Raw genomic sequence first — 71,703 nt, forward strand, 5'->3', positions numbered from 1 at the left:
GTTTGACGTGCGAGGATCTGCTGAAGTACGGGGTTGGCCGATTCAGAGACCGCTTACTTCAGCCAGTTAAAATACTTGAGTGCAAACGTTTGCACTCAGTAGTAGTTGCGGGGGACGGTTCAAAAACGTACCCCCAATCAAACTCTTATCGGGTGACCTTCGCTGGTACCGCTTTGCCAAATTTCGTCCTCTTGCACAAGGTTCGTCTGCCTGTGCGTCTGTTTGTGCCGCGGGTAATGAATTGCACAAAGTGTAAACAACTGGGTCACACAGCCACCCATTGTAGCAATAAGGCCCGCTGTGGAAAATGCGGGGAGAATCATCTAGATGATTCGTGCAGTAAGCAAGCCGAAAAGTGTCCTTACTGTGCGGAGAGTCTGCATGATATCTCGGCATGTCCCGCGTACAAACTACGCGGGGATAAACTGAAACGTTCCCTTGCGGGACGATCCAAACATTCTTTCGCAGAAATGTTAAAGAATGCTACGCCACCATCCTCAGCAAACATCTATACTCACTTGCCTCCTGACGAGGGCGAGGCTGGTAACCCACAAGAGGGAACATCTACTAGGGTGCCTAGAATTTATAGGAAGAGGAGGAACACTTCCTCTCGTAAAGTTCCTTGTAAAGGCCAGAAGGTGTCCCTTGAGGGGGCTCCGAAAGTCACATCTATTGGAAGTGTTGCAACCAAACCGAAGCAATTAGCTCCTGGTCTCGGAGGATTAAGCTCAGAGAAGGAGTTCCCAGCACTTCCAGGAACATCAAAAATCCCAAGTGTTCCTTTGTTTCAGTTCGAGAGTAATCACAGCACTGGAATTATAAAACTTTCGGACATAGTGGACTGGATAATAAAAACTTTCAATATTACTGATCCTATTAAAAGTCTTATGTTAGCTTTTCTCCCTACAGTGAGAACATTTTTGAAGCAGTTGACTGCTAAATGGCCCCTCCTCTCAGCGATTGTATCCTTCGATGGCTAACTCATCGAACGAGGTCACGGATTTGATCACTGTTCTACAGTGGAATTGCAGAAGTATCATCCCGAAAATCGATTCCTTCAAAATTTTAATAAATAATTTGAGTTGCGATGCATTTGCATTATGTGAAACTTGGTTAACTTCCGACATAGAACTCAACTTCCACGACTTTAATATTATTCGCCTGGATCGAGACACCCCCTATGGAGGAGTGCTTTTGGGGATCAAAAAGTGCTATTCCTTCTACAGAATTAACCTTCCCTCGATAACAGGTATTGAAGTTGTCGCTTGTCAAGTAACAACCAAAGACAAAAGCCTTTGCATAGCTTCCATATATATTCCCCCCAACACCGCGGTTGGGCACCGACGGCTACAAGACATCTTAGAATCCCTGCCAGCACCGCGACTAGTTTTAGGAGACTTTAACTCTCACGGTACAGCATGGGGTTGCCTCTATGATGATAACCGGTCTTCCTTAATTCAGGATCTTTGCGATAACTTCAATTTGACAATTTTAAACACGGGTGAAATGACACGGATTCCTGCTCCTCCAGCGCGCCCGAGCGCCTTAGACTTGTCCCTTTGCTCAACATCGCTGCGGTTAAATTGCACGTGGAAGGTAATTCCTGATCCCCACGGCAGCGACCATCTGCCGATTGTAGTCTCAATCAATAACGGTTCAAGGCCATTGAAATCAATCAATATTTCGTATGACCTCACACGAAATATCGATTGGAAGAGCTATGCTGCCGCGATATCCGACAACATCGAATCTACCCAAGAACTTCCTCCGGAGGAAGAGTACAGCTTTTTGGCTGGCTTGATTCTCGACAGCGCGAATCAAGCTCAGACTAGGCCAGTACCCGGCGCGAACATACAAAAACGTTCTCCCAATCCCTGGTGGGATAAAGAGTGCTCAGACGTGTACGCAGAGAAGGCCGCCGCGTTTAAGACCTTCCGGAACGACGGGTTACCCGCCAGTTTTCGACAGTACGCGACGTTAGACAAGCGAATGAAGAGTTTGATGAAAGCCAAAAAACGCGATTATTGGCGCCGGTTCGTCGACGGATTAACGAGAGAAACATCGATGAGCACTCTTTGGGGAACAGCCCGACGTATGCGAAATCGAAACAGTACTAATGAGAGCGTGGAATATTCAAACCGTTGGATATTCGATTTCGCCAAGAAGGTTTGTCCGGATTCCGCCCCGGCACAGAAGATTTACCGCGCCGCGTCTCCTCACGATAGCGCGAACGAAACACCTTTTTCGATGGTGGAGTTCTCACTTGCTCTCTTGTCGTGTAACAATAAAGCTCCGGGGCCAGACAGAATCAAATTCAACTTGTTGAAGAATCTGCCTGACTCTGCCAAGAGACGCTTGTTGAACTTATTTAATAAGTTTCTCGAGGCTAACATTGTCCCACTCGATTGGAGACAAGTGAAGGTCATCGCCATCCAAAAACCAGGAAAACCAGCCTCCGACCACAATTCGTACCGTCCGATCGCAATGCTATCCTGTATCCGGAAGTTGTTCGAGAAAATGATCCTATCCCACCTCCACAATTGGGTCGAAGCAAATGGCTTACTGTCAGATACACAATTTGGCTTTCGCAAAGGCAAAGGGACGAACGATTGTCTTGCGTTGCTCTCAACTGAAATTCAAATGGCCTATGCTAGCAAAGAGCAGATGGCATCAGTGTTCCTAGATATAAAGGGGGCTTTTGATTCAGTTTCGATCAACATTCTTTCAGAGAAGCTGCACCAGCATGGTCTTTCAGCGACTTTAAACAACTTTTTACTAAACTTGTTGTCGGAAAAGCACATGCATTTTTCGCATGGTGACTTATCGACATCACGATTTAGCTACATGGGCCTTCCCCAGGGCTCATGTCTAAGCCCCCTTTTATACAATTTCTATGTCAACGACATTGATGAATGTCTTGACAATTCCTGCACGTTAAGGCAACTTGCAGACGATGGCGTGGTGTCTGTTACGGGACCCAAAGCTGTCGATCTACAAGGACCATTACAGAATACCCTGGACAATTTGTCTGCTTGGGCTATTAAGCTGGGTATCGAATTCTCCACGGAGAAAACTGAGCTAGTTGTATTTTCAAGGAAGCGTGAACCAGCACAACTACAGCTTCTATTAATGGGTCAAACTATCGCTCAGGTCTTCACAATAAAATATCTAGGGGTCTGGTTCGACTCGAAAGGTACTTGGGGATGCCATATTCGGTATCTGAAACAGAAATGCCAACAAAGGATCAACTTTCTTCGTACAATAACCGGAACATGGTGGGGTGCCCACCCAGGAGACCTAATTAGGTTGTATCAAACAACGATACTGTCGGTAATGGAATACGGATGCTTCTGCTTTCGCTCCGCCGCGAACATACATTTCATCAAACTCGAAAGAATTCAGTATCGTTGTTTGCGTATCGCCTTAGGGTGCATGCAGTCGACCCATACGATGAGTCTCGAAGTGCTGTCGGGCGTTCTCCCGTTGAAAAATCGATTTTGGGAACTCTCATATCGATTGCTCATTCGATGCGATATCTTGAACCCGGTCGTGATTGAAAATTTCGAAAGGCTTGTTGAGCTCAATTCTCAGACCCGTTTCATGTCCCTGTACTTTGACTACATGGCGCAGAATATTAACCCTTCTTCTTACAATCCCAACCGTGTGCATTTCATAAATACTTCTGAATCTACTGTTTTCTTCGACACATCCATGAAAGACGAGATTAGTGGAATTCCGGACCACATACGCCCACAAGTGGTTCCAAACATTTTTTATAATAAATTCCGAGAAGTCGACTGTTCTAAGATGTTTTATACTGACGGATCAAACCTCGAAGGATCCACTGGCTTCGGTATTTTCAATCAAAAGTTCACCGCCTCCTACAAACTCAGTGACCCTGCTTCAGTTTACGCCGCAGAACTAGCTGCCATTCAGTATACCCTTGGAGTCATTGAAACATTACCCGCAGACCATTACTTCATCGTTTCGGATAGCCTCAGTTCCATTGACGCTATTCGCTCGATGAAACAAGGCAAGCACTCCTCGTATTTTTTGGGGAAAATACGGGAGCTACTGAGTGCTTTATCTGACAACTCTTTCCAGATTACCTTGGTATGGGTCCCTTCTCATTGCTCCATTCCGGGCAATGAGAAGGCAGACTCCTTAGCTAAGGTGGGTGCCTTAGAAGGAGACGTTTACGAAAGACCAATTTGCTTCAGCGAATTTTTCAGTATTACTCATCAGAGAACCCTCGAAAGTTGGCAAACTTCGTGGAGCAGTGGAGAGCTGGGAAGGTGGCTACATTCGATAATCCCTAAGGTATCGACGAAACCTTGGTTCAAGGGGATGGATGTGGGTCGTGACTTCATTCGTGTGATGTCCCGACTCATGGCAAACCATTACACGCTGGATGCACATCTCCGGCGTATTGGGCTCGTGGATAGTGGTATCTGCGCTTGTGGCGACGGCTATCACGACATCGAGCACATTGTCTGGGCGTGCACCGAGTACAGTTCCGCTAGGTCTCGGCTAATGGATACCCTGCGGGCCCGAGGAAGACCAACCGACGTCCCGGTTCGAGATGTGCTGGCAAGCCGCGATGTTCTCTATATGTCCCTTATATACACCTTTGTGAAAACCATCAATATACAAGTCTAACTGCCCCTTGTTATCTCCTTATCATTCTCAGAACGCTCTTCCACCTGTATCAAACCATCTGTATCGAATGAGCCAACAAACACGGGACCTACGGCACGAACATAACACGCTTAACTCGAAATGTAGCCGATCCACATCTGAGCCGTACTACGAAATCGTCTGGAAAAACCCCTGCCATCTTGAGGAGGACCACCCGGCGTCCCAGTACATGATTCCCCTGATGAAGGCCACCCGAGTTTGTAATCCATCCGTTGATCTCACGATGCCTGAAACTGAAATAATTTTCTCTCCCTGCCATCTTTGTCGACCCTCCCTCCCCTGACTCTTATACCCAGAAGTAACACCCCTACCCCCCCCCCCCCCCCAATATCATCACGAAGCATTTAGCTCTTCTTGTCTCTTCTAGTTTTAACTATTATATTATATAATCTCGTTGAAATTGCCCAACTCTACTACCCACAAAAATAACTATAATTACGAATCTTTACAAAATTCAATCATGCCCTCTAGTTATTCCTAATTTTAAGTTAGTCGTAAAAAATTGTCCCCCTTAATTAAACATTATTTGCTCCAATAATCTCACTGATAAAAATGTCAAACCATATTGCCACAAAAACTAAATGACCCCCCTAATCTTACGAAAACAATATTATCCCCTTGTGTAGATATATAAGATAGCTATAAAATCGCATTAGTTTCATTTTAAAAAAAATCAATATGTAATCCCCTAGTTTTAAGCAATTTAAAATGTAAAACAAAACAAAATTGGCACCTTTAAGCTAACGCAACGTGCCTTATCAAATAAACGATTTGAATAAAAAAAAAAATATGCAAACCGTCCTTAGGATGAATATATAATGGAAAAAGAATTTTATTAGGAAGTTTCTTTTATTAATTTGTATAATTAAAAATAATTATATAAGAAAATATTTTTCAAATTAATCTACAAATCCTTCCAAGAAGATCAGTGAATGTGACAACTCTGCCACTAAGCAAAAGCTACACCAAAACGAATGATGAAAATATTTTCATTTATCGCACAAAAGGATAGCATGCCATCTGCAACGAAAAGTTAATAAATAGGAACGCCTTGATGCAGAGCGTACTTATTTGGTATGAGCTGCGAAAGGGGAATGTTCGTATGTGTGTACGCAGTAGAAACAAATCGTCAGCAAGGTTTGAATCGTTTCAAAAGCTTCTCGTCTACAAACCGTCCTTATTAGGACGAATGTATAATGGAAAAGATGGGTTTGTAATGTATACGACATAACAGGGGCGTCGTGACCACACTTCGAAGTTATTTCAAATCTTGCAAAGCATAAATTGACATAATTTTAATGATTGTTCCTATATGAATGAAATGACAAATTTTCAGGTTAACACGGCAATAACTTTGCAATTTTAGAACAATTTTATATTTTTAGTTATTATATAATCTCTTCCAAACAACTTAACCCTCTGCTGCCAATCCCGTGGTTTTGCGGGATTAAGGAGAATCATTGTAAAATGTCCAATACACGATTTTATGTTGTTACCTCTACTAAAACCACTTCAAAACACTCCCACCTGTCATACAAGTACATTGTCTGCTTGTTGAAATCATATGAAATTATTGACCTGTATTCAATGCGGAGAACTCAGTATTAAAATTGTTTTACTAAACAGATTAACGAACGGGATCCCCAGGAAAATTTCACTGAGCCCGGTGAATCGAGCTTAATGCGTAAAATTTAGCCATTTGAAAGAGATACAAGCAGAATTTTAAGAATATGATCATCTCGGTTATGTCCCGGACGTTACCCGCTCCTAGTTTTTCGCTAAGCGTGATTCATTTCTATACGCTAGGAAAAAGATTCCGATGGTTGTTTCGAGAGATTTTATCATTGATATTTCAAAGCAAGAAAATATGAAATTTGTGCATTTCATGAATGAATGTCTCAACGAGCTTAGAATCCAGCGCATCCCCTATCAACGCAGACGCCAACAACAAAGGTTCTTTTCAGAGCCACCATGATTATTATAAAGAATGACTTGAAACATTCCCACATATTTCATTTAGTATCATTCGATTTCAATTACAAGTCAAACGACTAGTCACGACACTCCGGTTATGTCCTAGACATTACCCACCGATCTCTTCTACTCTGTCATTTTTCAACAGATTTTTAATTCTCTAGGTGTTTTGGAAAGAAGAAGAAATGACCTTTCCAACGGTATGTTATGTTATGTCCTTTTGTTAAAAGTACTATGCGGCTTTCAGTCAACAATGTGAAAGTACCCCTTTTTTGCGTTTTTTAATCAAAAACATGAATATTGTTCTACATTTTTATTAGGAAGCGTCTTTGTTTAAACATAAAATTAGAAAGAGTTATAATTTTTTTTCCAGATTAGAAAAAAAAAATTCCAAATTAGAAAGTATAACTTTTGATAAGGGCAAAATTTTCTCACAAAAACAAGTAATGCTAATAAATGTGACTATTGCCTTTCATTTGAGTATTAATAGTTTCAAGGCCCAGCTCTAGAACTGAAGTTATTGCAATTAGTCTGATTGGATTCCGATGGAGCAGTGCTTCCAGGAACAGTTTACGTTGACGACGGAAAATGAATTTTCCATATATCTTCGTCATGTTGCAATATTATTGAAAATTGATAAAACTTATCAATTTAGACTGGCTGCATTTTTCACGCAATTGGACTATTGTAAATATTCTAGGAGAATTGTGTTGAGCATTAGAAGATGAAAATTGAGCAGATTCTAGCACTGCGAGGGAAGCACCTATCTTTATGAAAAAAGGCTTTTCGTGTTTCTTGACCCCACCATTTTCAAGGCAAAATAGTTTTGAAACCCTACATGCACTAGAAAAAAGTTGGACATGAAAGGGTTAAGAGTTCATGCGAGCAAGTTTCTAATTTGGAAAAAAAAATAATAAGTCTGCTATTTTTGAACCGATTTTGATGATAAATAAGTCGTTGGCTGCGTAATTGAATGCTCTCTCTAAAATTTTATTGAAACAAAGACGCTTCTTTCGAAGATTCTTGAGTAATTTTCATAGAAAAATCGCAAAATTATGGATATTTTCATATTGTTGACCCAAAACCGCAAAGTATCTTGGACAAAAGAATAAAACATACTATGCTATAAAGCCGGCGCCAATCTATTCTGACATAAAGTTAGTGTCGGTTTCTGATGAGGCGAAGCCGAAACGTAACCGTGTAACAAATAAGGATTTGTGTCCTTCAAGTGCAAAAACTGGTTTTACCAAAAAAAAATCGCCCTAGTGAGAAATTTGGTGTTTATCCAATTTTCCTCCTTAGGGTGAAATATAGCATAGTGCTTTCGCATAGGCCTGCTAAGCCAAGACAAGTTTCGACGTCACTGTGTCTCATCGCCATAAACAGAACTTCTGCGCGGACGGGACATCAGTTTGATCAGTCGGTCGATTGAAACACAAAGTGTGTTTTAGTTTTAAGGGATTTGCGTCAAGCCGGCGCTAATCTATTCCGACATAAAGTTAGTGTCGGTTTCTGATGAGGCGAAGCCGAAACGCAACCGTGTAACAACAAAACATAGCATATGGTTGAAAAGGTCATTCCTTTTTCTTTCCAGAACACTCAAAAAATTTAAAACAACCGCGTAGAAATTTGTTTAATGGCAAAAGTCCCGAAAATAGTTTTTTTTGTAATATATCAAGATTTTGAGGGTACACAACATTTTTCAAACATTGTCTTGTGTTGTATTTTGCGAGATCTACAACCTATACTAGATCTATTCTTTGTTCCACTTTCTAAGAAAATATTTTGTATCCAGTCATATATAGAGTGAAACAGCCACATTATTTTTTTTCTTCAGGCTTGTCTTTCTAATTATATTCCCCATGATTTCTGTCTCTTCCTTCATATTCTACAGTTTTCACTTTGCGTCTGGCTCTAGGCCCGTGCATAAATGAACTCTTTTGGAATGACCCAAATGATCCTAAAAGGGATGTCGAGCAAGATTCATCATCAAAGACTCCATGTTTCCATTTAAAATCAATCACCTTGAACTGGGTTCGACCGTATCTGATCTTCTTTCGGATCAAAAATAGTCCGCTAAGTATTCTAATATTCCGTAAGACGCAGACATATTCAGATATATCGATAGTTCGCTTAGATAAGTTCAAAATTGTGATATTTTGTCTAAAGCAAACAAATGACATTAGTGGCGGCAAGACTTTTATGAGGAACTAACGCGTTTACATACCCGCTCACAAAGCTGAGATCGATTGTGTAGTTATCGATTCAAGTTTGGTATGCGTGGATCTACTGAAAGACGAGATTGGCTGTTTCAAAGACCCCTTGCTTCAGTGAGCGAAGATTTTGAATGCCATGCGCACCGGACGGGACAAAATGGTATGTTCCTTCAGTGTCGGATGACCTTTGGCGAAACTGCTTTTCGTCTTCTTCGACGAGGATCGTCTGCATGATCGGTTGTTTGTGCCGCGCGTCATGCATGTAATATTGCACTAATTACAAGCAAATGGATCTTTGTAGCAATTTTTTTTTCTTGAGAGGCCATCAATATACCAGCAAGAGGAAGATCTACCATAAATCCGAAGCAAATAGCACCTGGTCTTAGATGTTTGAGAAGAAACAAGGAGTTTCCAATGCTTCCTGGAACACCGAACATGTGATATTTTTTTATAATTGACCACCACCCCCCTGGTAGTGGACGCTACTTGTCTTAGCCCATGAACAATGGCAACAAAACAAATAAAACAAACTGAGCTGAGACAGACATTTACATCTATATGATGTTCAATTAAGTTAAGATGATTAACTAAGGTGGAATCCGAGCGGATATAGATTTCCTGGATCCACATTATAAATTAAATTAAAGTTAAGTTAAAATACTGCTGACGGATGTATACATTAAATTACAAAACCACATTAATTAAATATTTCGTTAAGCCTATGTTTAAGATATTTAAACCAAAGAGTGCCGGATTTGTTGTATTTAGGTTGAGAACCAGCAACTTTGTGATATTGTGGAACTCCTCCCGGTAACGAGAAGTCTTTAATTTTCACGGTACGGTATGGGGTTCTTTTGTCGATGATAATTAATCTAGCTTACTCTAAGATCTTTAAAAAGGCTTTGAAAAGGTGGCCTGCTTTACAGCCCATGAAGATTGCAATAATTTTCGCTATTTTGATGTACGTTTGTTCGTTGTTTATTCTGGACTAACAGGGCCGTAGCGTAGTCTTCTGGCGCCTTTGGTAGAGTTCCAGTTATGCGCCTCTACTTTTGCTTTCTTTTTCAGTATCGACTTTCGAACAATAATTTTGTGTATACCTGGGATTGTTACTCCTATCCTGACTTATTTTATGACATAACCTCACTTATTTTATAAAGCAGACCAATATTTTAGCGCCCCCCTAAGTGTGGGACCCTGGCCAACCGCATCCTACGGTTATATATTTTTAGGGGATTTGGGGTCGCTGAGCGCAAGTTTGATATCGAAAAGACAGGATTAATTCATCTTACAGTGACAAATCGATTCACACATTTTATGGTATAAGTTTTGCCAATAGTTGATGATGAATGCAAATAGACTATCCGATTGCATTATCGTCAGTTCGGTTCTTACGGATTAGATTTCAACGTGAACTGTTATAATAATTTCCACTACAACTTTTGTATTAGATGATGGAATTTATTCACACTCTTACTATGACTTTCAACTCGGATATTATCGATTAATTCAATTAACTTAATTGTAGTCGAAAACACTCAATTAATAGAGTGTTCAACCTGGCTTCAATTCAGTTGATTTTTCAGCTGTGTTTTCTTTAAGAAAACACTTTTTTATAATCTAGCCAAATATTACAAGACGCCTTTTCATAATTAATTCTCAAATTAATAAGTATTGATGCTTTGTTAGCTTAATGTCGACTATCAGAGATAGTGCTTCATCTGTTTTCAATTTCGCAAATTCTGTAGCATAAGCACCCAAGTTAACTAGCAGAACTTTCGAAGCATTTTTGATTAACTTTAGATAATTCTCAAAATTTAAAAATCGTTCGCTCTATAATGTAAATATGTGAATTGAAGGTACATTGATTAAAATAGTAACAAACACGACAACAATGTTCTATCAATTCCTCCTCGTCTCAATGCTGTACCCTCCGCAAAATAGATTTTTGTCCGACACCATTTGAACACCATGTTTCTTCAAATTATTGTGCTTTGTGTGATCCAAACAACTCGAATAATTAAAAATCATATTTGGTTTTGCTATGTTTGCTTTGGTCCATTTCTTGACAGCCAGTTTATAAAAGTAGCAAATAAGTTATCTTAAATCTCTAATCTTTTCCTAATACACTTGCGATAACATTATTTGCTACTTGTATGGACTTCAGATTCGTCCAGATCTGAAAAAAATCAGATCCGTGCACATTTCGAAAATATATGTTTCAGCGAACAATTGTTGCTGAAAAAATGTTAATAATGATGGAAGTGTTACCGAATATAACCAAACATGCACTTATTCAAAATGTCCTTGAAGCTGAATGTGGGAAATCGGGCTGCTGGTCCAGGTATTTTTAGGTTCCTCAAGAGTAGTCTAAAAAACAAATTGTGGCCCAATTGATAGCATAGAGTAGGAAGTCAGTTATTTTTCCAATCGAGTTAAAGTTTCATTTAGAAAGAAAGAAAGATTTTAATTTCTAGCACGTCCATAGAAATTTATAGGATGCAACTTAAATCAATAGAATTTTTGCATTTTACACGGTTCTTGAAGATCGAAAAAATATTTAAACATACTTTAAAAACTAAAACAAAAATGATGAGCACGTGACCGTTTGACGAAGTAACAACCAGAAAAAAGGTTTCACGAACAGTACTATTTTCATTGCTCATACAATCTCGGAAGTTTGAATAACTGTACTGTTTTATATTGCAATATAAGTAGCATGTTCTACGTACAACAGAAAACATAAAACATAATTTTTCATAGCGAAGAAGTGATGTACGATTAGATTATGTTAAAATATTCACTCGGTCATTTGCAATATGTTGGAAACTCCATGTAACCTTTGTTTCAATTTCTCAATGCGCAACTTAATACAAAACAACTACAGTGCCCATAACAGAAATACCCGCAATTGACACAAGCTAGATACACAATGTTGTACATGCGCCAGTTTTAGACCCGTCACAACAAACAATGAACTAACGTCATATCACTGCAGCATCGCTTTGGTACAGGTTGGATTATAAAAGCGAATCGCAAACCATTTCCATCCGTCAGTCATTTCACATCTATTATTGCGTTTAAATCGGTAAGATGAAATTCTTCCTTGCGCTCGTTGGGACCATGTGCTTCGTTGGCCTAATTTGGGCCCAAAGCACAGTTCTAATTAACGTCGCTGGTGACGTTGCTCTTGGCCTTAACAGTTTAAACAACACAATAAAAGCGATCAACAAAACGGCCATCGCTGCGGATACGGTTACTGTAGCTACGTGGAATAGTTGGGGTAATACCATGATTTCAAACCTCACCACGCTAGTGAACCGTTTCGCCAGTTATCCCGATTACGTCAGTGGTGCATTGAATAATGTGAACAACACCATAGCTAGTCTTCAATCATTGATCAGTACTGCCGGACCTAACCTACTGTCAACCGATCCTACACTTCAGAACTTATACTCGAACGTTTATCAACTGGCCGCACAAACTGGCAACACACTGGCAGCGGTTGCGCTTAATTTGACCTCACAGGCTACCGGTAATAATGCCGATAGTTGTTTGCAAAAATACGGTGCCAGTTTAACCGTCTCCCCGATCTTGATGAGCCGCTTCTACAAATGTCTTTCAGTAGAAAAAAAATAGAATCGCAAATATCGGAGTTAACGTCACGACTCAGATAAACGACGCAATCGCTACATCGCAAACCTTCTACAAACTCCTAGCGACATGTAATGTTCCAACAGCTGCCACTATGAATGCTTCCTGGTCCCGCTCAGTGCCATCGGTCCAGTGTCTTGAGCTGGTAATACTTTTTCTTCGAACCTCAATAAAATAATAATAATTCCAAACTTCCCTTTCAACAGTATCTGACCGGCATCACCAACTATCCACCAATTAGTTCACTGAACAACATTGTCGATTCAATGCGCACTCAGCAACTTCAGATGGTTTCCTTCAGAGCGAATCAATGCGCCCAGCTTATTCAGTACGACATTCAAGATGCCGTGACTCAGGTTGAAGCTGCCTTCACCACATGTTTATCAACCGGATCCTAAATTCAGTAGTCATAATTATAGTAAACCCTTGTATGAATGTAGATCAACAGCAATCGTAAATATAGCAGATATTACTGAGTAGAGAAAAGTGGCAAGAATGTTTGAAATTTATGAAATAAGATTTTCCATAGCATGTAGCTCAAACTGCGAACAATGTACTTGCGTCTCCGCCAGTAATCGAAGTGATGGAGATGCTAGCATTGCTCGTTTCTATCTAATCTTAATAACCAGCTTGCTGACTGTTTCGAGCTTGAATTTCAAACCGTATATCCTTTTCTTATTCAGTACATTTCTATAGCAGCGTGTGGCGTTAGTTTGGAGGTGCCAATTCGTTTTATGATTTCGGTTTTCTTGATACTTTGCAATTTGAAATTATTTTGAAACTAGGGGAATTGTGGGAAAAACCGACACTGTGGATAAATCCGACACCCCATAACTTTCCCTAGAAATCAAATTTTTATTCATTTCATAATGACCCTTTATTATTGGGACGATTATGTAGAGCATTTGAAGACAAATTGGATTTACGTTAATACGCCGAACGTCATGAAAATATACAGAACATACGACAGCAGCGTTTATGCTCGTCTGGATGTTAGATTTTGTTGGTAGATTTTAAGATTTTAACCGAACAAAAGCTTTTCAAATCACCACATTTTTCAGTACCTATTGTTATCGGCCTTTCCTATGATCAACTGGGTGCATTGAAGACGTGTTTGAGAAATTCAATATTTTTAATTACTTTTTAAAAAACCTGTTTTAATCCACCTAGAGGTGCAATTGTGCCTCTCATTTCTCCAAACTATGATTTAATAGCTGGTTCGTACAATATAACATTATGGAAATGTCTTTCATTCTTATTACACTTGGTCATTTTCCGGGGACGCAACACCTTTCATTTGAGACTAAGTTGATCAAATCGGTCTAGCCATTTTCGAGAAACCAATATAACCGTTATTCTGAATTTGGATGCTTCCGGATCCGTCGATGGTGGCCAGTGTGGCCAAAGAGACTTTGAATGACTGTTAATGACCTAGATCTACAAATTCAACAGTTATGTTCATATTTTGGAAAAAAAATCACCTTTGTACATTCATCGCAGAATTCGTTAAAATCGGGATTTGCTGCGTGATCGTGCGTATCACCCTATAATTCAGGAACCAGAACTCGGATCCACACAAAATTCAACAGCAGTTGATGGACCTTTCATTTAAAATCAAGTTCGTCAAAATCGGTTCAGAAAATTCCGAGAAACCGATGTGGACAAATCAACAAATTTTGTTTTGTAACCATACTCTTCAACTCGTAATCTGAAACAACATGTCGGTTGAAAATGAAATTCAATAGCAACCTATGGGAATATTGTACCTTTCAGTTGAATCTTAGTTTGTAAAAATCGGTTCAGCCATCTCCGAGAAACCGATGTGGACATTTTGTTAACAAATCCGCACATACACACACATACATACATACATACATACATACATACATACATACATACATACATACATACATACATACATACATACATACATACATACATACATACATACATACATACATACATACATACATACATACACACACATACACACAGATATTTTGCGATCTCGGCGAACTGAGTAGAATGTTATATGAGACTCGGCCCTCCGGGCCTCGGTTAGAAAATCGGTTTTTGGAGCAATTGTATAACCTTTCTATATGAGAAAGGCAAAAGAATAATATTTAATTAGCTTAATCAGCATGAGTTCAATGTTATCTTCATGTGATTATATTTTGAAATGTTGGTGGAATGGGTTTGAAAGTGGAGGGAATGGGGGGTTAGTAGAGTGGGAGTGGAGGATGAGTCAGAAATCCTTCATCTTATTTCGGTATACGGGGTGGATGAAGGAAATGCGGGCATGAGGGTGGTCCAAGGGGAGGGGAGTGATGAAGGAGGGATGTGTAAGGGCAAGGCGGGGGGAGGGGTGGCGACGCAATACTCAACTGCATATTTTGCCTTCCATTTGAGACTTTGTTTGAGAAAATCGGTTCAGTCATCACCAAGAGAACCGATGTGACTTTAATTGTGGAATATGCCCGGAATTCCGGAATCGTCGATAGTGGACAATATATTCAAAGAATGTTTGATTGGCAATCAGTGATCCAGATCTGCGATTAGAAGTAATTTGGTGACCATTTCAATAGTTTTTAGCCTCTGAGGTATTACGATTGTACCGATTTATATGGGAAATTCCAGTGTATCCTTATTAACACCCCTGTAACTCCGGAAGCAAGAGTCAGAACCGAATAAAATTCAGCAGCAGTCAATGGTATTACTGTATCTTTCATATGAAATCAAGTTTGTAAAAATCGGTAGAGAATTCGTTGGGGAATGGGTGTGATATTAGCTTAGGAACTTGGCGAGTTCCCCGGGGGCGTCATGAACCGTCATAGGTGGCCAATGTGGTTAAAGCTGCTTTAATTGATCATTAGTGATCCAGACCCGCAAACTAGAGTAATGTTACATCAATTTTAATATGTTTTACATCATTTTAACATCATGGTGGTACCAGTTTATATGGGAATTTGCCGTGTGACCGCACTCTTCAACCCGTAACTCCGGAACCGGAAGTCGGATCAACCAAAAATTCAATAGCAGCTTATAGGAGCGTTATACCTTTCAGATGAAACTAAGTTTGCGAAAATCGGTTCAGCCATCTCTGAGAAAATTTTGTGAGTTTAAATGACACACACACATACACACACAAACATTTCGTGCGACGCCACTATGCCGAGAAAAACACTGCCAAGAAACGGCAGATGCCCGGTATACTGGTGGAGTGCCGCGATTGCAGCTCTACGGTCAGCCTGCCTCAGAGCTAGACGTAGGATGCAAAGAGCTCGCACCGAGGATGCAAGAGAGAACCGCCGTGAAGTGCTTCGAGCTGCGAAATTGGCCCTTAGCAAGGCCATTAAAAGCAGCAAGAGAGCGTGTTTCGACAACCTGTGTGAGAGTGCCAACGCGAATCCGTGGGGTGACGCCTATAGGATTGTGATGGCCAAGACCAAAGGGGGCTCCTCACCCCCAGAACGGTCTCCGGACCGGTTGGCAACGATTATCGAAGTACTCTTCCCGTCTCGTGCCACAAGCCTCTGGCCACCTGCACTACGAGACAGTGCGGGCACGGCCGAAATGGTGGCTCCAGTGACGAATGAAGAACTACTCGCAGTGGCTAAATCCCTAGCAATGAACAAAGCTCCAGGGCCGGATGGAGTTCCAAACAACGCCCTCAAGGCAGCGATAATAGCGAACCCGAACATGTTCAGGCTAGCTATGCAGAGATGCCTTGATGAGTGCCGTTTCCCCGATAGATGGAAAAGGCAGAAATTGGTGCTGTTGCCGAAGCCCGGGAAGCCGCCAGGCGACCCATCGGAGTACAGACCAATCTGTCTGATCGACACGACTGGCAAAATGCTTGAGAGGATCATCCTCAACAGGCTAACCCCGTACGCGGAAGGTACGGACGGTCTGTCAAGCAACCAGTCTGGCTTTCGGAAGGGTAAGTCCACAGTGGACGCTCTCAACTCAGTGATAAATACTGCCGAGATAGCGATCCAACGAAAAAGGCGAGGTATTCGATACTGTGCGTTAGTGACACTTGACGTGAAGAACGCATTCAACAGCGCAAGCTGGGATGCCATCGCGCTCTCGTTACACCGGCTTAGCCTACCGGTGGGTCTGTACCGGATCCTGGAAAGTTACTTCCAAAACCGCGTACTGCTATACGAGACCGATGCCGGTCAGAAAAGGGTTCCGATTACCGCCGGAGTCCCGCAGGGCTCGATCCTAGGCCCGGTGCTATGTAACCTCATGTATGACGGGGTTCTGATACTGAAGTTCCCTCCTGGGGTCAAGATCGTCGGCTTTGCCGACGACGTAACCTTGGAGGTCTACGGGGAGTCAATTCCTGAGGTAGAACTAGGCCTGGAGCTCGCTCATCATAAGACGGAGGTAGTTATCGTCAACAACCGCAAGTCGGCACAACATGCAGTTATCCATGTGGGAGAAGTCGCGATCACTTCACAGCGAAGTCTGAAGTCTCTCGGAGTCATTATAGACGACAAGCTGACCTTCGGCAGCCATGTCGACTATACATGCAAGAGAGCGTCGACTGCTGTTGCGGCTCTATCGAGAATGATGTCCAACAGCTCAAAGGTGTGCGCCAGTAGACGTAGATTACTGGCAGGCGTTGCCGTATCTATCCTCAGGTACGGCGGCCCGTCATGGTCAAGAGCACTGAGGGTAACCAGTTACTTACAGAAACTGGAGAGCACCTACCGCGTGATGTGCCTCAGAGTGATATCTGCCTACCGCACGGTATCACACGATGCATCCTGCGTGATAGCGAGCATGATGCCAGTCGGGCTGGTCATTCGGGAAGATGAGGAGTGCTTCGAGCTACGTGTAAATAGGGGAGCCCGCGAGCGCACCAGGGTGACCTCGGTCGCCAGATGGCAGCGTGAGTGGGACAACTCCTCGAAAGGTAGGTGGACCCACCGGCTGATACCTAACATATCGAGCTGGGTGGGAGACCCCATGGGGAAGTTCACTTCCACCTGACACAATTCCTGTCAGGCCATGGCTGTTTCCGACAGTACCTCCACAGGTTCGGGCACGCGGAGGTCCCAGTCTGCCCGGACTGCCCAGGTGTAGACGAAACTACCGAACACATACTGTTCGTATGCCATCGGTTCGACGTCGAAAGAAGAGCAATGCTTGACGTCTGTGGCTGATACACAACCCCTGATACCCTTATTCAGCGGATGTGTCAATCGGTGGAGAAGTGGAACGCAGTCTCGGCTGCTACCATTCAGATTGCCTGTAGGCTACAGGTAATCTGACGAACCGAGCAACAGACGACGGGCACGGCTAACTAGTGATTGGTTAGCTGGAGCGAAAAAGGCCGAGCGCAAAAAAGTGAGTGAATGGTCTGTTCATGCCGAGGCAGGTTTGGCGCAGCGACTGGCAACCGCGTAAGGGGTAAACCCAGCCACCCCGAAGCAAGACATATTAACAGAATGTAGAACCCTTGCAAATTTTCTCTTAAGAAATAAAATGACACTGAAGATTGCAATGATGTGCGTAAGGATTATTTGGAAATATCCATCTCAAGAAATAACCCTACAGCATAAAATACTCTTGTTTATAACACTACGCTTTCGAACTCTCTTCCCGTCACTAAATGATGAAGCTACCAAAAGCACATGTTTGCATGACACATATTCACACTTTTTTGCTCACGTATATATCATATTTTTAATAAAAAAAAAGGAGAGAAAATAAATTGAAGGGGGTGTCGGTTTTACAAGCCGTGCCTACAAAAGGTCAATATGTTTTCCAAGTTTTTCAACCAATAATTTTAGATGAAATTAATTTTTTGAAGCGCTGACAAAATTAAGCCTTGTTAAGAATTTTCTGAAGAAGAATTCTGCGTAGAAATTATAATTTTATTGGTTTTGTGGCAACCCAGAAAATGTGTTAAGCTTAAGGTGTCGGTTTTAACCATAATTCCCCTAAGTGATCAAATTTTATGATTTTTGAAAACATCAATAGAAACATTTCTGGAGATTGTCTTAAGGTGTTAGGGACCATTCATAAATTACGTAACGCAAAAATTGCCCAAAATTGACTCCCCCTCCCCTATGTAACAAATTGTCACAAATTTCTCCATCACCCCTCCCCTGTTACGTAACAAATTCCTAGAAAAAAAAATTTTCTTCGGTGAAAACATGTTACGTAACGATCTAGCCAACTCCCCCTCCCCCCTATGTCACAATTCGTTGTACTCCCTCCCCCCCCCCTAAAAGCGTTACGTAATTTATGAATGGTTCCTCATATATGTTGAAAATTTATGAATCCAAATCGGTTTGGAACATATTTGAATGACAATATTTCGTCGGTGATGTTTTCGGTATGTTTTCTTAATATCCCCATGGGGCTGTTGAAATATCTGCTCATCGAGAAGTGTCTTTTATTCTCCTGGGAGTAAAGAACACGTCCGTATTGTCTATGTTTCTCTGTTTCGTTATTTTCCTTATCCCTAACCAGTGCATAGTGGAAGAAATCCGACCAAAAAGACAATTAATTGGAAGCCGCTGAAAGAACATGACAATATATACACCAAAAGTTGCGGATTTTTTAAGGAAATAAAAGGCAATCAAATTTGCTCACCGCACGTACTTGTGACCGGAGATATGGGGCTTTGAAAATCATACATTTTCAAAAGGCACATATCCGTACCTGAGCAAACCCCTTTTGAAGCCTTTGAGCTTTTATTTATTTAGTCTAGGTTAAATTAAACAGATAATTTCAACTCGAAATCTTGTTTGCGTAGTGTCTGCACAAACAACTGCGGGCTTAAAAAAACGTCAATGGTTGTAACATCAACCATCTGATCGTATTTCCAACTAGGTGTTCCCTCCAAACACTCGTCTACGTACGTCACACAATATATGGATCCTATGGTGGAACATACTGGATTTTTAGCAGCGCGTGACATCCAATGATACCGCACGTGCCGTTACCCATTGCTCAGCTTGTCCGTTTCCATTGCGTTGTCTATTCATGTTTGATTCTTTGTTAAGCCGATTTAACCCAATCATGCATTTCAATAGATGTAGCTTGATTTGATAATTTTTGATTTTTTACGTTTTAACGACATTCAATTAGCTAGAGATTACTGGGTAGGGAAAGTTATGAAACTTAGAGCCATAGTACTCAAGTGAGAGCAAGGATGTGAAGTAAACAGATCGGAAAACTAGAAGTGGCAGGGTCATTAGAACAGGCTTAATATCGTGCGGGCTTAATTTTTGCCTTCTGATAATGAGGGTCGAGCTTAGGCAGAATAACTACGAATCACTCGAGTTCACTATCATGTGTCCTTGATAAAGGTAGACGTATCTATCTTTACCGTGACAAGCCCGCACGATATTAAGCCTGTTCTAATGACCCTGCCACTTCTAGTTTTCCGATCTGTTTACTTCACATCCTTGCTCTCACTTGAGTACTATGGCTCTAAGTTTCATAACTTTCCCTACCCAGTAATCTCTAGCTAATTGAATGGCGTTAAAACGTAAAAAAAGAAAATGTGACTAACATAGTCGAAATAAAAAAAAGGGAAAAAATAATTTTTGATGTTATTTAAATGCTCATATTTGACGCATATGTCATACGATAAATTGCGATACTGGAGGAATATTTTGATACGTCTGAGATAAATGGTAGTGCACGTCACTGAAGCCGATGTGTTTGATTCCCGTTAGAGATGTGGGAGTCGGGTATTTTTAGCCGAAATTCAATGCAGATATGTGCCAGGTACGGGATTAGTTTCAAATTCAAACAAATTCAAGTTCTATCTTTTATTTTTCCTATACACGGAAAGAAATCCGTTCGAAAAAACACGAAGAAATAATCACGAGTTCGAAAATCGTGACCAAGTTCCTGAAATTATGGATAACAAACCTCGTATTCATGAAACTATGTGTGTTTTCAAAAATTCTAGTTCGCGCAAAAATGTGCATGGCGTTACACTGAAATTTTTGGTCGGGTTAATGAGGATTTTCTCTGGGCATGTTTAGTTTTTGTTGTGATTCTTGTTCATACTTTGGGGATACACTAGTTTGTAGTATATCAATTAGAATGATGTTCATGATTTCAGGAGCTTAGTCGCGATTTTCGTAGTCACGTTGCTGTGATTCATGAGTTTAATACCGAATTTTTCTAGCAGAGTAGCACGATTTATGTCCATGATTGCAGGGTTTTAGTCAAGATATTCTTAATTTATATTCACGTTTTCGTGATATTTTATTCACCAGTTTTGTGTTGGATTTTCTGACATGGTTTCAGGATCATAGTCACGATTTTTGCTATTTTAGTCACAAGTAGTGTAATTTATATTCATGATTTCATCATATAATCACGTTTATCGTAATTTATATGCACGTTATCGTGATATTTTATTCTGGAGTTCACTTGTGAATTTGATTTTGTGAATTACTTCACAACCACGAAAGCCAGATCAGGTCCCAACTATTGTACGGAGAAAGCTGATCCTTTGTTGGCATTTCTCTTTCAGATACCTAATGTCCCTACCCTAGTAACAATTGTGGATTTATGGTAGTTTTATTGCCACTTATAAAACTTAGATTGCACTTGTAGCGTGCTATAAAACTTCAATTGTTACTTGGGTAGTAACAATTGAGGTTTTATGTTAGATTTATAGCCACTCATAAATTTAAGATTGTACTTGTAGCACGCTATAAAGTCGATAGCCGAGATATTTAAATGTAAAACCTGAGCAATAGTTTGAACAATCAATAGAAGCTGTAGTTGCACCGATTCAAGCTTCCTTAAAAATACGACTAGCTCGGTTTTCTCTGTAGAGAATTCGATACCAAGCCAGAGAACCCAAGTAGACAAATTGTCCAAGGTATCCTGTACTGATCCTTGAAAATCGACAGTCCTACAACAGAGACTACTCCGTTACGCCGTAGCTTAAAGGAATTGATAAGACATCCGTCAGTGTTATTCACGTAAAAATTTTAGAATAGGGGGCTAAGACATGAGCGCTGGGGAAGACCCATGTAGCTAAACCGATATCAAAATCAACATGCGAAAAATGCATGTATTTTCCCGACAACAAGTTAATCAAAATATTCATATAATCGGGGGAATACCCCATGCTGGTGCAACTTCTCTGAGAGAGCATTTATTGGAACTGAGTGAAAAATAACCCGAATATCCAAGAACAGTGACGCATAGGCCATTTCAATTCCTGTTGAAAGCAACGCAAGGCCATCGTTCGTTACTTTGCCTTTACGAAAGTCAAATTATTTATCTGACAGAAAGCCGTTTGTTTCGACGCAATTGTCGAGGCGGAATAGGATCATTTTCTCGAAGAACTTCCGAATGCAGGACAGCATTTCAATCGGCCGAGACGAATTGTGGTCGGAGACAGGTTTTCCCGGTTTTGGATTGGCGATCTAACGCACATTCCTTTAGTCTTGAGCAGGGCCTACAATTCTCCATTCCATTCAATGGAGGTGAAACGCAATGGAGCAACGATAACGGTAACGACTAGCGGTAACAACTTTCATTTTCTTATTAGAATGCGAAGTTCATTTATAATGAGTAATTTTCAATTCTAATTTTAATTTTCCTAATATGACAACACAACAATGCGCATCACAAAATGCAACTAAAACGCGGCAAACACGTACAATATGCACGCCAACAGTGCTTTAATCTTTCAATATCAACGCTAGTTCGTAAATCCACGGAATCAAACAACGACAAATAAATATTGTTACTAGCGTATTTTCGTTCTCTCAGCACTATGTCCAATATCGAAAGTACTAATATCGTTCTCAATCTCAAAGCGAAAACGAGTGTGTGATGGAAATAATGAAAACGAATTTACAGGTATGCTTTGTTGTCGTAGGTGGTGGTTCTGGTGCTTTAGAAAGTACCATCGCTATATCTTGTCGGTTTCGCCAGATTTTTGTAAATGAAAAAGACTTATTTTGACTATGGTAATGAGAGACAATGACACTCGCCAGGAACTTATTGAATAAAATCATCAAATGGTTTTTCTCGGTGTTAGGTAGATTCTTCGACAAGTTGAATTTGATTCTATCCAACCCTGGGGCGTTATTTCTGTATGGCAAAAGTGAGAATTATACCATCGAAAACTGATTCTTTCGCGGCATTGTGCGGGGAAGCGTCACGGAAGGTCTTCTGTGTTGGCACAGAGTCCGAGCAGACTTTTTTGACAAAATTTATGGCAAATGTTCGCTCGCTTTTGTTGATATTGTTTTGGTTCCGCATACGTCGGGCAGTGCCACAAAGAGTGCTCATCGATGTTTCTCTTGTTAACCCGTCGACGAACCAGCGCCAAAAACCGCGTTATTGGCTTTCGTTAGGGGGGGGGGGGGCATCTTGTGTAGTGGGCAAAAAATCGACTTCTTTTCTATATGCTTCATTTTTAGTATTCAACCTCTAAAATAGTATCCCGCAATCTCTGTGGCCACACTAAACTTCTTTTGCCATGCATTCCTCGCGCATATTTGCTATAACACACGCATATTTCAATCTATCAGCAACAATTTTCGAAAAACTGACAGCCATAAATATACAGTGTAAATAATAAACTCTAAATTACTTCTACCCAAATTTTCAACCCAATGGGTCATTTTCTACAGTGTTTTTTCCGTGATGACATTTGATGTGGGACACCCTTTAATAGCATTTTTCTCAAAACCGCGTTATTCGAATTGGCGAATACGATAACTCAAAAACTGATCAACGAATTGACATGATTTTTTATGAGAATGCACAATATGTGTGGCCTATCGATGAACTACAGAAAACTGAATATTTGTTTTTCTCTCTATTATGTTGAAGAGAAATGAGCGAATTTTACAGTAAAATATGAGATTTTTTGGTTTTCATGAAGCCATTTTCCGAAACTCGAACTTTTTTCTATTTTTTGTGGTTCGTCGACTAAGTACAAGTCTAAGCTTTACAAAACTTATTGATTTTACCATATCAGACAATCTTTTCGAGAGTTATCATGTTCGCCGCGGAGCTCCTCGACGTGGAAATGGTTGGACGTCTACTCTTGGCACGCTCATATGTATTGCTCTGCATGACTAAAAATATTTTTTTACATGCACAATGAATGTATAAATAAATCTGAACATTTCAACATCCATTGCTACCTTGTATTCAATATCGTAAACCAAAATAACCTTCGATTTGAGCACTTTACACCAGACGCTCCCCTGAAGCTTTTCATTTTTGTTTCTTATTCCGCGTATTACCTCCAGTTGTCGGGCGTTCTAACCTTAACGAATTCTTCATACGCGAAAGCCGTTTCCGTGTACAATTCTGAACACTCTTTGTCCCACCACAAGTTGGGAGCTCGTCCGCGATTGTTCGCGTCTGGTATACCTTTCGCCAGTGCGTGAATCGCGCTGGTGAGAATCAACATATCAAAAAAACGTGTATTCTTCCTCTGGAGAAAGCCCTTGTGTGAACTCAATCCTTTATGTAAATATCTAACTTATAGGATTTTCGACGCATTGGGTTCGCGAATAGTGGCGACGGTTATCACGATATCGAACGTATTATTTGGGCATGCACCCAGCATTGTTCCTCCAGATCTCAGTTTCGTGCTCGAGGAAGATCGAAAGAGTTAACAAAAACGGGACCTGCAGAACAAACATCACACGCTTTACCTGGTGCCGATCTGTAACTGAGCCGTACTACGAAATCTACTGAAGGAAGCTCTGTTGGCTCGTAGAGGACCACCCGGCGTTCATTATGCTTGTTGGTGTAGGCCGTCCGAGTCTGAAATCGATGTCGCTGATCTCCCGTTGCCTAAAACTGAGAGTTAATATTTCTTCTCACTGATATCATAGTCTACCCTCTCTCCCATGTATCCGATATCCAGATGTAGGAATTCAATTATTACTTAGATAAAAATAAACGATTCCTATTTACACTGACATTATCCCAGTTTACTGATTTATTCGTCCAACGGTCTTTTTGATATGCAACTTCTTCTCACTCGAGTCTCGACTACTTTTTGTCAAACGATCAGAAGGGGGCAAAGAAAAGGCGTACCACCTTATACCTCTTCAAAGTTTCGATTTTATTGACTAGCAGACATCAACTATATAGTAGCTATATTGGAACTAATTACAGATCAACTGGAAACAGTAAGTATTCCTTATTGTGGCGGCCATGCACACAGCGAGAAGGCACTTGTCAGATTTGAAACCGCATCCTGGATGTCGCTTTGAACCAGTTGACCACAGAATGAATTGCGGTTATAGGCGTCTTGGAATGCCATTGATATGAAGTTATTCAGCATGTACAACATGCTGTTTCCGGTACTTGATTCCATATACACCTGTTCGAAGTACTGAAATAAAACAAAAACGTTAGATGACTGCATACTTGTGGAGGCTGGACGACTTACGTAGTTTTGACAGGTGATGGATGCAGCATTACAAATCTTCAGCTGGTTCACGAACGAGACGAAATCACTTTTAATGACCGATATAATGTTCATGATGGGTGGAACGTATGCCGTCACCGTAGCCGTGTTTATCTGGAGGCATTGGCCCAGCTTGACCAAAGAAGTCGGCACGTTAATCATCTGAGTGGCGTTGCGAATCGTACAGTTATCGGAATTAGCATTATACGGCATCTGCCCCAGCAACATGTTGTAATATTGGATGATATTGTCAATTGCCTGCCTTAGAGATTGACTAAGACCAGTCAAATCATTTGAGATAGCCGAAGTAGCAGATTGATCACCATATCCTATAGTTTGGTTGAAATACTGCAAATTTGATACAAAATCCCGTAACATCGTCTGATTGGCACCGTAGGTTTTATTCATCGCCGTGTAAGTAATGTTGACCCAGCCCATCAGATCGGTAAGACCAACGAACACCTGATTACGGGCAGTGTTCAGAGTGCTCTGGTAGGTGGCTACCACGCCAGCGATTTGCTGCAGGCTATTACTGAGCGTCACCAGACCACTTGAACCAACTGAAATGGCGGCGTACATGGTGAATGCCCCACCTAGGCATCCCAGGATACAGACCAGCGTTAACCAACGGTTCATTATTTCGGCTGCTGGATTCAACTTGTTCAAATCCCGAACAATTACTGATGATAGTCGGGATGGGACGAATATCTTTTATATCACCCAGCCGGGACGGTGGCTGTGAATCGATCGTTTGTTCTGCGGCACCGACGTTGAGAAAGCAAGAAACAGACGTGCGTTTGAACAATATTCAGTGTCACTGCTACTCGTACGCAGTTGACAGCGGGGGCTTTTCCTATTCATTGATACAATGCCAGGTTCAATGAAAATAGTCTTAATTCGAGGAGTAAAATAATTTGATGGTGCTTATTTGACATAAGATTCAATTTAAGCAGATAAATTGGGCAAACTATAATAGATTAGAAAAAAATCAATCCACTCCACTTTCGATTGAAGGTCTTACCATTGTACAGTGGTTCAACTGTAGAATTTGAGAGGCAAAAATATTTGCTACTAAACTACTGATTTAAACTATTCAGAACTAACGGCGTAAGCATCTCCTTAAATCCTCCTATGAGGTATTCATGTATAGATAGGGCATATATTTCAGAACAAAAAATAATAAGTATGGTTGCGACCACCTGCTATTCCGAAAACTGTATCAGTGTAAAAAATCCCAAACACAGTCATAAATCCTTAAAACGCAAAAAAGGTTGATGGAATGTTCCACAAAAAAAAGTTTTTTACATCATATACAACACAATGCATAATTGCATAGTCTTCATTTTATTTTTATTAATTATTATTAATTATTAATTATTAATTATTATTTATTATTATTTATTATTATATATTAATTTAGAATTGCACATATTTTATCGGTAGAAATTTTAAATGTACTTTGATTTGGTGGCATTGTAAGGGAACACGATTTCTTTGTTTGTTTTGTGTTTTTTGAACAACTAGGGAACTAATCCACTGGACATATAATGTGCGTGGGGAGTACGCATGGTCTTGTCTGAGTGGTAGGATGACTGCTGAATCATGTATGAGGGTTGAAAATTGACAATTCGCGCGAAGAATCGAAAGCCAATTTGAAGCAGTCATATCTGCACGAAGACCAAATGTTTTGTTGTCATGTTCATTGATTTACTTTTGATCATTAAATCGTCAATCAATTATATTATTTGTTCTCATTAGTATTGAATACTTTCATAGACTTTGAAGTAATACATACACTATATTATTGATCGTCATATTAACTATATTTCTTCTTCGGTAGGAAAATATTATAGCTTGTTTATTGATGTAAAAGGACAAAAAAATCAGGAGTCCCTTCTTTATATCTTGCACTTGCTGTATTTTCTGAGCACATTGCTTTTTTAAATTAAATTGGTTTTCATTTAATTTCCTTTCTTTTAATAATACCAATGTTTATACACGATAAATAATACTTGTATTATGAAAACTTTAAATACATAGGTAATAAAATATCTATTTATACAAATGTCTCGAGACAATAAAGGTAAATGCTTTTAATTATTGTTATTAGTGTTCTTGGAATGTCGTGTTTCTCCGGGATAAAGAAATAATAAAATCGTTTGCATGCCGTTTGATTCAATTAAACTTAAGGGGTTACATATCTTTTTGTGAGAAAAATGTGATGAAAGTGTGAATTTACGTAAGGGTATAAAGCAATGATTTCATTACATCAAACTTACACACCAAAAAATAATGAAATTTAAACGACATGTAAATCAATACAAATGTAAACCTACAACGATTGAACCAAAAATTTGATTGAAAATTACGTTAAAATCAATTGGAGCATCAAACAGCATACAATTTTACACTTTCATTCGTGTAATATTACATGTCATTCATTTTACAGCAGTATTCGAGTAAAAATACATTGAAGTGCATTGGTTTTCCGTTTAAAGAAACTGTAATTTTCAATCCACGTGTAAAATTACAATAAAATTCGCTGAAGAAAGCACGACAAATCGTGTGTATTTGTGGTAGAACTTTATTTTACATTTATATTCATGCTCCAAATATGTGCATGAAAATAAACTTAAAATTACAAAATATTTTTTTCTGTGTATAGTATTTTGGTAGTACATTTTTCAGTGAAATAAACAAGCATAAGTTTATAAAAAAAATATTGATAATTGGCGGAGTTATGGCTTTTTCGCCGAAATCATTTTTTATTTAAGAGGTTTGCGGTGATCACAATGGAAGACCAATAGCTCAACTACAATTCTATAACTAAAAAAATTCCATTGGTATCCCAAGTAGCACTTGCAACATGTTCTAGAAATACAAACAAAGTTATTTGCTGCATTACAATGGCAACAGAAAACAAAAAACAATTCTGTTGCATGTGTGAAACACAGCTGCAGCACGTTACATTTTAGTTATTTATTTGTATCGCCAATGTTTTCTGAAACAATAAAATTTGACACATATTATGGGTGTTTTACTTTACAGCTAAAACACTTTTGTTGCAAGCATTATCGCGAAAACTGGAGATGACATTATTATTCAACTTATCAGCTAACTTTATTCTGGTTAAACTTTTACTGAACTTGAGTTTGTAACATTGTAGAAATAAAATCAACCGTCATATATTTATTGATAGAATGAATTGTTTCTCGATAAAAGTTGCTGACGAACAGTTAATACTTTTAGATCTTATAATCAGAACCCAAAATTATCATCATTAATATGCTTCAAATTTTTTATTACTCTCGAAAAAAACACATTTGAACACAATGCTTTGTGTACGATAAATAATTCACAGAATAAGCATACAATTTTTTTGAGTTTATATCAACGATGTTTTAAGGCCCTCTAAAGATATCAAAGTATTTTCAAAAATTACTCGATTCATTTTTATTGGTTATACATTACATATTGCCATATTCGAAAGCGGACATCATATTTATGCTTTGTTTGCATAAAAATTTCATGAAACACATTAAGTTTCATTTCATTTCGACAAAATTGTTTTCAAAGCAAACGCTAGCATTATTGCAACAATCTCTATTGTTAGTATGATTCTTGGTACATCATTCGTGACAAATGAACATGTTGCCTATAAGCTCCACCTCTTGCGCTTTTTTAATTGCATAACAGTTGAATAACGTTTTGCTGCACGAATATTAAATAGTAAATTTTTCCTGCATTCGGGAGCGTTCTTTCTATAAAATCGCTGTTTTACGCTCTAAAAATTGTATTAAAAAATTCTCATCTACACAACAAAAATTCATGGTGCGAGAAAAATTAATTACGATCAATTGAAAAAAAATGCAAATTGCGCTAATCAAATGGATGGATTTTCTAGCTGGAAGGTGATTCTTAGTCTCTTGGGACTGTCCCTGTGGAACGCGCATGAAAATTTCAGCTTATGAATCCATATCTTTTAGCCTCCTCCAGTGGCGGATCCAGGGAGAGGGTCCTGGGAGTCCGGACCCCCTCCGAAATTATTTTACTTGTTGAGAAATTCTAAATGAGTTTCAATTTTATATTAGTTTCAAATTCAAAATCATTCCAAACCAAATTTGACCAACTAAACTGATATTCATTAAATAGGATTATTACGTATTACAAATTGTACAATGTTCATTTTAAAATCGAAATTTCGGACCCCTTCCGAATTTTTTTTCTGGGCCCGCACCTGGCCCTCCTCAAACAGTGATACAATGAAGGCCTTGCTGGCATAACTTTGGCCTTGCCGTTAAAAGCAACTGCAGCTATTGGCGTAGTCCTTGCACTGATGGTGGTTTAAACACATCTGATTACACCATTTTATTTCAGCAGCACGTGCATTATGTTAATAAATTGTATAATATTATGTTTTTCATTTCATTGTGCTGGTTATATTCATTATACATTATATTTTTTCCTCAATTCATTATATATTATGTTTCTTTCCTTTTACTAATCAAAATGATTAATCCTTGGCAAGCCTTATATTTTTTATTCATTGTTAGTTCAAATACTACGAGTCATTGTGTGCAATAATAACATTTCAACTTGAACGGTATCAACATACAGAATATGTATTGCAAGGGCATGTTTCGTAGGACATGCTATAGTTGAATTGGTGTCGGATATGGATTTAAGGCGTGAATGTAGGATGGGGGTTTCATCCTTCTTTTATAAAACATTATATTTGCTATATACATAACATAACTATATTCATTACACATGTCAAATATATTACAAATCATTACATGCATTTTTTCGTGATATTTATGTATTTTACTAATTAGGCAGCGAGGGTGCATCAGGGCATCATACGAACTGTGTCATGGACTAGGGTACGTGGATCGCCTCTAGTCAGAAGATAATAATGTCTGCAGTAACTTATTAATTCTTCGGAATAACATAGTTATTGTAAGTTTTCTTATATGTCATGGTGCGGTAAGTTTGACGCGCTCTACTCATACAAACCATCAGGTGGTGCCTTAACGAGTATTGCAAATGCTGCTCTTCAAAGATCTGGATTTTATTGTTGGAAGGAGATTCTCTGTCCCTGTGGAGTGCGCATATGAACCTCTGCTTATGGATCCAACCATTTTTGGCCCTTCATACAGCGATAAATTGAAAGTTGTTTGCTAGCAACATTTGGAATTGCTGCTTAAAGCAACTGCAGCCACTGGCGTAGCCCTTGCACTGATGGTGGGTTACATCATCATCATCATCATCATATTTTATGCCATTTATTAAAAATTAGGTTTAGATTAAACGACCACCCCCATTTGATACGCAAAAACCTGTTTTAATCCACCTAGTAGTGCAATTGTGCCTTTCTCATTTCTCCAAACTATGAGTCTATGGCTGGTTATGTTCGTTTCAATTATGGAAATGTCTAATAAATTCTTAGTACACTTTGCACAATGGCTCGCCAGCCACGAACCTGATGAGCTACGTTTCGACGGTGCAACACTGGAAATAAAAAAATATCATACTAAATTAGCCTAATCAGCATTAGTTCAATGTTGTCTTCCTGCTAACTAATTTTGTCATGCGAGGGTGGGTGTGTGAGGAGGGTGAAAAACCTACGAACAAACCACTCCCCAGCTTTATTTGGGATGCCTTGTGATATAGCGGTAGTATAAAGATGATGGGGTTGAGAGGGGGAGGGGTATGAGTGATGGATGGTGGTCTGAGGGATGATCTAAAAGGAATTTAAAGGGGTTTTGACAAGTGGGGGAGAGGGGGGGGGTGTAACCCCTCTCCGTACACCCCTAGCTTTAACCCCTGTTTAAATTCAGAAACCTTATATCAGTCGAAAAAAAAATTTTGACCCTCCGAGATTAGGTTGACGATTTTTAGAGTGATTGCATACCCTTCCTGTATGAGAAAGGCAAAAATTTCTGTGTGGTCGCACTTTTAAACCCGTAACTCCGGAACAGGAAGCCTCATCAACTTAAAATTCAATAGCAGCTTAGGGGCCGTACACAAATGACGTAGCTTTTTTTCGACGATTTTTGACTCCTCCCTCCCCCTCGTAGCATTTGGTCACACAATTCTGACCTCCCCCTCGTAAATAACGTAGCATTTACCTACCCCCTCCCCATCGTCCCATGCAAAGCGAACGGAGGATGAAAAAAATTACATATGTTTTTCAATTATTTTAAATACACGTCCTTTCAAAATGTTTGACGACTTTTATCACCATTTTCATTATAACAGCAATTTGCGTGCAAAATAAGCCTATTTCATGAAAAATATAGTGTTGATAGTTTTGTTTTGAAGCAGTTCTCAGTTCACAATCCTGCAGCTGCCAATGATTCTAAGAAGCATACGTTCATCTAAATTACTAAATTTTGTTTGGTTGAATCCGAAGTAAAAATTCAGCTTCCAAACTAAGTCTACTAGTTAGCAACATTAACTAACTAATGTAGCAAGTTAAATCCGCATACAAAATCTTTTCGTATTCTTGCGAACTTGTAATTCCGGAAATCGTAAAATTTACCTCATGAAAAACCGCATCAAAAGTAACTTTTTTGAATTTAAATTTATGTCTCTTGGAAATGGAGGATCATTAAATTGTTTTCTCTAAACAATGGGTTTTAAACTTAATGCTACATCGCACAACTTCTGACCCTCCCCTCCCCTTCGTCACACTTCGTCACAAATTTGGTATACCCTCCCTACCCCCAAAATGCTACGTCATTTATGCGTGGCCCCGTTGGTGTAAATCGACTCATAGCTAAAATGGCACTAAATGACGTTTCAAAATCGTATTTTTCTGTCAAAATCGGCTGTAAAATGGCGGAGTTGTTCAGTGTTGAAATAGGATACATCCAGATGGCGCACCATGTACTAATAATAACACTAACTTTAAATTAATTTACTTCTAAAATAATACTAAATTTACTTAACGGAAAGGTATAAATGTATTATGCTCTCCAAAATTTTCTGACTTTCTAGTGAAAATAAAAAATAAGATAAATGGAATACTTCTTCACGTAAAGCTAGTATAAGAGAAAATAAGATGAAAATATCAAAGTTCAATAACCCAAACACATGTCATGTCAAATAATACAGTATGCAGCATTAGACTAACAATTTGAATTGTTAAAATGATGATGTTATCTATCTAAATTTTCGTAAAATGAACGAAAAATTAATAAAAAATGATATCCTATTGTCACTCTTTCGATGTGAAACTCGGACTGAATGACCTAGTAAAAGCCGAACAACTCACATTTTCACATGTATTTAAATGTAAGAATTGGAACACTCCTTTTATGTGCATCTGGCAAGATGTAAAGTTACAAGTCAAACTCGCGAAAACACCATTCAATAGGACATTCTCACAATACGTTTTCAGTTAGAAGTATTTAAAGACAAACGAGTTATTTACAGAACACGTTCAATAACTCTGTAACGATTGAGATATGATGGTATGTGTAGCACGATTTTTCCCCAAATATGGTCCTCTATAACTCCTAGAGTGATTCTTAACCCTGTACCAAATACCCTGTGTAGTAGGTTGGGCACCAATGAGTTAAGTATTCGCCCCAAACAGAAACGTTCGAAGAAAAAAGTTTCCGACCATTTGGCTGCGACCTGGAGCCGCCTATGCTACGTAGACGTATGACCAGATCCGTTAATGCCATATACATATACTTAATAAAATGCAATTTACAATAAATGTGTCTGGAACGACGCATCCAATGTTGACATGTTTTTTTTTCTTTAAACACGTGATTGATATAAATATTAATTGTTCTATTCGCAAAACTGTTGAAGCAATCGAGTACCGAAAAGGCACCATTGTATGTCCACAGAGACCTAAACTGTGGAAAACAATAATAATTTAATGTCCCAACTGTGCTAACATCTGGTTTTGAACCATGAAGTCATCCATTGATGTCTGCTCGATAACCAAGATTATTAATCGATTGATTGTACTTCACGAAGTTGTTTTTAAAAGTATCACTATTTCAATACTGTGCAAATGAACTTCAACAATGAGACTTATTTTTAATTCATTCAAAACTATCGACCAAACACCACGATATTCTTAATTTATATTCACGTCATGACGAATTTCGTACCTGATTTTCCGCCAAAGGAGTGTGATTTATGTTCATTATTTCAGCATTAGTCCGTTAGTTATTTCCGTAATAATCATGATTTCAGAATCTCAATCACGATTTTCGAAATTTTAGTCACGATTACTGTGATTTATGTTCACGATATTAGGATATTTATCACAATTTTCGTAAATTATACGCATATATTTCATACTTAAGCTCACTTTCGAATTTGACACGTGGAGTAATGTGACTCATGTTCATGTTTAATTATTATCAGATTTTTTACTCGGAGTAACGTGAACTGGATAATAAAAGTGTGACCGATTCGAGATATCGTGTTTTAAGAACTATGTCAAGAACACGATTTATGGCTATATAATGTATTTTTGGAGCTCGTTTTCTGTCCGGACACACATTGAACCTTATCAAATGAATAACGAACGATGTTCGAGGTCCAAATAGTTTTCTTTTATCTGCTGATCGAATCTATAATTAATTGCTTGAAGATGGAGAAAACTATTTTTATTTAATCAAAATACCCAAATTTTGTGAAATATATTTAATGAAAATACCCAAATTTTGTAAAATAGTTCACGAGGAAATATCATGTGCTGAGGTGCATGAAATAGAAAATGATTGCGGACATCTTCTAAGTATCACAAGCACTCAAGATCGATCGTGAAGCATGTACTAGGAATCATGAACCAGTTCACGAATCCACGAATAATATTTAATGATTTTAGGAGCTATTTTGCGAGCATAAATGATCAGTCATGAATATTATACTAGGACACATGAACTACTTAACCCATTTATGCCCATGTTGTTTGTGGACAACAACGTTTTTAAACAGCTATAACTTTTCATCGAGGCAAGATTTACCGTCTCTTTCTTCAACAACTTAATTGTATTTAGATTTTTCCCTCAGCTCAAAACATAATATGTAAATCAACATAGCCGTAAACAAAACAAGCAAACCGGTATTGCTTACATTGTATCCTAAATTTTCTCCAGAACTATTCAAAGCTGAGAAACAGAAATTTGAAGAGTCAGGTATCGGGCATAAATTTTATAGAGTATCTGGCAGTCATCTTCATTGTAAATTGAGAAAAGTAAGAAAATACCCTCGGAGTGGATAGATACATCTGAACTGTCTGAAGAAAAGCAAATATCCCTTTACTTCAAGGCAAAACGCTTCCATATCATTGCATCAAAGTTTTGGATTTTTTTGTAAAACTCTATTTCTTGCGATAACAGTTCAAAGATAGAACACCATTAAACTCGCTACGAATATGTTTTTAAACCATTGCTACAGACGCTACCCAACGTCATCGAAAACTGTCTAAAACAATGAGCATCATTCACGAACCTACTTATAAATGAAATATAAAAGGAACCGATTAATACTCCTCAGCTATCAGTCGGTTCTCATCTGTTATTGTGCTGTATCGGTAAGATGAAATTCTTTCTAGCACTTGTTGGGACCTTGTGCCTCGGAGTCGCAGCCCAGGCTCAAAGCACAGTATCGCTAAATGTGGCCGGCAACGTTACGATTGGGCTGACGGCCATCAACAACACAATCAATGTGCTCAACAACACATGTTTGGCTGCGGATAAGGGAATGTTAGTTGCATGGAAGTACTGGGGCAATACCATGATCGCCAACCTTACCAGTCTGATGAATCGGTTCAAGAATTATTCTACAGTCGATTTAACTCCAATTAATAGTTCCATAAGCAACATACAAAACATGTTGAACACCTCTCAGATAAATCTACTATCGACCGATTATAATGTTCAAAATCTGCTGTCGACCTTTTACCAAGTGGCCGCACAAACCGGTGATTTGCTGATCGATACTGCCGCGAATCTAACGAGTCAGGCCAACTGTACTAACGACGTGTCGCTTACCTGTTTGCGGAAGTACGGTGCCAATCTGACAGCTGCACCGATCCTGATGAGTCGTTTCAACGATTGTCTTGCGGTAGAAAATGTCAGGCTTGCCCAAATCGGCGTGAATGCAAGCACTCAAATCAACAATACTGTCACAACTGCCCAGACCTTCTTCAATCTGATTTCGATCTGCAATGTTCCAACGGCAGCAGCTTTAAATGCATCCTATCCTCAGCTCGTGCCTTCGATCCAGTGTCTCAATACGGTAACTACATACATTTACAACGACAAAGAAAAACATAATATTAATTCGAAAATTTTCTTCCAACAGTACCTATCCCAAATCGGCTATTCAAACCCGGTTTCATACATCAACTACGGCTACGAAATGATGCGCTCCCAGCAAACCCAAGTTGTGTACTTCAGGGCGAATCGATGCGCCCAACTCGTCCAGTACGACATCCAGGATGCTGTCACTCGTGTGAAAGCTGCATTTGGCAAATGCTTGACAACCGGATCGTAGAAGCTCTTGTACTTGTAGTAGTAGAGCCCACGTAGAACACAGTGACCTCATTCAAATTTAGATCGAATAAATTAGCAGACATTACTATAAGTAGAAACAGGCGGCGTTTTGAATTTCTTAAGAAAGACTTCCCAAACATGGTTTAAGGAGGAAGGGGTAATGCAATAAATAAAAACTGGGCAGAAATTTTTTTTTTCGCCAAAACATAGAGTGTTAGTTTATTCAGTCGATTTCCAAAAGAAAGCTGCATTTGAACAAAATGTTGCTAAATTTTCATTGCAAAATATTATCAATTAGGTACGTAACAGTGATAATCTCTAGATGCACCTCGCAGAAAGGGGGTTTGTGTGATATCTATCATAACTCGTAACAGAATCATTTGTAACTAAATAACGCAAAAATGCCTTTTTTAAGTGAGAAGGATTTTATTCGATTTTTAAATATTTCGTTGTACTTGGACAACAAAAATTCGATTCTCGTAAAAAACATGAGCCTATTTGGTACTGGAAAAACAGGAATTGAAAAATCGCTTTTTAATCTGGATTCGGATATATGAACGGTGTGTTTAAGGTTCAACTGAAAAAGCTGAGAAAAGCGGCCATCTGGAAAATGAAAAAAGTAAAAGTTGGAAAAATCTTCATTAAAATGAATCAGTAATACTCTACCAATGCCCCGAATACATTGATCAATTTTCATAAAGATTTTTCCAACGATGTGACAAAAAACTTTTTCTCGTTTTCCAAGATGGCCGCTGATTGAGAAGTTCTCAATTGGTCGGTGTTAAATCAGACCGGACTATGTGACAAAATATTGATTTAGAGAAAAACGGGCTTAAAGTTTGAATCGCAGCATCCTTTACGTTATAATTGGAAATTATTTTTTGTCATAATTCTTGTTTGTGGTTACATATATCAAATCTGGCAAAGTCGAATTTAGCTGAAAAAAATCTTTATCCAGTTATCATTATCTCATTTTTTGATGTTTTGCGACTTAGTCTGGTCTGACTTAACACCGAACAACTAAACCTGAAAGCCATTGTACTGTTGATACAGCTGCAGGCACTCCTTCAAATATAACACTCCGGAATCCGTTATGTGACGAGGGAAAAATAACTCATTTAATAGTTTCAAGGTCGCAAAATGCTTAGCGTGGAATAACCGGTTATTTAAAGTTGAACATCTTTGCGCATGAAGAGCACAAAATCTGTAACTAAATTCTTATGAAATTTGCGTGTCGACTATGTCTCATCAGAATCCGACACTAACTTAGTGACAGAACTAGGTTAGTGGCGGATTCTGATTAGACATAGTCGAAACGCAAATATTATACCTAACTTAGTTATAAATTGTGCGCCCTTCACGCGCAAGGATGGTTTATAACAATTTTCTCCTTAATGGGTAAAAATAGTTTTTACCAGTATGATCAGTAAAGCAGGCTACCTCCTTAAAGCTGCAGTAAAGAGTACTATCAGGAATCAGGAATCAGAACATATTGGCTCAAATGGCACGTTCCCCGTATGTAGTCGGGGATTTGTGCCTTGCCGTGTGTTTTCATCATTTCCTGAGCGGAAGGAAAGGACAAGGGGGTGTGGGGAAGTAGAATTGGAAGGGTGGGAAAAAATAACAGCACAAAACAAAAATACACAACAGGTAAGTTAAACTCACAAGTAGTTCAACTTGCCTGCGAATGAGCCTAAAGCTCTTTACCACATTGGATAAGAAACTTTAGTATGTCTCTAAGTTTCAGTCGTCCAAACATGGTTTCGTCTACATAAGGACGGCTGGCTAAGGACTCGAAATCGCAATTGCGCTACCGCTGGACAGTTGCATATAAGATGGTATAAGGTTCCGTAGTCGGATTCACAAAGATCACATGAAAAAGACTCAGCGCGCTGAATAGTTGCCATGTGATAATTGAGTTTGCAGTGGCCGGTTAAAGCCGTGGTCAGCATGCCGCAGTGGAGCTTCGAAAAATGTAAGAGATTTTTCGAAACCATGGCATGGTTGTTCTAGAAACGCCTTTGTTTGGCGACACGTTTGTAGATTTCTCCAATAATTGCGGTGCTCGGACGAAGCCCAGGACCGTATTTTTTCCCTTATCCAACTTATCGAAATTGGCAGCGCGGGCTCAGGACCAACGAAGTCAATCGCTGCACCTGCCCTGGCCAATTCGTCAGCCCATTCATTTCCAGTAATACTGCAATGTCCGGGCACCCAGGCAAGGTAGATAGTGTTGACAAGGCTTAATTCTTCGATTTGGGTTCGGCACGCGATCACTAGCTTGGACCGTGATTTGTCTGAGCTAAGGGCCTTGATTGCAGCCTGACTATCGGAGCAAAAGTTTATAACTCTGCCGGACAAACTCAGTTGAATGGCCGATTGTACCCCGCACATAATAGCAAAGATTTCTGCTTGGAATACAGTACAGTATCTACCTAGTGAGTGAGATAGTTCCAATCTCATTTCACGACAGTAGACACCAGCACCAGTACGTCCCTCCATCAGAGAACCGTCAGTATAACGAACCACTTGCGTTTGTTGTTGTCTTTCCATAAAGCCAGACAACCTCTTCTCTCGAGAGGGATGAACATGGAATGTCCTGTAAGGAAAACTACAAGTGAGTGTAATATCGCTGGGAGCAAGAATATCTTCACCCCATGTAACCATTTGTGACCACAATCATGTATGACTGGTAGCAAGATCAACATGATTACTGTTCCAAAGCCCAGTAACCTGCAGTCTGTATGCACATGATAGTGCCTTTTGTTTGAGGTGTATGTGTAATGGTTTGATATTTAGAAGTGCCTCAAGAGCAGCAGTCGGAGTCGTGGTGAAAGCACCAGTCAACGCCATGAGCGCCATTCTTTGCAGATGGTTTAGCTTTGACTGGACTGTCACCACCTCTCCCCTCTGCCACCACACAAGGCATCCGTATGACAGTATTGGACGTACAATTGTCGTGTAAATCCAATAGATGTATTTAGATTTGAGACCCCAGCTCTTTTCAAAAGTTCGTCTGCACTGCCCGAAGGCCATGCACGCTTTCTTGACTCTGAACTCAATGTGAGCGGACCAATTCAGTTTGGAATCCAATATGACTCCAACTTATTTGACTTGATCTGCACACAGTAGCTCAGAATCAAAGAACTGCAAGGGACGAACCCCGGTTGTTGTTCGCTTCTTCGTGAAAAGAACCATTGAAGTTTAGCTTGGATTAACTGATAGTTTAACTTGTCGACACCACTGTTCGACAGCTCTTAATGCCTGTTGCATTAAGTCAAAGATTGTTCCGATGCAAAATCCCGTAATTAGTATTTGGTAATCGTCAGCAAACCCGTAGGTTGGAAATCCAAGCTCATTGAATTTCTTCAACAAGCCGTCAGCTACTAAGTTCCATAACAAAGGTGACAGAACGCCGCCCTGAGGACAACCGCAAATACTCAACTTCCGTATCTCAGCCTGTCGCAGTGACGAGCAAAGTATGCAATTACTAAGCATTGCGTTTATCCAACCGGAGATACATGCAGGTATCCCATGATCGCGCGTCGCTTCGTAGATTTCCCACACTGATATGCATGTTGCATTTTGTGCAGTGGATATTCAACTAAACTAACGTTCCTGATGTGATGATCGATTATCCGTTCTAAAGCTTTCAGAAGAAAAGAACTTAAGCTGATAGGCCTAAAACTCTTGGCTTCTTCATAGCTTGAGCGTCCCCCTTTAGGAATAAATCTAACTGTTATTTCTCGCTATGCTTTTGGGATATACCCGGTAGCAAAACTGGAAAGCAAAATCTTTTCCAAGACATGTTTAAGAATATCAAATCCCTTTTGCAGTAGCACGGGAAGCTCCATCTTTTCCGGGTGATTTGTATGGAACAAAGCTGTCAACTGCCCACTTGACCGATTCAGTGGAAACCAATGTGCGTGCCAACGCCCACGAGTCCGAATCACCAGAATGAGATCTGTGAACATTGTTCAACTCCGGATCGATACAACCTGGAAAGTATGTGTGTGTCGAAGAGACATTTAAGAACATCTTTTTCGTCCGTCACATAAACACCATCTCTGGTTTTTAAGGAGTTCATCTGAAAATCATTCGATTTGGAGAGAATTTTATTTAACCAGCTAGCCTCGTTCAGACTACAAACATTAGTGCATAGGCTTTGCCAGCCAGCCCGCTCTGCAGATCTAAGACATTTCTTATATGCACTACGAGCTAACCTGAAAGCCCTGGAGTCATCACGCTGACGCCGGTTCCAAGCTCTTCTCATAACTTTCTTCATTCTTTCAAGCTCAGCCATCCACCAAGGGGTTCCCCTAGTCGTGGGCGCAGCGTAGTTGGTAAATCGATTGCCTTGTACGCAGCGCACCTGGGTTCGAGTCCCGACCCCACACATAGGGTTAGAAATTTTTCATAAAAGATTTTTCTAACCCGAAGAGGCGAATGACCTTAAGGTTAAAACCTCTATAATCGAAATAAAAAAAAACAGTACGAAGTGGACAAGCTTCTTCGTAGGATGCTAATATGAATGAGTTTGTCGTATCCACGACGTCATCTAAGTCGTCTAGTTGACTAATTGTTGGAAAATATCCATGAAATTTAGACGCCAAGTTTTCCAAAAAGAGATCCCAGCTTGTAGATTTAGGATTGCGATATGTCACCACATTGAAGGTGACATCAAAATGATCGAAAAATATATATTTATGATCGGATAGAGACGGTTCAGTTTCATTTGGAACCTGCCAATTTCCCAGCTCATGCAAAATTCTATCAGAGCAAAGTGTTATGTCTAACACCTCCTCCCTCCCAGACCTCGCAAAAGTTGGTCGGTTTCCCACATTCAGAATATGGAGATTTGTACTACTTATGTACTCCATCAGTTCAGAGCCTCTCAGATTGATGTCTGAGCTGCCCCAAATGATGTGATGAGAATTCGCATCACTGCCGATAATGAGCGGAAGCTTATTTCTGCTACAATATGATACAACACTTTTGAAATCATCAGAAGAAGATGACTCGTTATGCGGTAGGTATGCTGAACAATATATATATATATATATATATATATATATATATATATATATATATATATATATATATATATATATATATATATATATATATATATATATATATATATATATATATATATATATATATATATATATATATATATATATATATATATATATATATATATATATATATATATATATATATATATATTGTCTACGTTTCCGACAGTCGAGCTTCGAGTTGGGAGGTCCGATATGAGACACGCGTCAATAGCCTTATTTGCAAGAATGCAAGCACGAGGCATTTCACGTGGGTTAGTCATGCCTGTCTTGTTGTAAGCAATGAAGGCAGTGTTAAGTAACTTTCCAAAATAGAAGTTTCCTTTGTGGAAATACGGTGCTTGAACCAATGCTATGGAAGCTTAACCTTCCTGCATGAGTCGAGATAAATTCATAGTTGCTGTACGTTTATGTTGAAGATTGATTTGTGCTATTCTAACCATTGTTGATTAGAGAACTGTTGGGATGTTAACGCATATAGTGAGCCATATCAGATTTAAATGGGACACGATCATCTGATTCCCACGATTTGCGAAGAAAATAATGGTCCACTGTGTCAGAGATTCGCATAACACAGTAAGGGCAAAACCCAAAATGCTCCGTGCGCGATTGACATATTTTAGACCCTCCAGTCATCAAGTCCTCGGCACGATTTTTTGAATTTTTATATTTTGGAGTTATTTGAATAACTATGTAATACCATGAAGATTGTATTTTTTTTTCTCTTCTATTATTTGCATTTAGTCACACTAAGTTATTATAGGGTAACTGCTCCCTAATTCATCTTAGCACCTCTATTCATCTCACCCATTTGAACACATTAGTTAGAGCAGTATCTGCTATCTCTATTCAACGCATTAGCTCAAATGGTAGGATGAATAAGGGTACGTTGTGCTCGACTTTTCGCTTCGCTCAAACGCGAGTATTTTACATTTCCCAGGAAAATTTTTTAAACTGTACTGCTTCTTAGGAACGAAGCAAAGATGATGATACCTATTTAAGCGCAATCCACTAACTCTAAGTCAAGTTATCAACGAAATAGTGTGATATCCTGACTAATGAGATGAATAAGGGCTCGTCTACCCTATTCGCTATGATGATGATGGATTTTTGTTACTTGTTTATTAAAGTTATTAAAAAATAATGAGATGTCTACAAAAGTCTGAGCCACGCGCGCGCTGAGCAGATAGAGACTAACTTGAAATCGAACATGGTGACCAGCACTAAAAGCTCATCGGGTTGAATCGAAGTTGTTGTGATCAGGGTCTGATTTGATGATGGAGTTGTGTTGACTTTGCTCGACAATAAAGTTAATTTCGGTTATTGCTGTGATAGTGGTAATAACGGAGTTAGCTCGTTGAGTATAACTAACTAGATATCGGGTTCAATTCCTGATCAATCAAGGATGTTCTCGGATAGGAGTATCCCTTAATTGCCTTGGGTTAATGGTAGGAAACTTTCAATAAAGGGGTCTGATGTGGATGATATAACTCGACCGGACTCTGCACTGCCACTAGGCTCGTCACTGCTCACCTTAGCAGGTGGTAGTACGGATGTCTCGGTCAGGCGGGAGGAGTCTTACAGAGAATTATCGGAAATGGAAGCTATTGGGTTCAATTCCCGATTCTATCAAGTATCTTCCCGGAATGGAAATTTTCTTGATGGACCCTGGTTGTTGGCGGAATATTCGAAATGTATCTGGTTACGTTCTTTTGAAGGAAAGGCTATGTCAGCAAATTGAACCAGTCCGTTTCTTTTTGTTAACTGGTTTTGTTATGGATCAAAATATGAATTATCTTTTAGATAAATCGTTCAGCTCACACCTTTGTGGGGGTATGAGGTGGGACCATCATCATCATCACGGAACTACACCTTGACTTAGAGTCTCCTATTTTCAGTCGCCTCCTACGACATGGGAGCAGGACCCCAGTGGCTCAATTCTTGGCCGGATACCACACGGCCTCTGGGCAGGTTCATCTGTACACATCGAAATTTGATATTCGTAATTCAACAAAACTTCACCGAACTACCATCAGCCGAAAGTCTCAGTAAGCCCCCAGCCAACAAAAATTCGGCAAAATTAAGCGGATCATCGGTGAAAAAAAAACTTAGGTGCGTAGAGTGAACGTTTCACTGCGTAATGCAGCATAACTCTTCCCAGGCTCCGTTCGCCATTGAGAATATTTTAAACCCCCTCAACAATTTTACCCATAGCACGGGTCGCATAACACTATGGAATTGGGGTTCCCTGTTTGGTGGATTTTTACCACTGGAACAGCCCCTGCTGCTGGTTCGGGTCGCGAATCACAACTAGTTGCTATCGCGATTAAGCATTATCCACCACCCATGACACGCCCGGTTGCTTGTAGCTCAGCTTCCCGCATAGCGTTCCTCCACCACCACGGGGCCCGGCTAAGCACTATGTTGAATCTCTGGTTGAATTATCACATACAATTTTTGGGACTCCTGAAAGCTGCTTGTTTCATCTAAAATTTCCAAGCATACTCGAGCTGTTATATTTGGCGACCTCTCAAAAGAAAAATTACAACCTTTACAAGGAATCTCATCTCCATATAGTTTATGGAAGCAGGCACACACAGCCTGAGCCAAGAGATTTGTCATGGCAAATGGCGTCTCTTTGTCATGGTCTTTTACTTAGAACGTCTTAAGGGAACGCTACAGATTCGTCGAGCGCTATTTGTACGCGAGGATTGCTGATAGATCATGTGGACTCTAACCACAATAGTAACACTTTTCAGCAATGGCTTGTATTTAGCGAAACTCTGCAATGCATGATGCGATACAAGCATTCGAACAGGCAGATGAACCTTGAAGAAGAATACATTATTACGTGCAAAACTATCTCGCAAAAGGTTCCCAGATAAAAGTTTGAGGGGGCAAACAATTTTGTTCCGTCTAATGTGATTGCCATTTAAAATCTTCGCTTACTGGAACAAAGGGTCCTCGAATCAGTGACCATACCGTTGATCTCAACTTTGTGGGATGGTACGTAGACGCGGTAGATCATGCTTTCCAGTCTTACTACAAGGTATATCGCGAAAGCATGGCGAGAAAAATTAGTAAGATTTATTCACAAAGGGGGCGCTCAATCTATGACGAAGCCAAGAGGTCTATCAGCTCTTTTCATCTAAAAGCTTTGGAACGGATAATCGATCATCACAGCAGAAACGTTAGTTTTGTTGAATATCCACTGCACAAAATGCAACATGCATATCAGTGTGGAAAATCCACGATCACTGAGCATCAGCAAACTAACTTTAGTGTATTCCAAGCAGTGGTGCAAATTTTTATTTTCAAATACCAACTTTCAGCTCAATCAAACCCAACCATAATTCAAATTCAAAACCACTTTCAAGTTGGTGAGGTTTTCATAACCAAACCGTACGTCTTCATTTCAAATTGATGCTTTTTCATTCACCAACCAAAGTTGTCATCTGCTCTATAAAAGCCAGTTTTGGTTAAAAATGGACATATTTTGCGTTTGCAAGCTTACATGAACAGTAAGAAGCATGTTCAGAGTTTTGCTTTAAAAACCCTGTACAGAGATACTCACAGGGTCAATGAAATCGAAAATGAATGGAAAATGATTGAGCAGCTCGGCTGTTTGAATGAATGATGCAAACGAAAAACTGCGAATTGAACATAGTAGGGCACGATTTGAGATTAGTTCTTCCTTCAAGTTCAAAAGAACCTGGCGAAAATTTGCAGCTCTGATTCCAAGATATAGCGGATACTTTTGGCAATGCAAATCTATTCTAGAAGCGACGCGCGGTCACGTGGTATCTCCGGTTGGATAAACGCAATGCTTAACACTCGGAATACCAAGGGGGTAAAAAAATGGGAACGCTTACTTTGACCGGACATATCTCAGCCGTTACATAATCGATTTTAAATCTGTCTTCACCAATAGAAAGGTATGTCTTTTGTAAATACGTCGAATTAAAAAATAAAAGCATAGAGTTGTCTACCGTAAGTTAGAGTAAAAAGAGTATAACAAAGTCAGTAAGAAAAAAAATGGGAACGCTTTTTTGACTTGCCATATCTTAGCTGTTTGCTCACCAATTTTAATTCTTTCTTCACCATTGGATAGGTAAATCTTTTATAAAATCAGTGAACAAAGAATGATGGAAGACAAATTTGTATAACCGAAGAAATTGTAAAAACAGTAATTGAGAGTCAGTACAGACGAAATGAGTTTTTCTGTTCAAACAATCGTATCTCGACCGTTTGTCAACCAATTTCAATTTTCCTTACACCAATGCAATCCTTAGAGCTTCTAGACTTGTAATATATGCAATAAATAGTAGATTTTCGAAAAATACTATACTTTTTCGAGTTTTTAGGAGATAGGATTTTTACAATGTACGTGGCATACGGTTGATTGAAATTCTTTGCGACTTGTTAGTTTTACGGTTTGAAAATTACCTGTTTACTCAATAGCCCTACATATTATACATGGATATTATTATGTCAAAATGTTTGCACAAACGTGTATGTAAGTTACTAAATAATAGAGTGTGTTAGGACGATTCAGTAAATACGAAGAAGTTCAGAATTTTAAAATATTCGTCATATAACTTTAAATTTGAAGCGATAACCTATACATTTTAATATACCAATCGATTGTAATTGATGGCGGCTACAATTTCTGAAAAAACACATTTTTATATTTTCTCAAAAAATAGCCAAGAGTACGTAGAAGTACAGAAATTTCATTTAGTTGGCAAATAACGTCGAATTCAAAGCAATGGCCTATACCTTTTTATATACCAATCGATTATAATTGCTTTTGGTTACAATTTCTGGAAGAACAATTTTTATATATTCTCAAAAATAGACAAAAGTACGTAGAACTACAGTAATTTCATTTAGTTGACAAATAACTTCAAGTATTCAAAGCTATCACCTATGCAATTTATACACCAATCGATTGTAATGGATTTTGGCTACAATTTCTAAAAGAACAAATTATTATATTTTCTCAAAAATAGCCAAAAATACGTAGAAGTACAGAAATTTCATTTAGTGTATTTGAGGGGAAAATCTGGACATACTGTTATCTCAGCTGTTGATAGTTAACCCTCGGGAAGTCACGCAAATGGCTCACTGAACGAGCACCCGCTGGCGCCCTAAGACGATTGTCGAACAGTAGGCAAAGAGAATCTCATCATGGGGATCGAATGCCTTGTACGTAGCTCAACTGGGAACGATTCCGCACCCCGTACATAGGCTTTGAGATCTTTTTAAAATAGAATCTTCTAACCCGATAACAGAGGCGAATGATTCTAAAGTTAAAACCTCTATAAACAAAAAAAATCCCGCCATGATGTTCTATTGAAAATTTAACCCAGAATCACACTACTGAAAAATGGCGATGCCACAAATACAACCGAATAATTTAACATCTATGAAATGCAAGACTGCCAGGTGGCCACATTTTTCTATGTATGAGTACGGTTATCATTTTCCTTCGATAAAACTGCTTTATCGGAGAACATGAAGAAGAAAAACATAAACAAATGACATAATTGGCTTTGTTACCGATCCTGATGTCAGAAATTTTTTACACATACTCGTCCGGATGTTTATGTTTACTTCCAGGGTCCCGGACACCATGTTTAATTTAACAACTAAAAAAACTAATACATTTAAAAGTGACAAATGCTCCCACCTTCGTCTTGGATGAAACGCATAATTTTTCAATCCAGTTGATATGATACTTCTCATTCTTGAAGACCGAAGACCCATCGGCGACCATATGGAGGGTATTATTCCGATGAATTTTTTCCTCTTAGAAATGACTAAAGTGATCAAAAATCGGAGGGAGTAAGGTCTGATGAGAATAGTGATTAAGACAGCATTTCCCAAATTATGTTACATGAATTCAAAGTTATATGCCAACTATTTGAAATTGCTGTACTTCTTTGTATTTTGTCAATTTTTGGATAAAATATAAAAATTGTTTTATCACAAATTGTAGCCGCCATCACTTACAATCGATTGGTGTATAAAACAGTATAAATCATCCCTTAGAATTTTTTGAGAAAATATAAAAATTTGTTCTTTCAGAAATTGTAGCCAAAATCAATTACAACCGATTGGTGTATAAATTGCATAGGTGATAGCTTTAAATACTTGAAGTTATTTGTCAACTAAATGAAATTACTGTAGTTGTACGTACTTTTGTCTATTTTTTGGGAAAATATAAAAATCGTTCTTCCAGAAATTGTAACCAAAATCAATTATAATCGATTGGTATATAAAAAGGTTTAGTTCATCACTTTGAATTTGACGTTATTTGTCAACTAAATGAAATTTCCGTACTTCTACGTACTTTTGGCTATTTTTTGAGAAAATATAAAAATGTGTTTTTCAGAAGTTGTAGCCGCTATCAATTACAATAGGTTGGTGTATAAGAAAGTGTAGGTCATCCCTTTGAATTTGCAGTTATGTGCCAATCAGACGAAATTCCTGTACTTCTACGTATTTTTGTCGTTTTTTTTGGGAAAATATGAAAAGTTTATCTTGCAACAATTGTAGCTGAAATCAATTACAATCGATTGGTATATATAAAAGTGTAGGCCATCACTTTGAATTTGACCTTATTTGCCAACTACATCAAATTTCCGTACTTCTACCTATTTTGTCTATTTATTGAGAAAATATAAATATGTGTTCTTTAAAAAATTTGTTCTTCCAGAAATTGTAGCCAAAATCAATTACAATCGATTGGTGTATAAATTGCATAGGTGATAGCTTTGAATACTTGAAGTTATTTGTCAACTAAATGAAATTTCTGTACTTCTACGTACTTTTGGCTATTTTTCTGAGAAAATATAAAAATCTGTTTTTTCAGAAATTGTAGCCGCCATCAATTACAATCGATTGGTGTATTAAAATGTATAGGTCATCGCTTCAAATTTAGAGTTATATGACGAATATTTTAAAATTCTGAACTTTTTCGTATTTACTGAATCGTCCTAACACACTCTATTATTTAGTAACTTACATACAATATTGTGTATCTCCACGTTTGTGCAAACATTTTGACATAATAATATAAATGTTTAATATGTAGGACTATTGAGTAAACAGGTAATTTTCAAACCGTAAAACTAACAAATCGCAAAGAATTTCAATCAACCGTATGCCACGTACATTGTAAAAATCCTATCTCCTAAAAACTCGAAAAAGTATAGTATTTTTTGAAAATCTACTATTTATTGCATTTATTACAAGTCTAGAAGCTCTAAGGATTGCATTGGTGTAAGGAAAATTGAAATTGGTTGACAAACGGTCGTGATACGATTGTTTGAACAGAAAAACTCATTTCGTCTATACTGACTCTCAATTACTGTTTTTACGATTACTTTAGATATACAAATTTGTCTTCCATCATTCTTTGTTCACTGTTTTTATAAAAGATTTACCTATCCAATGGTGAAGAAAGAATTAAAATTGGTGAGCAAATAGCTAAGATATGGCAAGTCAAAGAAGCGTTCCCATTTTTTTTTCTCACTGACTGTGTTATACTCTTTTTACTCTAACTTATGGTAGACAACTCTATTCCTTAATTTTTTTTAATTCGACGTGTTTGCAAAAGACATACCTTTCTATTTGTGAAGACAGATTTAAAATCGATTATGTAACGGCTGAGATATGACCGGTCAAAGTAACCGTTCCCATTTTTTTAGACCCCCTTGGTAGTCCGCGTAAATTTTTACCCCCTTGGTATTCCGAGTGTTAATAAAGGTCGAACACGAAATTATTGCGACACCGAAAATGTCATGCCAATTTTCTTATAATGTTTAAAATCAAACCAAAATTTTAGGGTAGTTTTATACATATATTTACTTCAAAAATCAAAAGAAAAGTTAATCGATGGAGCCTTGAGTGTAAAATTGAACGCATTTTCGCTTGATACCCTCCATTAAAGTCTTTACAGTGTCATCCGGTACCAGTTTCTCAGTTTTTTTCCATTTTCTTAACATGTCCTTCTCGTCTTTGACTGTCTTCTTGCTCTTCCCGAGTTCCCGCTTCATCATTTCCCAGTACTGCTCCACCGGGCGCAGCTCCGGACAGTTTGGCGGATTCATGTCCTTTGGAACAAAATGGACAGAATTGGCCTCATACCACCCCAGGACACTTTTAGAATAGTGGCATGATGCCAAATCTGGCCAAAATAGCGGAGCTTCGTCGAGCTGCTGCAAGAATGGCAAAAGTCGCTTCTCGAGGCACTCAGATTTGTAGATCTCGCCATTTACTGTGCCCTTTGTCACGAAAGGCTCACTCCTCACTCCGCAAGAGCAGATGGCCTGCCAAATGAGATATATGGAGGCGAACTTCTTAAATTTGTCGTCCACATAGAACTTGCTCTTGCCGGTGAAAAACTCCAACCCCGGAATTTGTTTAAAATCGGCTTTTATATACGTTTCGTCGTCCATCACACAGCAGCCATATTTCGTCAGCATCTTCTCGTAGAGCTTCCGTGCCCGAGTTTTAGCCGTCGATTGTTGCCGCTCATCGCGGTTTGGGAAGTTCTGTACCTTGTATGTATGTAGTCCAGCTCTCTTCTTTGCATTCTGGACGTAGCTCTGCGACATGCCGATCTTTTTAGCCAAATCACGGCTTGAGGCGTTGGGATTTGCTTTATTCATCCGCTTCACCTTTTCCTCCGTCTTTTTGTTCTCCGGTACCGGTTTTCTTCCAACTCCTTTGCCGTGGTCCAACGTCAACCGCTTCAACACTCTAGAGACGGTTGAATGGTGAATGTTCAACATTTTTCCCAACTGCCGGTGCGACAGGTCAGGAAATTCCAGGTGTTTGGAAAGAATTTGTTTATGCCATATTTCACCCTAAGGAGGAAAATTTGGTAAAAACCAAAATTTCTCACTAGGGTGAAAATTTGTTGGTAAAAACCAGTCTTTGTACAGGAGGGCACAAATCCTTATTTCATACTATGTTGCGTTTCGGCTTCGCCTCATCAGAAACCGACACTAACTTATTGTCGGAATAGATTAGCGCCGGCTTGACGCAAATCCCTCCCTTGATTGAAACACATAGTGTGTTTTAGGGTTAAGGGATTTGCGTCAAGCCGGCGCTAATCTATTCCGACAATAAGTTAGTGTCAGTTTCTGATGAAGCGAAGCCAAAACGCAACATAGTATGAAGAATTTGTTCTCTCGACTCGCGTTGGTTCACCTCCATTTTCGTTGAATCGAAAAACACGACTTCGAGTTTGACAGCATGTAAACAATACACATCAATGAGAAAGTGTGCAAAATTTGGTTGATTTTTACCCAATGGTAAAAAAGTTATGCCCTGTTGAATGTGTCGCAATAATTTCGTGTTTGCCCTTTAACCTCATTCTTTGCTTGTCAAGTTGTCACTAAGACAGGCAGAGATAAGGACATTGAGTATTTGCGGTTATCCTCAGGGTGGCGTTCTGTTACCTTTGCTATGGAACCTGGTTGGCGACGGCTTGTTGAGGAAACTCACTAAGCATGGACTTACAACCTACGGGTTTGCTGACGATTACCAAATACTAATTACTGGACTTTGCATCGGAACAATCTTTGACTTAATGCAACAAACATTAAAAGCTGTCGAGCAGTAGTGTCGACAAGTTTAATTATCAGTTAATCCAAACAAAAGCTCCACAGTTCTTTTCACGAAGAAGCGAATAACAACCGGGTTAGTCCCTTGCAGTTCTTTGTGTACAGATCAATTCATATGCGATGGAGTTATATTGGATTCAAACTGAACTGGTCTGCTCCCATTGAGTTCAGAGTCAAGAAAGCGTGCATGGCCTTCGGGCAGTGCAGACGAACTTTTAGAAAGACCGGGGGTCTCAAACCTAAATACATCTATTGGATTTACACGACAATTGTACGTCCAATACTGTTATATGGATGCGTTGTGCTGAGGCAGAGTGGTGAGTTGATGACGGTCCAGTCAAATATCAACCATCTGCAAAGAATGGCGTTGACTGGTGCTTTCACTACAACTCCGACTGCTGCACTTGAAGCCCTTCTTTATATCAAACCATTACGCATACACCTCAAACAAGAAGCACTATCATGTGCATGCAGGTTACTGGTTTATGGAACAGTAACCATGTTGATCTTGCTACCAGACATACACGACTGTGATCACAAATGGCTACATGAGGCGAATAAACTCTTGCTCCCAGCGATATTGCACTCACATGTATTTTTTGTAGCTAGACATTCCATGTGAAGAGGAGTGGTTGTCTGGCTATATGGAGCGACAACAACAAACGCAAGTGGCCTGTTACACTGACGGTTCTCTGATGGAAGGACGTGCTGATACTGGTGTCTACTGTCGTAAAATGAGATTGGAACAGTCTCACTCGCTAGGTAGATATTGTACTGTATTTCAAGCAGTAATCTTCGCGATTGTGTGTGTAGTGCAATCGGTCCTCCAACAGAGCTTGTCCGGCAAAGTTAAAAACTTCTACTCCGATAGTCAGGCTGCAAACATGGCCCTTAACTCAGAAAATCACGGTCCAAGTCCAAGCTAGTGATCCCATGCTGAACCCAAATCGAAAAACTAAGCATTGTCAAGACTATCTACCTTGTCTGAGTGCCCGGACGTTCCTATATTACTGAAAAAGAAAAGACTGACGAGTTGGCCAGGGAAATTGCATCGATTGATTTCGTTGGTCATGCCAATTTAGACAAGTAGGATAAGAGAAAAGATACGGTCCTGGACTTCGCCCGAGCATCGCTGTTGTTAGAGAAATCTACAAACGTGTCGCCAAACAAAGGCGTTTCTAGAACAACAGTGCCCAGTGATTTCGAAAAATCTCCTATATTTTTCGAAACTCCAGTGCGGCATGCTCACTATGGCTTTGACCGGCCACTGCAAGCTCAATTGTCACATGGTAACTATTCAGCGCGCTGAGTCAATTCATGCGATCTTTGTGAATCCGACTACGGAACCTCATATCGTCTGTAATGCATGACATCCTTACCTAAACGACACCGTGTTTGAACGACTGAAACTCAGAAACATGCCAAAGTTTCTTATCCAATGTGGTAAATAGCTTTAGGCTTACTCGCTGGCGATTTGAACTGCTTGTTTTTGTGCTATTATTCCCCCCCCCCCTTCCAATTCTACTTCCTCCCTCATCCTTCTACTTTCCTTCCGCTCAGGAAATGATGAGAATAGCAAGACACAAAGCCCCAACTACATAAGGTGAACGTGTCATTTAAGCCAATATATTCTGATCCCTGATAAGTCTTATGCGATATCAACCATTAATCCAGCGTTTCAAGTCTTGTGCCCAAGCTGAGGCGGAAAGGATCAAAACAACAGCGCTGGAATATTCTTTTCAACAAGAACTCGGTTCACCCAAATATAACTAGACGAAATCAATAACTCAACTACTTTTTAGTGGGAACTGCGATGAATCGGTTTACCGTGGCTTTAGAAAAGGTATCACAAGAAACACGTATGCATTACCAAGAAAAGTTTTTGTTTTATTGAAGTTTCACTAACTTATTTACACTTTCACAACTTACGACTGTGGGTAAGAGCACGCCCCGAAAGTATTTTGCAGATCATATAAATCGTCCTGAATATCGGCAATAGTCAGCTGACCACATACACTGTTGCGCTGGTAAGCAAATTGCTGTGGTGAATAAATTATCGTTTGGACAAGGTACAAATTCTGCTGGAAGGTATTCCATTCCATCCAAATATCACTAAAGTACTGAAAGGGAAAACAAAGGAAAAAAGCAAAGGTTGATCAAATGTGTCATATAAACGCAAAAATATCAGTTACCTGATTGATACATTTAGTAGAGGCTGGGTTGCAAATCTTCAGCTGGTTGTTGAGTGCTATCAAATCACTTTTCAGTACGGCAATCGTGCCCAAAACTACTGGAACGAGAGCCGTAGCCTGATCGGATTCAACTTGCAAGCATGTGCCCAACTTCGTTAGAGAAGTAGCAAAATTCGCCATTTGGGTAGCATTGCGGATTGTGCAGTTCTCGGCATATGGCGCGTACGAGGATGCCGATTGTAGATTTGAATATGTCTGCATAATATTATCAATTCCCTGCTTCAGTGAATTGCTCAGCTGGTTCAAATCTTGGGAGATGTATGAAGTGACTGACTGGTCACCATATGACACCGTCGTGTTCAAATACCCCACACTTTGAACCATGCTCAACATATTGGGCTGACTGTCACCATAAGTTTTGTTGAGTGCGCCGTACGTAATATTTGCGTAACCCAACAGATCGTTCAATCCAACAAATATCTTTGTGCGAGCTGTGTTTAAGGCAGTATAATAGTTGGCCACCACGGTGGATATGGATTTTAGACTGTTGGCAATCGTTATCAGACCATTGGATCCCACCGTAATAGGTGAATAGAACGAGTACGCCCCACTGAGCGAGCCCAGGATGCAGGCTAATGCCAACCAGCGGTTCATGGTAGGTACAATCAATATATTCACCAACCACCGAAATGCGACTAGTAATGATACGACGGTTCACCGGTTCTTTTATATAGAGCGTTGAATCGGAATGAATGGGATTGATTGTTATTTAGCATTTGGCATTCAATCGCCTTTCTGTATGATGATCACAGTGGAAGTGAATGTCATCAACCAATGATTCTCAGAACATGAAGTGCGATCTTCAGACAAACTTTAAAGGAATATCTATGAATCTTTTGCAAAGAATCTCTCTGATTACTGGGTCGCAATGATGAAACGAAAGTTGAAAAAAGTAATTGAATTAATGCAAAATTCGTCAAGAATTGTTTGCGAGAAAAAAGACTTACCTCCCACTGGTGCGTATGCTATTTATGGATTAATCTTAATCAATACATAGAATTTAAGGGAAAGATCCCCTACTTCTAATTGAATGATTTTTTCGGTAACTGTCAACGAGGGTTACTTGAACCCAAAAAAAGTATTTGTTACATTGATAAATTGTAGCAACCCAGTGGTACAGGAACTCTAATTAGCAGTTTGTTTTTTAATAATAAGGACAAAACCAAACATCGACCAATTATACTATTCCATTTTTTCATAAGTACTAAAATCGCATTTCGATTTATTAAATCATTTAAACACTTTTGGTATTTTGATATAAAATTTTTTGAGTTGTAATTGAACAGGGCATATAAACTATGTTATAGTTCTACAACGACCAAAAAGTTTCAATTAATATAGTAAATTAATAGTCATATAGGTATGTATATGACTGCTTGTCGTTGTTGCCCCTCGGCTCACTCAGTGGGTGGTTGGAGGAGGATTGTGCTCACTACTACAAATACACATCCAGGGCTTCACCTTTACTCACCCCGATACTCATTCCCTTCAGGAACTGTTCGAAAGTGGACCATCGAAAACTGTTAGAACCAAGGTGAACAACTGCAAGGTGGAGAAATTATTTAAAATGCTCAAAAGCGGGGCCTTGAAATTTCCTTCGTCTGAAACACACGAAAACAAGGGCTGACGACTCGTTTTAAGTCCGGAAGTCGAAACAAAGTCGTGGAATGACTGTACGGACAATGTCTACCTTGGGCAAAGCTACAGTACTACATTATTTGAACACATACTTATAATTTATTTTCTCCCATCCTCATAATTATCTTAACCTAGGTGACGTCACTTATTCAGGTCTACTTGCGCTTTGTACTCTTTGTTGGTGCAGGTCTGTCGATAGTATTCCCGACGAAGATGGCAGCTACTTTTGATGAAGATGGCTGCTACTGTAGATGAAGCTTGTCCGGTGTCCGGTGCTTTGTGACGGTCGAATCACAGCCGGCTTGGGTTTCGTGGCTGTACCGGTTCCAAAATGGTGAAGAACCTCGTGTAGCGTCGGTAGGGCTACAGGGCTTGCTGGCCGTAGCGAACTGGGGACCTGCTCAGTAGAAATTTGTATACAATACACGTGGTTTAGACCCTGACCTACACCAACTTTAGACTCATTGTTAAATCCTTTTACCTTTTTGACTCATTTTAATCTGTCTTGTTCGAGCTTTTCCGTGAATAACTTTCTTGTTCGTAACACTGTTTAGAAATGAATAATTAATTTTTATGACTAGACCTAATATAACAGATTTTAAGTTTCATTCTACTAACCGTACTATTAACACCTTTACTTTACACACTTTTAACTTATCCGTTCATACAATTTTTACAAATTTAACCTATAACAAAAAACATTATCAGTACAAACATCAATTAACAATTTACTACGCTCTAAAGAAAACCGCGCGCACTTTTTTTTCAATTCGTTTATTTGATAAGGCAGGTTTGCGTTAGCTTAAAGGTGCCAATTTTGTTTTGTTTTACATTTTAAATCACTTAAAACTAGGGATTTTACTTCGGTGTATAAGAGTCAGGGGTAGTAGGGTGGACAAAGATGGCAGGGGGAGAACATTATTTCAGTTTCAGGCTTCGGGAGATCAACGGATGAATTACAGAATCAGGGTGGCTTTCATCAGGAAGAATCATGTACCGGGACGCCGGGTGGTCGTTCTCAAGATGGCAGGGGTTTCTCCAGACGATTTCGTAGTGCGGCTCAGATGTTGATCGGCTACATTTCGGGTTGTGCGTGTGATGTTCGTGCTTTAGGTCCCGTGTTTATTGGCTCATTCGACAGGGATGTTTTCTGTCGCCTTGGAGTCGCATCAAACCATCGTGGGTGTATGGTAAGGTGCAAGAGAGCGCTTCTGAGAATGATAAGGAAAAAGGGGCAGTTAAAGTTGATATTGATGGTTTTTATGAAGGTGTATATAAGGGACATACATCTCGAACCGGGACGTTGGGTGGTCTTCCTCGGGCCCGGAGGGTGTCCATAAGCCGAGACCTGGCGGAACTGTACTCGGTGCACGCCCAGACTATGTGCTCTATATCGTGATAACCGTCGCCACAAGCGCAGATACCACTCTCCACGAGCCCAATACGTCGGAGATGTGCATTCAGCGTGTAATGGTTCGCCATGAGTCGGGACATCACACGAATGAAGTCACGACCCACATCCATCCCCTTGAACCAAGGTTTCGTCGATACCTTAGGGATTATCGAATGTAGCCACCTTCCTAGCACCCCATTGCTCCACGAGGTTTGCCAACTTTCGAGGGTTCTCTGATGAGTAATAGTGAAAAATTCGTGGAAGCAAATTGGTCTTTCAAAAACGTCACCTTCAATGGCACCCACCTTAGCTAAGGGGTCCGCCTTCTCATTGCCCGGAATGGAGCAATGAGAAGGGACCCACACCAAGGTAATCTAGAAAGATTTGTCAGATAAAGCACTCAGTAGCTCCCGTTTTTCCCCAAAAAATACGAGGAATGCTTTCCATGTTTCATCAAGCGAATAGCGTCAATAGAACTCAGACTATCCGAGACGATGAAGTAATGGTCTGCGGGTAATGTGTCAATGACTCCAAGGGTATACTAAATAGCAGCTAGTTCTGTGGCGTAAACTGAAGCGGGGTCACTGAGTTTGTAGGAGGCGGTGAACATTTGATTAAAAATACCGAAGCCAGTAGACCCTTCGAGGTTTGATCCGTCAGTATAAAACATCTTAGAACAGTCGACTTCTCGGAATTTATTATAAAAAAATATTTGGAACCACTTGTGGGCGTATGTGGTCCGGAGTTCCATTAATCTCATCTTTCATGGATGTGTCGAAGAAAACAGTAGATTCAGAAGTATTTGACAGGACTTCGAGACTTATCGTATGGGTCGATTGCATGCACCCTAAGGCGATACGCAAACAACGATACTGAATTCTTTCGAGTTTGATGAAATGTATGTTCGCGGCGGATCGAGAGCAGAAGCATCCGTATTCCAGTACCGACAGTATCGTTGTTTGATACAACCTAATTAGGTCTCCTGGGTGGGCACCCCACCATGTTCCGGTTATTGTACGAAGAAAGTTGATCCTTTGTTGGCATTTCTGTTTCAGATACCGAATATGGCATCCCCAAGTACCTTTCGAGTCGAACCAGACCCCTAGATATTTTACTGTGAAGACCTGAGCTATAGTTTGACCCATTAATAGAAGCTGTAGTTGTGCTGGTTCACGCTTCCTAGAAAATACAACTAGCTCAGTTTTCTCCGTAGAGAATTCGATACCTAGCTGAATAGCCCAAACAGACAAATTGTCCAAGGTATTCTGTAATGGTCTTTGTAGATCGACAGCTTTGGGTCGCGTTAGAGATACCACGCCATCGTATGCTAGTTGCCTTAACGTGCAGGAATTGTCAAGACATTCATCAATGTCGTTGACGTAGAAATTGTATAACAGGGGGCTTAGACATGAGCCCTGGGGAAGGCCCATGTAGCTAAATCGTGATGTCGATAAGTCACCATGCGAAAAAAGCATGTGCTTTTCTAACAACAAGTTTAGTAATAAGTTGTTTGAAGTCGCTGAAAGACCATACTAGTGCAGCTTCTCTGAAAGAATGTTGATAGAAACTGAATCAAAAGCCCCCTTTATATCTAGGAACACTGATGCCATCTGCTCTTTACTAGCATAGGCCATTTGAATTTCGGTTGAGAGCAACGCAAGACAATCGTTTGTCCCTTTGCCTTTGCGAAAGCCAAACTGTGTATCTGACAGTAAGCCATTTGCTTCGACCCAATTGTCGAGGCGGGATAGGATCATTTTCTCGAACAACTTCCGGATACAAGATAGCATTGCGATCGGTCGATACGAATTGTGGTCGGAGGCTGGTTTTCCTGGTTTTTGGATGACCTTCACTTGCCTCCAATCGTGTGGGACAATGTCAGCCTCAAGAAACTTATTAAATAAGTTCAACAAGCGTCTCTTGGCAGAGTCTGGCAGATTCTTCAACAAGTTGAATTTGATTCTGTCTGGCCCTGGAGCTTTATTGTTACACGACAAGAGAGCAAGTGAGAACTCCACCATCGAAAAAGGTGTTTCGTTCGCGTTATCGTGACGGTACGCGGCGCGGTAGATCTTCTGTGCCGGAGCGGAATCCGGACAAACCTTCTTGGCGAAATCGAATATCCAACGGTTTGAATATTCCACGCTCTCATTAGTACTGTTTCGGTTTCTCATACGTCGGGCTGTTCCCCAAAGAGTGCTCATCGATGTTTCTCTCGTTAATCCGTCGACGAACCGGCGCCAATAACCGCGTTTCTTGACTTTCATCAAACTCTTCATTCGCTTGTCTAACGTCGCGTACTGTCGAAAACTAGCGGGTAACCCGTCGTTCCGGAAGGTCTTAAGGTTGCACAGAGAATGCGCAAAATTCGCAAACGAAAAAAAGCAGTTTTTTCCACACCGTATGTCAGATCTTCATAAAAATCAATCAGCGTGTGTAGAATGTTGTTACAGTACTGCTGATTGATTTTTATGAAGATCTGACATACGGTGTGGAAAAAACTGCTTTTTCGTTTGCGAATTTTGCGCATTCTCTGTGCAATCTTAAACGCGGCGGCCTTCTCTGCGTACACGTCTGAGCACTCTTTATCCCACCAGGGATTGGGAGAACGTTTTTGAATGTTCGCACCGGGTACTGGCTTAGTCTGAGATTGATTCGCGCTGTCGAGAATCAAGCCAGCCAAAAAGCTGTACTCTTCCTCCGGAGGAAGTTCTTGAGTAGATTCGATGTTGTCGGATATCGCAGCAGCATAGCTCTTCCAATAGATATTTCGTGTGAGGTCATACGAAATATTGATTGTTTCCAATGGCCTTGTGAATTAAACAGGAACGGTTATCATCATAAAGGCAACCCCATTCCGTACCGTGAGAGTTAAAGTCGCCTAAAACTAGTCGCGGTGCAGGCAAGGATTATATGATGTCATGTAGCCGGCGATGCCCAATCGCGGTGTTGGGGGGAATATATATAGAAGCTATGCAAAGATCTTTGCCTTTGGTTGTTACTTGACAAGCGACAACTTGAATACCTGTTATCGAGGGAAGGTTAATTCTGTAGAAGGAATAGCGCTTTTTGATCCCCAAAAGCACTCCTCCATAGGAGGTGTCTCGATCCAGGCGAATAATATTAAAATCGTGGAAGTTGAGATCTATATCTGAAGTTAATTAAGTTTCACATAATGCAAATGCATCGCAACTCAAATTATTTATTAAAATTTTGAAGGAATCGATTTTCGGGATGATACTCTGCAATTCCACTGTAAAACAGTGATCAAATCCGTGACCTCGTTCGGTGAGTTAGCCATCGAGGGATACAATCGCTGAAAGGAGGGGCCATTTAGCAGTCAACTGCTTCGAAAATGTTCTTACTGTAGGAAGAGAAGCTAACATAAGACTTTTAATAGGATCAGTTATATTGAAAGTGTTTATTATCCAGTCCACAATGTCCGAGAGTTTGATAATTCCAGTGCCGCGATTATTCTCGAACTGAAACAGAGGAACACATGGGATTTTTGATGTTCCGGGAAGTTCTGGGAACTTCTTCTCTGAGTTTAATCCCCCGAGACCAGGAGCTACTTGCTTCGGTTTGGTTGCAACACTTCCAATAGATGTGACTTTCGGAGCCCCGTCAAGGGATACCTTCTGGCCTTTACAAGGAACTTTAGGAGAGGAAATGTTCCTCCACTTCCAATAACTTCTAGGCACCCTAGTAGATGTTCCCTCTTGTGGGTCATCAGCCTCGCCCTCGTTAGGAGGCAAGTGAGCATAGATGTTTGTTGAGATTGGTGGCGTAGCTTTCTTTAGCATTTCTGCGAAAGAACGTTCGGATCGTCCCGCAAGGGAACGTTTTAGTTTATCCCCGCGTAGTTTGTACGCGGAACATGCCGAGATATCATGCAGATTCTCTGCACAGTAAGGACACTTCTCAGCATTCTTACCGCACGAATCATCTAGATGATTCTCCTCGAATTTTCCACAGCGGGCATTATTGCTACAATGGGTGGCTGTGTGACCCAATTGTTTACACTTTGTGCAATTCATGTCCCGCGGCACAAACAGACGCACAGGCAGACGAACCTTGTGCAAGAAGACGTAATTTGGCAAAGCGGTACCAACGAAGGTCAACCGATAAGAGTTTGATTGGGAGTACGTTTTTGAACCATCCCCCGCAACTACTACTGAGTGCAAACGCTTGCACTCAAGTATTTTCACTGGCTGAAGTATGCGGTCTCTAAAACGGCCAACCCCGTACTGCAGCAGATCCTCGCATGTCAAACTCTAATCGGTGACAACGCCTTCAGACTGTACTTTTACAGCTGGAATATACACGTGATAGTCCTTCGTAAAGTGCTCGCAGCAAGCAATATCGTTTGCCTGCTTTGAGTTAGTCAGCACGACCCTCAGCCTGTCTGAGTGGACCTTTTATATTTCGGTCACAGCCGAGAACCGTTCCGTCAGGTCTTTTGAAATCTGTAATAGATTCAGCGATTTTGTTTTGGGCCGAAAGAAGACCACAAAGGGACCGGTCGAGAGCTCTGGATATTGTTTGGGTCGGGGGAGAGCCTTGGGAGTCGACTCGATCTCCATTTGGCCATCCGGGGAGGGAGCCATCGACACCGCCAACGCACGGGGTCAGCACCCGCGCAGACGGGAAAAAGCCGTAAATGTATCAAAAAGGTAGATTTCACTTATCTGTATACTCGTTTCCCACGACGCACCAGTCCAGCTTATATAGCTGGTTATTGTTCAATCCTCACTTTACGAACAAAAAGTTGAGGAATGTGGCCTAACGGTTAACACACGCACAAAAGAAAATAAAAGTCCAAACCTCGAAGAGGCAGAGAATGGCAAGATAACCTTGAACGCGGATTACTGTACTGTTCTTTTTCCAACGGACCGAAAACAAAACACTTCTATCTTCATCGAGCGATGCGTAGAGACTGACCGCGCGCACTTCTTACTTCTTCGAGTGTTGAAGGACGAAAGAAAGTTCTTGGCGGTTACTGACATTTCAATTGTCAAAATCTTGGCAGCCCTTCCGATGGCTGTAACAGCGATGGATGCTCATACTTTATTCTCATACCGTTGTGAACAGATACCTAGGGTGAGCGCCGGCAACCCTTCTGCGTGAGTGACCCACCCGTCTCAAATGACAACCTGGACTTGGAAGGCCATCTCACACCGTTTCATGTTGTAAGCAGAGTAGGATTTAGAGATTGGGAACGGAGATGAGAAAGTCTAGCGGCAAAGCCAACTAACAACTGTCGTAACCGGTGGTTACATTGTTTTGAAAAAGAATTACGAACAGCCTTATGGGAGTTTCCTTCTACTTTCTATCCACTCGAGTCATAGTACTTTTAGAAAAATATAGTAGTTTCTTCTCATGCTCGCTCGAGGATCCCAGAACAGTATCGCTGCTTGTAAGCATGGGCAAAATCACATTTCGAACCGTTCGTTCGCCATTCACAAGATAGTATTCTTTGCCTATGAAGCATTCTGCTTGCACACAGAATGAAGCAAAGCTATCTGGAGCAGCTCTAACAACAAATGCAGAAACAAATTAATTGTTTTTAGTTCCCTTCCCAGCATGTAAGGTTCGTCTCTAGTGGCTCGTTGCTTGTATCGAGTTTTCATCAAGCAATTCTATTTTGAAGTCATATCCCACAATACAATAAGTACTTCGATAATCATTTATTGAAAATTCCCTATATTCTAACATTAGACTAAATTTCTTGTATGAGTTATGCAAAACATCCGGTGATGTTCTTCCTACATACAGAAAGCTTCACGAGCTTCGCGTAGCCATGTGATGAACGTTCTCGAGCAAAGATTCAACACGGAAAAAATGTTCCCATAATCGTGAATAAAGTGCCATGAATTCTGGAACAATCACGTTTTCACGTTACGAAAACAGGACCATGAGCGAGTGATGGGTAAGAAATGTCAAGTGAACTAGAGTACATTTAGACTGTTAATTCGAATGCTACAATTTTTAATAACTTCTCTGCATGGTTGCATTAAAATCAGTTATTTCTGTATTTCTGGCGGAAATTCAGATATAATGGCAGACATACATTGGAATGGACAATATTCAAGCATCTATGCCTTTCTTCAAGATTATAGAATAAATCTAGCATAAACTCAAGTCATATGTTTAGCCCGAGTGGGTAGTATAATAAGCCAAGCGTGAGGGATTTTTTACTGGGAATATGTCGCGTTTTCGCAATACATAAGCCTGCATTACTCAGTGCTGCATTCGGTAACCGTAAAAAGCAAACCTTCCTACACTGTCGCAAGCATTCATATTCGACTCTCTTTCCGTGTAAGTTCTTACACTGAGACAGCAACATATAGTGTCAATCATACTACGTGAGTGCCTTTGCGAAAAAATGTTCTGTCTTTTTACTCTTTTGCTCACTCGGTTTGACTGAAACCTCTTGATGACAGTCAGTTTCGAAAATTATTGTCATTAAGCCTGGCAAGGGAAGATTTAAATTCAGCATGATGCAAGTCATAAATTTAATATTACTGTTCAAATACATTACATTTGAGAAGAATTGTATTTAAATTTCCGTCGCCCTTTTTGATAAGAGCTATGATAGACACATGCACTTGTACATTCATAAAACCATTCGATGTTTGATGATAGAAACCGCCCAAGCCGCATAATTGTTTGTGTAATGTGGCATTTAATAATATAATATTCGTTCTGAATCCTATGGGATTCCGTAATAACATAAAACTAGCTTTTGTTTATTCACAGTCTATCGCATAGAGAAGATAGAAAACCTAACCTATTCCCTATCGCGGTAGGCAGGGTTAAAATGCTTTCCTAGGAAATCAAAAGAAATATATGTTTAGCTTCTTGGTCATGCTGATGTGTTCAGTTAGTTAAAAATACACTCTGTCTGTTGATAAATACCCTAATAAACGTCTTACGATCCAAGAGCCTAACGACCTGTTCATGGTATCATCCAAACAATATGTGGAATCGTTGGACTATATGGGTTAAAGTTCGTGTATAATTTTTTTTATTAGGGTATTTTTACAGTAAACCAGGTCAAAAAGCAACATGCATTACTACCAATTTGGGAGTATATAAACTAGAAGTATATATCAATATATTACTGATCTCGATAGAGTTTAAGGCAAGTGCGAATAGTCAATAAACACTGGCTGGTGATTGAATCATATATGGTGATTATCTAATAAATTAAAACTACTCTTGTCGAATTTGCAAGGTAGGCAAAATAGCGCGAGGTAAACAAAACGGAAAGAGACAAATTTGCATTGCGTTCTCCCTTGAATCTGCTCTCTGCGTGCCGTCAATTTTTTTTTTCTCGCTCTCTCTCGTCACTGTTGTTGGTACTCAATACGCTCAGTTTTGGTTCCTCAAGTTCTCTCAACTGAAAAAAACGATCGTTTTGATTTGTGACCGAAATTTTACGTACATTTTGAAGAAAAAGTGATAGTCATGATTTCGTACAACTCTGTGCATTACTTGCGTATTGTGTACGCGAGACACATGCCTGGTAAATTTCAACTGTTCGATTTGTTCCAAAGTTTCAAAAGAGTAATTGCCTAGTCGATTATTTTCGAGCGGGTAGTACTATATGTACAACCCTAGAGTGACAAGAAAAAAAATCACCACTATTGGCCCACCTCTGAGTCGATTCGTAGTCGAACCAGGAGTAATTGCACCAAATTTGAAGCAAATCCAGCTACTTGACCAATGTGCCTGAAGTTTGTATGGGATTTTTTCGACAATTTACATGGAGAAACCCCACTAGCTCGCATTTTCGCCGCTAGGTGGCACTGTATGCATCGTATTATCACTGTAAGTGAAAATAAGATAGATAATTTAATTGTTTATAACTTTGTCGAAGACAGCTAATCAATTCGACTTTATTAAAAGAAGTTATTAAACTTTAAACGAAGTGATGTCTGAGTCAGTTTTGCATGGGGCCTAGAAGTGCATGGTTGTGTATCAGTACTCAATTCCCACGAACTAATTTTCTTGTGAAATAATGGTTAGATTTAGCTCAATAGTATGTTCAGAAGAATTGTAATACATAATACGAGTTATGTTCTGGTTAGATAATTTTAGGTCCAGAATTTTCGGTGTTCTTTGAAGCATTAGAGATTCATTGTTTCTTCTCAAATTTCTAAGACCAGGCACTGTTTACTTCGGATTTGTGCGTAGCTTCCTCTTGCATTTATATTTGATGACATCTTAAGAAAAAAAAGTGTTTCTACAAAGAATCATTTGCTTGTAATTAGTGCAATGCATGGCGCGCGGCTCAAATAATCGATCATGCAGACGATCCTTGTCGAAGAAGACGCCAGTCTCGCCATAGTTTCTCCCCGACACTAGTTTGAAAGGATACACCATTTGGTCCGTCCGGTGCGATTGTAACGCTCATTGGAACAAGGGGCCTTTGAAAAAGCCAAACCCGTCCTTCAGTAGATGCACTCATGTCATGTTTGAATCGATAACTACACCATCGATCTCAACTTTGTGAGTAGGTATGTAAACGTACTGGTTCTTCATAAAAGTCCTGTAGCCAGGGCCGGTGGAATACTTTTTTCCCGAGTGGGTAGTAAGATTCGAAGTAAATTCTACTCGTATTGATGTATGATAATAGCTTGTATTCATTTGGAACACCTTTTGTTAACGGGTTAGCAAAAATGTGTTTATTGATTACTGATACTACATAGAATATTTGTACAGCTAAGTAACAATTACTCCATTCCTTTCAGTTTCGTTGCAATCCCTGCGATAGAACATTTTTTGGTTGATACTGAAGCCCGCATGATAATATTGACTAATGGGGAGGTATCTCCGACGACCGACATAGAGCGATTTGAATATCTCCAATGGCAAAAACAATGCCAATAAGTCTCCTTTTCAATACAACCAATACCCATCTAATACAACCGGCCCTTGGACGGTCTACTTCCGGACCAAAGATAAGCCATTTAACATCATCCATAAAACGCGTGATCTAACTGAACAACACTCGGGCGTATATGAATAAGTATTTGTATACGTACCCACCCGGGAAGTAGAGATTGATGGTGTAGTCTCCGGGAGGAGCCTTAATTGCGAAATATGGGATTGGCTCCTTCCAGAACCCTTCGCTTCAGTCAGTGGAAATTCTGGTATGCAAGCAATTGCGTAAAGCAACAATCGAGGAGTATAAGAAAACAACTTATTATCCATTGGCCTCATTTCAAGCCTTTCGCCGAATCTGTTCATCCAAACTTTGTTCTTTTGAACGGGGCTCGTCTAGGTTTTGTGCATGAACTATCGACGTTGCAAACAATAGGGTTATATAGTTACCCATTGTAGAAACAAGGCACGGAGCAGAAAATGCGGAGAGAATTTTTTGGAGTAAGGGTCAGCAGCTACCAACAATAAAAAAACTAAACCGGGAAGTGCTAAAAGTTATCCCGGAGGTGACTGGCTATCAGGAGATGAATGTCTCGTTCATTTACGTGTGGCTAATCTTCCGAAGCAGTACCGAATTGTGGAAACAAAGCTAGCCCAGAGTGTAAATTTTTCGATTAATCCGCAGTGGTTGGCACTCTCCGCCTACGATAAATTTGGAGATAGTGCAAGAAGGATTAAGATAACTAAACACCAACGGCACGGAAAATTATAGCCAAATCGTAGACTAAACCATATTCTCCATAGCATCTTCATATTGCAGTGTCATCGTTCAATTTTAGATGATAAATTCGGAATCCCGAATACTATAAACCCATCGAATCCGAGTGCGCCTATCACCCGGCGAACAATTTTCCCACAACCAAAATCCAACCTGCCGCTAGATTAAGGTCACAATTAGCAATTTAGGTTAGCATTAAATATTTAGAATACAAGCTTAAAAGCATAAATCTTTTGTGGGCTTTTCCGTGACTAAGAATGGCTTCTGTGGAGAGACTCCGCATGAACTGTCAACATATCGGACATATAAATTAGACGGGGAAACAATGAAGCATTTTTTTTGAGTTCCACTCCGAGTAGAAATCTTGAGCGTTTTTTCAAAAAGACATATCTGCAATGAGTTACTCTCTTTGTTTACTTTCTCATCTGTTAATAATTCGGTCACTTTAACATTTATCCCTCAACTGATTGCATAATATGCTAGCTAAAACCACCGTCTTTCGACCTGTACTGTAAAATAAGTGAAAAGTGTTATAGTGACACCGTAAAAATCGAAAGAGAAAGTAAACACAGAGAGTAACTCATTGCAGATATGTCTTTTTGAAAAAACGCTCAAGAAATATTAAAGAGGGCTACGCCAACGGCCATGACGAATTTCTACTCTCACTAGAGAGAGATTCTGACAATCCCATTGAGGGAACATCTTGTAATGTGACTATAAATTTTCAAAAGAGGAGAATCATTTCCTCTCATGAGCTTCCTCGTAAATGCCTGAAAGTGTCCCTTGATGGGTGCTGTCACAAAACCGAAGTAAGTGCGTCACTCCTATTATTTTCGTTTTACACAATGTATTTGCATTATAGAAAACTTGGTTAACTTTCGACATAGATCTTCCACAATTTTAACATTATTTGTCAGAACATTATGTAAGAGCGTTTTAGGAATCAAAATGTGCTATTATTTCAATCGAATTAGCCTTTGTTCGGTACTAGGTATTGAAGTTGTCGCTTATAATTATCAAATCCGTTTCAAAAGCAAAAACTTATAGTACTTGTTTCTATATTCAACGCACCTCAGCTGGTTCTAGGTGACTTTAACTTTCACGGTATGCCAAATCTAATGATATGCACACTAATCAACAATCCACCAACCAGTTCAAAGTTCCAAAAATTGTCTCCTCAGTATACTTGATACACGGTAGAGTGCCAATATGTGTGGTCATCCTAAATTTACAAACCAGACATACTTCAAACGTATTGCATCCGAAAAAAAATTCCCCATGCAAAATTTGAGCACAAACGAAAAACAATGCCATGAAGCGTCGAGATCTGGTGTAATGCCTTTATGACACGAGGAAAAATTTTGAATAGAGATGGGACTTGAGTTTGGAAATGCAGTTTTTTATTTGTTTTTGTATGCCAAATGTTTTAGAAATTAATGAAATGTCGAAATCTGGTGTCAATTAGAAAAAAAAAACAATTTTCTTGATTTTTATTTGACAATCTCAGTTTAAAAATTAAAAGTATCAGAGAGGCAACTTTTGTCAAAACATTTTTTTAATAGACGATACAAGATCCGTTGTTTCATGCATTTCTAGGACATTTGACATGGAGCTAAAATTGTGTAAAGAGATTTTGTTTGAGGTGTTAATGCTGTTGAGGTGCGTTCCGGTTATTAGATTCGATGGGAGATATCCCATCCATGCCATTGGAACCCTAATATACAGTCTTCTGAACAGATACTTCCTTTGTCATGAACGACAGTTAAACATGAATGAAGTAGGGGGTAGGTGTGCCATTTACATGTACACAAATTATTGTTTGAAGGTTTGAAGTGAAAAAGAAAGCCAAAGTAAATACCAAACGGGCGTAAAACTGAGATTCCGCCAAGGGCGCCAGAAGACCACGCTACGGCTCTGGTCTCAGTCGAAGTCACTGGGATTTTTTAGGATGAAAAATTCAAGCCATCTTTCGCAAGAGAATTGGCTCACATTTTGAGTTTGCGTTTGCCCGTTAACTAGGGTTTTGAACTTAGCGTATATAAACGTATGTAAACTACATTGTAAAATTAAAGTCATTTTATTTCAGTATCACAAGGTTTCTTTATAATCATGAAAAAATATTAAGAGAATGGGATCGCTCCTTTTTTGCAGTTACATAGTTTTCATGTTCATTTTAAACCCTTTTAGGATTTTACGACTTCAAGACCATAGTGCAAAGTTCTGGAAGTTCTCTTTTAGATCGAAAAACAACAGGGTCCAGACATAGCGGAAGATCGCCCTGAACAGTTACAATTGGAGTTTTTTAGAACACAAACGTGAGAACGGATTTATATCCATCATCAATGCGGTGCCCCCAAAATCGTGGGGCCCCTGCCGTAGGCCCAGTGTGCCCATGGGCATAGACGGTACTGCCCGAAGACCAAGTATCATGTACCATTTGATTCAGTTCGTCGAGATATTAAAATGTCTGCGCGTGTGTCAAATAATATCCCTGGCTGAACTTATTTGCACAAATTTAGTTTTAAATGAACGGTTCTAACGTTCCTATAAGCTTCTATTGAACTTTTAGTTGATCCTACTTTCGGTTCATTTGTTTTATTTATCTATTAATAAAATTCAGACAACTATGCTAGTTACTCTGTATGACCGATAGTAACGGGGGAATAAGGTATTTTCGGGGGAAAAATATCACCTTCATAAACTAATTGGGCTATACAGAAAATGTTAGTTTATTCAGTCATTTACTATACAATTTTTCAACGCTTGAACAACATTGTCTTAAATTTTCATAGCAAAGTATTGAAAATTGGGAGAGTGACAATGAATCTTCAGGAGAAAAAGGCAGTGCACACCATAATTTAAAATCTCCTGAACAAAAAAAATTGAAATTTTGCACAATTCTTTTTCATACTTATCATTATTATTAAGGAGGGGGAGTGACACCTGCGTAATTGTCAAATTATTGTTTTTTAAATCACTACAATGGACTGACAGATTTCAGTTAATTTCTTGACTTTTTTGTTAGTCTATACTTAGGTATTTGCAGATGTTCGAATGGATAAAATAATCGTATGAAACGGTGGGCACTGTTCAGTGCGCATCGGTTGTCAATGTCATGATTCTCGCATACAGATTCGTAATTAATTTATCAGGGGACAGACATAGGCGTTTATGTAACTGTCTAAAATTATAAAAATGGTGGACATCTTAATCCAAAATGTGTGATTTTCTATGTATTCATATGATGCTTATGTTGAAAAAAAATTAGTCCAAAAATTTCGAATATTTCTACTTCAGTACCTCGACAGATTAAGAATTAGATTGAATCAACCAATGCGGACTGAACAATGCACGCTACTTTTGTTTAACGATTCAGTTCAAATATCACTTAAATATTAACGGAATAAGTTACAGAGTCAAAACAGTATCGCATAATATAACTAACAAAATAATGAATAAATTATTTGAACATCACAACAAGTTGCGTTGAAAAGATTTCAAAAAAAAACATCTCGAAACTGGGTAACACACGTGTCGCAGTCGCACCCAACTCCCAACCAACCCCCCACCCCGACAATCACAACACAACAAAATACATTTTAAATAACTTTTGTAAACGAAACGCATTCACTACTATAATTGGATTAGACGCATCAGACAAATTTTCACGGAAAATCGGTCTGTTATTCACAAATTGTAACATTTAGGGATTCCCCGGTTTCCGGCACGTTGTTTGTGTCAACTTGTGTGGTTGAAAAGAGGATACTGTTGAAATAATCACTGATATTGTTAGAGCCTTCTGCAATAACAACATATTGTTTAGCTTACAATTTCGTCAAGATAGTTAACCAGGTGTGACAACTGTTTCAATAACGATGATAGGTCATAAACAAATATCCCTATTCACAGTGACAATGGTTTTGCTCACCGTTAATTCTTTTTCAAACCCAACTTTTTTTTCATAACCGTTCATTGAGCGCTAAAACTGTCTGAACTGTCTGATTGAACTAGTCAAACTGTAACCAACTAAATAAACATTTTGTTTGCGTATAGCTTTTACAAAATTACAAATGTTTCCTTCGCTACATAATGAGCTGTTACAAATTTGCTAATGTTTTTACTAAAATTTTATACAAAGAAAGTTGATTTATCAAAACTTCAACCGGAAAAGAGGTTTTTCTGATCTTTGTTATTCTTGTTCATGTTTATCCCGTTTCTAACGTCACTAGAATAATATTTCAATCGGTTATAAGCTATTGGAATAATAAAGTAAACCGATTATGTGATATCTGTGCAGGTAGAGCCAGCTGTATCTATTAAACTTCACGAAAGTTACCAGTCGAAACGGACAGACGCTTCATAGACTAACCAAGCGACCTTTTTTACTTTACATTTTTTTTATTTTGATTATAGAGGTTCTAACCTTAGGGTTATTCGCCTCTTTTCGGGTTAGAGAAATCTCTTTTAGAAAAATCTCTAACCGTATGTGCGGGGTTGGGAATCGAACCCAGGTGAGCTGCGTACAAAGCAATCGATTTACCAACTACGCTATGCCCGTCTCCGACACAAATATTTTATTTCTTACCATCTACTCGATTAGCTGTATTATTCGATTTGCATGTCCAATTAATCCATGCTTTAAATCGATCTCTCGAAAATTATTGGATTAGCAGATAAATGTTTATTTAAAAAAATCGAAGAAATCGCTACATGTCTCAAAAACCTGTATGAGCGCAGATTAATGTGATACAAATAATCGGATTACATCTACAGTGAAATTGCAGAAATATCATGCCAAAAATGACTAAATTTTAATAAATAATTTAATCCGATATAGAGTTTAAAATCCACGATTTTAACATTATTAGTTTGGATCAAGAAACCCCTTGCGAAGATAAGCTTTTGAGTATCAAAAATTGCTATTTCTTCTACATCAGACACGGTGTTTCTGGTAGAACAATATTTAGACAAAAGAAAACAGTATCGCTGTCTGAAGTACTCACTAATTGAATTGATAATCCTCTTTCGTATGAGACTAAATTTGAAATGTTCTATCGGGAGGTCTAGAACATTTTTTTTTATATTTTGATGATTATTTTTCAAGATTGCGTTTCAATGGAGAGTTCTCAGAACATATATCACTTTTATGGGGGATGATTTTTTGGACATACAGTATCAGAAGGAAGACTTTGTTATGTTAATAAACCTCCAAAGACACCAATTACCGATATTTAGCCGATTTCGCGTTAATTAAAATTTCAAATTTGAATAATATTTTTACTCAGTTTTCTTTATGTCTCTTGTAGAACAATATTACCACAAACAAAACAATATCACTGATGTAATCTTATCTCTCTTTAGACAAGTTTTGAATTGTTCTTCCTAAGCGTCTAGATTTTTTTTTATTTTAGGACATATATCTAAATTTATATACATATGATTACTTCATTACTCATTTGTACGTCGATCTAAGAAACTAACTTTTTTTTTAAATTGATTAAAAATTGATATCAGAAAGTAAATTTTCAGTTAATGATATATTTGTTTTCTTTTAATTCATATTTTAATTTAGAAACATTTTTTCACAAAGAAGTATCTCTTTGATCAAGAAATCTTTTTTAAATCGTTCACGATTCCAATGAATGTTTACTATGTCCAAAGTATTTGTTAATACATATGTTATAAGAACATTGGCCTAGTATATTCTTCCTACTTCGTAATATCTGCTTCCTACTTCAATGGTAAGTCAGATAAAACTATCTTTGTCAATTAACCTTCCGAAATTGTATGAAATTTTGAATACTGTCTCTTTGCGATCAATACACTATAATATTATTATATTTTACCTTGGAAATACTACTAACATATATTTTACCATGAAAATACTACTTTAAACAGATGAGTTTTAGGGTCATAAACCTGTTAACTTTTTAGGGTTTCGTCAAATCCGCGCAACAATACGCTTTTGTTTATATTTTAGGTTATTGATTTTTTTTGCTCGTGATTCTTTACCGCGCCTTTTTTTATTATAAATTATATAATTTTCGGATTTCTCAGTCCATTTTACCTTTATTTAGTGTATTTAAATCCATTGTTTCGCGAATAATCAAATCTAAATATTTCATTTTGATACACCGCACTTTAAAAATTCAACTTTCACATATTTGCTAAAATAGAATTGCAACTTTGCACATTTAAAAAAAATCGCTTAACTGTTAGTATTGAACCACTAGAACAGTCCCCCGTAGTTTCGGTAGCCACACTGAACTTCTTTTGTTTTAAACAGCCATGCATTCCTCGCGGAAAATTTCAATCTATCGGCAGCTTTAATAGCGCTATTCCCGTGTTCCAGCAGAATCTTGCAATTCAAACTCGAATCGGTGACGACCCCGTCATATTCAACCCATTTAGCTGGTACATATACTCTGTACTGCTTCGTAAAAGGCCCTTAGCCAGAAATAACATTTGCCTGCTTCAAGCTATTTACCAACACCCGAAGCTTATCAAGACAAATCTTTGAT

The 71,703-nt window shown here is 39.2% G+C and overlaps 3 protein-coding genes across 3 annotated transcripts; 1 reads left to right on the forward strand and 2 right to left on the reverse strand.

The window, feature by feature from the left end:
- Positions 1 to 24,480: 24,480 nt before the first annotated feature.
- LOC131690227 (uncharacterized) lies at positions 24,481 to 25,653 on the reverse strand. Its single transcript, XM_058975816.1, has 2 exons — positions 24,967 to 25,653; positions 24,481 to 24,909 (listed from the first exon to the last, which is right to left on the reverse strand). The coding sequence occupies exons 1-2, from the start codon at positions 25,618 to 25,620 to the stop codon at positions 24,715 to 24,717; spliced, it is 849 nt and encodes a 282-aa protein (XP_058831799.1). The 5' UTR covers positions 25,621 to 25,653; the 3' UTR covers positions 24,481 to 24,714.
- Positions 25,654 to 34,520: 8,867 nt separating this feature from the next.
- On the forward strand, positions 34,521 to 35,614 carry LOC131690263 (uncharacterized). The gene is made up of 2 exons (XM_058975894.1): positions 34,521 to 35,259; positions 35,326 to 35,614. The coding sequence occupies exons 1-2, from the start codon at positions 34,558 to 34,560 to the stop codon at positions 35,515 to 35,517; spliced, it is 894 nt and encodes a 297-aa protein (XP_058831877.1). The 5' UTR covers positions 34,521 to 34,557; the 3' UTR covers positions 35,518 to 35,614.
- Positions 35,615 to 52,098: 16,484 nt separating this feature from the next.
- On the reverse strand, positions 52,099 to 53,112 carry LOC131690716 (uncharacterized). The gene is made up of 2 exons (XM_058976664.1): positions 52,425 to 53,112; positions 52,099 to 52,352 (listed from the first exon to the last, which is right to left on the reverse strand). The coding sequence occupies exons 1-2, from the start codon at positions 53,076 to 53,078 to the stop codon at positions 52,158 to 52,160; spliced, it is 849 nt and encodes a 282-aa protein (XP_058832647.1). The 5' UTR covers positions 53,079 to 53,112; the 3' UTR covers positions 52,099 to 52,157.
- Between the last annotated feature and the right edge of the window lie 18,591 nt (positions 53,113 to 71,703).

This window comes from Topomyia yanbarensis, chromosome 3 (assembly GCF_030247195.1).
Source record: "Topomyia yanbarensis strain Yona2022 chromosome 3, ASM3024719v1, whole genome shotgun sequence".
NCBI classification, from domain to species: domain Eukaryota; kingdom Metazoa; phylum Arthropoda; class Insecta; order Diptera; family Culicidae; genus Topomyia; species Topomyia yanbarensis.

Excerpts from the sequence above, each read along its gene's own strand:
- LOC131690227 (XM_058975816.1), bottom strand. The coding sequence starts at position 25,620 with ATGAACCGTTGGTTAACGCTGGTCTGTATCCTGGGATGCCTAGGTGGG. Across the intron at positions 24,910-24,966 it reads CCATCACCTGTCAAAACTAC|TACTTCGAACAGGTGTATAT; the intron begins GTAAGTCGTCCA and ends GTTTTATTTCAG.
- LOC131690263 (XM_058975894.1), top strand. The coding sequence starts at position 34,558 with ATGAAATTCTTTCTAGCACTTGTTGGGACCTTGTGCCTCGGAGTCGCA. Across the intron at positions 35,260-35,325 it reads CGATCCAGTGTCTCAATACG|TACCTATCCCAAATCGGCTA; the intron begins GTAACTACATAC and ends TTCTTCCAACAG.
- LOC131690716 (XM_058976664.1), bottom strand. The coding sequence starts at position 53,078 with ATGAACCGCTGGTTGGCATTAGCCTGCATCCTGGGCTCGCTCAGTGGG. Across the intron at positions 52,353-52,424 it reads CTACTAAATGTATCAATCAG|TACTTTAGTGATATTTGGAT; the intron begins GTAACTGATATT and ends TTTCCCTTTCAG.